We start from the raw sequence: 51,874 nt of genomic DNA on the forward strand, positions 1-51,874 counted from the left end.
TGGTCACAGCTACTTCCAGGAGCTGAAGCCAAAGTCCTTGACTCCTCCCTGGCCTTTCAGAGAGCAGCTGCCATGTAGGAGGCGGGGTGACGAGCTGGAGGATGGCCATATAGATAATGGAGCAGAGGTCGGGCTGGGCTTGCCTCTGTGGGCACAATGGGGAATGGGCCTAGGGGTGGGGGCTCACCACTCCACTAAGCCTTCCAGAGTCTGAGCTGCTTCCCCTAAACTCCATGCTGTACGCACCCCTCCTTGCCACTCTCCCGTTCACTCTGCCAGGTTGCTGGGCAAGGCAATTCCCTGCCTAGCTCTCTTGTGTGGTTTGGCCAGAGTCCAAGGACAAGAGTCGCCTGCAGCCAGAGCCTCCCTCCCTGATGCTGAGCAGGCAGGTGCGGGAGGAGCAGGGAGGGCAGCGTCACGCAGAAGAGACCTTGGGCGGCTGGCCAGGTGGGAGCCCTCCTCTGGAGCAGGGGCTGAAGGAGAGAGTGGGACTTTGAATAAAGCAGAGACCAGAGTGGTCAGCTTAAGGAAGCTAAGCGTTTTCTTGCTCAGGCCAGAACAGGCCCCACAGGGATACCTCCTCAAGAGCAGGGCCTCGCCAGGGCGGCCTTGCCGGGATGACACTGTGTCAGCTACTGTGCTCAGCACTTTACATATATTATCTGGTTTAACCCTATGAGAATAGCACAAGGTAGGAATTATTATAATCCCCACTTTATAGATGAGGAAACTGAGATACAGAGCAGTCACAGGAGCAATAGAGGCAGGATTTGAATGCTCGCAGGCTGACTCTGAGCTAGGCAGCCTTCCTGACAAGGTGAAAACCAGAAATGCCTGTGTCTAGGGACCCTCAACACAGGCAGTGTGTGAGGAGTTGGGGGTCGGCTCTCAGTGTCTCCTCCGACCCTCTGCTCTGCTGAAGCTCTGAGAAGGTGGCTGGAGCTGACTGCTGGAATGACGAAGCGCAATGTGACAAGTCCGGGAGGGCCAACTCCCAGACCAAGACTCAGTCCTGGACACGTGGGACCTGGGGTGGTCAAATCAGGGGCCTGTGTTGTAGGCACGCTACTAACCAGCCATGGCACAAGCCACGATCCCTCTCTGAGCCTCAGTCTCCTCATCTGTCAATGAAGGAATAGGACCATCTCAGTCATTTTCAAATCCAAGAAGCCATCTCATATATAAGACTGAAGCACCCCTGCATAGGTTACTATCCACTCCCCCGCCATCTCCTCATGGAACCCCTTGGGGACAAGACTTCCGTGCAGATCACCCCAAAACCTTTGGTGGATTCTAACAGCAGCGGCTTTTTTTCCTTTGGGGGGAGGGGCAGCCCGGGAGCTGGGAGAGTCACAGGAGGAAATGTCATTTGGATACCAGGAATGTACTTGGAGACTAGAAGATCCAGAGCAAATATTTGTTTTTCCTTTGATGTCCTCCTCGAGTAGCCATTAGTCCTGCCCACCTGCCCCTCCCTCTGGACAGTCCTGCCTAGCCCCGGATGTTCTCATCGAGGCAGGTTGGGAATGGGAATGTTCTGAAAAAAGCAGAGACAGATGGGCATGGGAGTCACTCAGCAGGCCTTCCTCTGAATCTAGCCCCCGCCAACAATCTCAGGTCATCTTGAGGGGGCTTCTTGGGTGGCTCCCACATCCCTCTCTCCCACTGAAGTTCCTGAGGCACCAGGTTGATCTCCTTCAGGGAGAACAGTGAAGAGGCAAGAATGAGGGTGTGGAGGGGAAGACGACGCCTTTCCAGAGCTGAGAAACCATTAGCACAGCAGGCAGCTGCTCTTCGAGGAGGAGGAAGACTCTGAGCAAGTCCCCAGCAGACGCACAGGTTGGTCTATGGATTGGGGGGTTCAGGACAGGTTCCATTCCCACTGATCTTGCCTCCCTGCATGCGACGAAAGGCATAAGGCCAGGGAGCACCTTCTGAATTCCATGTTCTGATGTAACAGAAGCTGGAATCCCTGCTTGCAGCTGCTGAGATTTGAAAACTGAAAGCTGGTTTATCTCATTCCAGAATCAATGAGATCTCTCTCTCCCTCCCTCTCTTGCACGCAGTGACCTAGGTCAAGAGCCTGATGGGACCTCTAAAGATAATCTCAGTTTCCCAGTTTCTGGGCCCTCCAGGCCCCCCCAATCCAATCTGCCCCACTGCACCCCACCCCAAGCAGCTGTGTTCCAGCTAACCCCCTGACAAAGCCTAGGCCCAGGAGTCTGAAGCCTGGAGCCTCACCAGGCCCTCACACTTTATAGAAAGAGAAAGGAAGAGAAAGCCAGGAAGTACATAATTGCCCAATAGCTGTAACCTGGCAGCGGGCAACTGGGGACCATGCCAGGCATTAGCAGGAAAAACACACTTGGTCCTATTGATGGGGACATAAATCCATCCCCTTTTGCCAGCATCCATTCTCCTTCACCGATGAAATGATTTCTTGAATTTCAAACCAGCTACTGGCTGCTGAAGCAAACAATTTGGGGAGGCAACTGCAGCCATAGGCGACAGGGCGAACCATGGCCACACACACACATGCGCGTCTGCTTCCACACGTCTCTTAACCAGGCTCAACTGCACCTGGCCAAACAATCCCTAGACCTCCTGCCCCAAAAGGCTTGTTGAAATACTAATTAGCCCTGGCTGGTGTGGCTCAGTGGACTGAGAGCCAGCTTCGAGCTAAAGTGTCACCAGTTCAATTCCTGGTCAGGGCACGTGCCTGGGTTGCAGGGCAGGACCCGGCTGGGGGCTATCGAGAGGCAACGGATCAGTGTATCTCTTGCACATTGCTGTTTCTCTCCCTCTCTTTCTCCTTCCCTTCCCGTCTCTCTAAAAGTAAATACATAAAAATAAAATCTTAATAAAATAAAAGAAAATACAGATTATTTGGTTCCATCCTACACCTTCAGAATACAATCCTTTGGGTGGGGAGCCAGAGAATAGGTATTTTGAACAAGTATCCCAGGTGATTCCAATGTACACGAAACTCCAGTTTGAGAATCACTGTTAACTAACTTTTGGCAAATTTGCCATCTATTGAGGGCTGGCCTTTCCAGATATAAATATCAGTTCTCACTGTGGGTTCTTTGTGTCAGGAAAAATCTAGATTCACATTTGCATCTCATTCAGTCCTCATGGCAGCTTGTGAGGGAGGCTGTGCTTTGTTGATGTTTGCAGAAAGGGAAACTGAGAGCACAGAGACAAAGTAACTGCTCAGGTCCCACAGACGGCTGCTACTATTATTACCAAATTCAACCTTCCTGAACGGCCTCAGACCAAAAGTCTTGAGGAACTGTGGCCCTTGCACCAGAGCCTGATTTCACATTTCCCAGGATAAAAACCCATCATACTGAAACTTCGACTCACTCTAAGAACTGAAAGGACTTAAGTGTCCAACCCATCTCCACCCCACCCCTGTGTGGATCTCCATAGAGTGCTAGGCTGCCACACTAGTAGAACTGAGTTGAGAACTGGACACCCCATTCATTCATTCATTCATTCAAGCACACAGACATTTACTAAACCCCTGCTATGATCAGGTGCGTTCTACTTCCCTTCCCCATTCCCCCATTTGGAAGTCTGTTCCAAGCAAAATCCAACTTAAGTTTCACTTTCTTTAGGGGGCCCTCTCATCCCAAGACAGAACGCTATTGGCCTCCTAGGCACCCTGCACTAACTGTCCGCCTCACTTACTGGCCATCATCACATGCTGCGCGGTGTTGGGGTTCTCAGGTCCATGAACATTGTCCCTACAATCATGGACAGACATACCTGCAATAAATACCACCATCGCCCCCACCCCCACCCCCAATCCCGCAACTTCAGTTTGGTAAAAACTGAATGGGGCCACACTCCGGAGCAAGCCACTAGCCCACGGCCCAGCCCTGAGCCTCCCTCCAGGCCTGCGCTGCGAGAGGGAGCCGCACTCACCAGGCGCCCCGAGTTCTCCCTCGCCTTCTTCACTTTGCCGTAGGTGCCCTTGCCTAGGGTCTCCAGGAACTCGTAGCGGTGCCGCAGGTTGTGCTTGTGGTGGTGTCGCTTCACTGCCTGCTTCTTCATCAGCGGCTTGGGCGACTTGAGTCCGCCGGCCAGGGCGGCGGCGGCCGCTGAAGGAGCCGGACTGGGACGCCGGGGTAACGCCAGCGACTCCATGGCGAGCAGGAGCTGAGAGAGGGCTGAGTGGGTTGAGTGGGGACCGGCTGCAGGGGTAAAGCTAGCGGCACACGTCCCTCAACCCACACGGGAACCCACAGCCACCCCAAAGCGCGCGCCCAGGCACCGCATTCCAACTTCTTATAAATGCCCAGAGCCAGCTCCCTGGCCACACCCTCCCGCGCCCATTGGCCCGCTCCCCGGCTGCAAGTGACTGAAACCTCCCGCATTGGCTCGCCCAGGCCTTCGGCCCGCCTCCTCTAGCGAGCGGCTGTGAAAGGTGTCAGTGGGGCTCCGCCCACCCCAAACCCCCACCCTCCAGGGCCGCGCAAGGGGACTAAAGGACCAGTGGAGGCTGCTCGGTGGGTTGTCTGGAACCTTTGAGGGGCACTGGAACTGCTCTTGCCTCTGAGTGGCACTTGGTACTGGATAGTGAGTGCCACCTGTTGGCCTTCTATTTGCTGTGCTCTCAGTGAGCAAGGGGCGATCTGAGAGTACAAGGAGTCACCCAAGTATTTCTCCATCCTTTCTCAAGCCAAAATCTACAAAGTCGCTTCACCACTCCTTTAAGACCACAGGGGAAAAGGAGATGGCACGGGATGGAGGTGTCCTAACCAGGAATCACCCTCTCCAGCTGACTGGGAGGGCTGGTGGAGAGCTGTCCAAGGGTTCCAAGTCCATCTGTCTTCAGTTAAATCGACCTTAATTGATCCCAGAAATGCAGCTCTGGAAAGTTCTTACCTCTTCATCAGAGAAGGCTTCTAGGGTTGAGTGGGTCCCTAAGAAGTGGTGGAATTTATAAGTGTCTGAAGGAGGTGGAGAGAACCAAAGGGAAACGTTCATTCACTAAAAAAAAAATAAAATTACACTCCCATTATTTCACTTGTATCCTTAAATTCATAAATGTTGGCCACCCAAGGTTTTCCTCTCTATGATTTTGGAGTCAAGAGGATGGGTCCTGAGGTTTGGCTTGGTTTTGAGTGCCTGAGCACTGGGTTCAGAATCCCCATTCTGAGTGTCATTTAGACTGAAATGAGACTATTCATTGGCTCCCTACCCCCAAATGTAGAGTGTAATGGGGAGAAAGGAACATTTTCCTTAAGTCTTTATGATAACCCAATCCTGTGAATGGGTACTATTCTGCCCAAAGCCACACAAGTAATGAGAAATTGGGGGCAGAGCTGGGATCCAGACCCCTAGGAGGACGGTGCCTTCAGCTCTGTCTTCAGGGCATGCTGGGGATCCAGAAGGACTAGATCCCCACGGCTTGCACTTAGTATCTGCCCACTTTCCTACTTCCACTGATGCTTTGATCCTTTCTACTGTGAGTTAGGGGTGGAAAATGGGGCCCTTTGCCCCCGAGGCTGGAGAAGGCCCACCTGTGCAGTAAACCAGCCCTCTCCCCAAACCTGGAGGGCCATGGGAGGTGGCAGCCATTTGGGCACTCTTCCTCTGCTGGCCTCCCCTCTTGCTCTGGGTTGTCTACGAAAATAGAATGAGGACCAGGTGACAGTTCCCCTGACCTGCTGTTTCCTTTCTCCCTTGAGATCTATATCCATTCCCAGGGGCCCACTAGCTGGGATTGTCCAGACATGGAAGGGCTCTCAAGAGAAAAAATGGGTAATACAAGAGCAAGCACAGGGCACAGTGTTGGGAGACCTGAGTTCTAGTCCTGACTGATACCAACCAGTCCTGCGGCCTTTCACTAATTACTTAATCATTCTACAGATACTGGTGCCCACTAGGTGCTAGGCCTATAACTATGATGGTGACAAGACAGACACAGTTTCTGAGCTCAGAAAATCCTCAGTCTAGTGAGAAATAAACAAGCAAATCTTAGACAGAGGAAGATGACTCCATAAAGGGAGAAGACGGAATGCCCTTGGGGTATATAACAAGAGGGAGCCCTGAGCCCAGATGGGAGGAGGTTGGTCAGGATGTGAGATGGTGAGCCACGGAAATCAACATTTCCCCTTAAGTAAGATGAAATAATTATACAGATAGGCCTAAAATCCCCTTTCATGCTTAATCTAGACTCCTATGAATGCTTCCAGGTGTCCCCAACACCAAAGGGCACTCAACAGAAAGAAGCTTATGAACCAAAGGAATGCAAGTGCAATGGGATTCAAAGGCTAAAGTTAAAGCAACTATTTCCTTCCCTCCATCATCAGCTAAACTGGTAATGGCAGCGGGGGGTAGCTCTTCTGTCCCTCTTGCACCTTCCCCATCCCCACTTCAGCTTCCTTTTACCAGAACGTGAATCCCCATTTAGGGGGCAAACCATGGATGACCAAACAGCCCAGAGAAAAGAGATCTCCACATCTCCCCAGTTCCAACCAAGGCGCACCCGGACAACTCCTGGGGGGCTACAGGGCAGGGCTTCAGGGGCGAGTGGATCTGGCTGATGTCTGTCCACAGCGAACCAGCAACGGCAGCAGACAAACACGCAACCTGGAAACGATCTTAACGGCTGAAACTCAGCTCTTAAATTCCTTAGAGTGAGACTGGAATGCCTGATAGGGAATCTAATTACATCAGGTGACTTGGCTGCGGGCAAAACCCCGGGGAATTCCTGGGTCATGTGCTCCACTGTGCCACTGTGCTGGGAATCTGGGCTGAGCTATGTCCATCCTGCCCGCCCCACTGTCCAGTCCGAGGAGGGGGAAGCCTACCCCCACCCCCATGCCCCATTGCTGATTGATGCCTGAAGGGCTCTGGGGATAACCGCTCACCGGGACTACTAGGTGCCATACTCGGAAGACAGTGAGGAACAAGTGTCTGTCCCAGTCTCCACACATGTGGCAATCGGTGTGTCTGTGTGGGTCCGGACTGGTAAAGGGAATGTTAAAATTTGGTTCAGAGTAAGGACTGAGGTGACGTGTGGCGTGCAGGGTGTTTGCAGGAGGGCGGGTGAGGGGACCACAGCCAGGCTTTGGGGGTGGAGTGGGGAGTGGGGTGTAAAGCAGGTCTCCTGGAAAAGAAATATTTCTGAGATGAGTCTGGGGTGCCTAAGAACTAGCTCCCTGCTCTCAGGAAGTTTACGGTCTAGTAAGGGAAGAAGATAAACACACAAATTACTGTATAATCCAAGGCAGAAAGTGGGAAGACTCTCAAGAAAGATTCAAGTGCCCCGTGGGTCTTCATAGGATTGCCAACTGGCCTTGGAGAGGGAGGGAGGGTGGGATTTGGTAAACAGTGAAGAAAGGCCTTCAGAGATGGGGGACGAAGGGGCCAGAGCAAGGGCAGGAGATGCGGAGAGCGGAGAGCGGTGAGCGGTGAGCGGTGAGGATAGGAGAGAGTAGAGAAGGGCCAGCGGAGTGCTCTCTGCATCCGCTGTGCTAACACCCCCCTGGGAATTTGCCTTAGTATAGACGCCTGAGCTCTGCTTCCCTTTTCTCTGGAAAAAGGGCTGCTGCAGGCTGGAGGGCCCAGCTTACCATCCACTTTGAGCTTGAGGCTCCAACCATTAAATTTCCTTTCCCCAGAACTCTGACGGTGAGTTACAGCCCTTAGTCACCCCAGACGGTGGACAATACAGCCTTTAAAATGCCGATCTCCCCCTCTCAGGGCCCGGTGGAACTGCCTAGATAGGAACCTGCACACGAGAAATGGTCCTCCAAGACTGGGAGGTGGGAGTCAAAAGAGAGGACTGTAAATCTTGAACACTTTGGCAATTTGGGATTTATGGCTCAATGCTGCCCTCTACTGACTGAACTAAGTCTAGCAAGTTTTATGAAATGCCCCTAGCTGTAACCAAAAGTTCGGTGGGGTCTGCTTAGGCCATTTGTTCCTTCAAGAATTCAATTGTTTGTTTGTTCGTTCGTTCGTTCATTCATTCATTCATAAATATGTACTGAGCAACTACAATAATAGGTATAATAATAAATCTAACACTTACTGAGCCAGCCCTGGTTCTGAGTGAGCGTTTTGGATACAGTGCCATGTCCCAGACCACCAGTCCCTGGCTGGGGGTAACACAGCTGGGCTGGAGATAAACCCCCCCAGTCTGACGTCACAGCTTGGCTCTAAAGATTGCATTGCCTTGTGATGCCCAACTGGGCTCGAGAAATACAAGATGGAACTAGTGAGCTGCTTACAATCTAAACTCTAGTAAGGCTTACCAGGAATTTAGGGGAATTCTGTGTTGCAAATACGAAAACAGTCCCCGAGCTCTTGATTACAATGGGAAGTGAACGTTACCCACCGGCCAGGCCCGGCAGCAGCGGGGAGATCATACACTGACGGGCAGCAGTCGTGTCCCTGGGTTCCAGCTCCTTCTAACCACCAACCCACACTGTAGTCATGGCCAAGGACTTCCTCCCTGTGGGGCAGTTTCCTCATCTACGAAAAAGTATTTGGGTAAATCAACTCTGAGTTCCATTTCCACTCTGCGGTAACGTCTCTGCAATATCTAAGCAGGGAGAACTTAGAAATCGCAGGCATTTAGTTCTTTTGTTCACCTGGTAACTGACCCTCTCACCACAGTAAGTTCAGGAGCCCCATTCCCTCTCCCACCCCCAGACCGGCACCAGGGGGGTGCTCCGCTCTGCCACCAATCGACTGTGACTCCCTCTCCTCTCTCGGCAGCTCTGGAGATAGGAACGATTCCCCTTCACACAGCTAACACACTGCGTCCTGGCCACGGTATGAGTGAGTTCAGTCCTCACAGCTCTTTGAGTCGGTGATTATCCCATTGCACGGATGAAGGAACTGAAGCACAGAGGAAGCTGGCAAGTGGTGGAGCCCAGGAAACCTGGATCCAGAAACAGCGCTCTTAGCCATCGATCTTTGGCTTGGAGAGGACTTTTGCTTTGCCCAAGTCTCAAGTAGACTGTGCTTCTTGACGTCATCGTTTACCCCTGTCTGATGTGCTGCATGCCTGCCTCTGGCTTGCTGTGGGATGAAAGTGGATGTGAAGCTGTCAGATTGAAGGTTTCCTATGGCCTGCCTGGGGTTTCTGCAGGGCTCTTGTCCTCCCAAGTCCCCTCCCCCAGTCCTGGCAGAGACCCAAGTGGGATGTGTGTGTGTGTGTGTGTGTGTGTGTGTGTGTATCTAGGGGGACGCTATGACAGCAAGGGGCTTATCAGACTCCCTAAGCTCCAGCTGATCTGGCTGGGGACAGGGGACAGCTCAGAGGAAGTGATCCTGAGAACCGCCTGAGGATGGAGCTCTGTGCTGGAGGGGCGGGGGGGGGTTGGGGGGCTGGGGAGAGGGAGCAGCCTGACCTGGGGGAGGAGAGGAAGGGCCTTTAAACTGCTCTCAGAGCTGTTTTTTGTTTTTTTTTTTTAAGATTTTATTTATTTATTTTTAGGGAGGGAAGGAAGGGGGGGGGAGAGAGAGAGAGAGAGAGAGAGAAACATCAATGTGCGGTTGCTGGGGGTTATGGCCTGCAACCCAGGCATGTATCCTGGCTGGGAATCGAACTTGGGACACTTTGGTTCCCAGCCCGCACTCAATCCACTGAGCTACGCAAGCCAGGGCTAGAGCTGGTTTTTAAAAGCTAGAACAAGGGGACTCTGAGACTTGGGAGGCGAGGTGGATGGATATTTGCATAGATTTAGTCTAGGGCTTCTCTGGTCAGTATTTTGGAAAGTGTCTCCTTATCTCACTGTTAATGGCAAAACCAAAAGACCTTTCTCTTTTCCTGCCCCTCACTCCTGTGTCCTTTTCTTTGTCTGTGAGGTTGTCTAACTCCTTGCTATAGCGTGGAGCAGTGGAGGGGGCGCCTGTGCTCACGACTAGGCACCCGGGGTCACCAAGTACTTTCCACTGGCTGACTCCGCTGTGCGGTTGCTGTAAGTCATGTAAGATCCTCAGTGGGCTGAGATGGGATAAAAATAAATATAAGTAAATACACCCCCCGCCCCCAGCTTTACTGGGGTCAACACTTTCACATCTACTAGTTTACTGAGTGTTCACCGGCCCTGGGAAGTAAGGGCCTTGGGTCAGATCCTGAGCGCAGGATCTGCTGACACAGACGTGGCGGGGTGCCTGAGTCTCAGAGCAGAGTCAGAGGATTGGGCTGCACACCCAGTGCTGCCCCCTGCCGGCCACAAGACAGGGTGCAGCTGGAAAAGTCGGCCTTCGTGCTGCCTGTTGCTACCAGAAGCAGTAAGTAGAGACCAAGATTGAATCTTTATAGGCGTTTTATTCAGATGCTGGCAATCTGAGAAGACTGTGGATTATATACCCTCAACAACCGTCTTAACATCTCATCTCAAGCTGACCTTTTTATAAGGAGAAGAAAAGGCAGGTGAGGGGTTTGGGGAAACTGTTAGTTGGGTAAGAGTCGCAGTTATAGCACTTCTACCTGTGGATCATGATTCCTGGTCTGCGTCACCGTCCCTCCCCTGGAGCACAACGGCTCAGGTCCGGGCTCCATTGCTTACAGACCCCCTGGAGCACGAAGGTGGTTGACCTCCTGGAGTCACCCAGTTGTGCATCCCAGTCCCTGGAATAACAGCTTTCCACCTGCATTAATCACTTAAGTCTATCAGCTGCGGCTGAAGCTAAAATCTTTAATTCTTGAGTTCCCTTACCATGGAGGCAGGTGACTTGGCATCCCCAGTCCTTGTTCCTAAATGAACAAAGGAGCCCCGAACAGGAAGGCTCTCTGCAAACTGTGAAAGGCTCCCGGGAGCCCCGGGTTTTTGGTGGTAGGTTCCGTGGCTCAGAGCCCAGCGCTTCTTCATTTAAACACTGCCCGCTTGAAGGGACTGAGTGTCTTCTGCCCCCACAGCTGCCGCCCTGGTTCGGGAGGTCCTGGGAGGGCTGGGCAAGGCAGGGCATGGGCCGTGTGCCCGGGAAGGAGTGGGGAGGAAGGTCTGCCCAATGCTGCCTCCCTGTCCCATACCTGGCTCCCACTGGCAACCTTGGCCTCCCAAGCCAATCTGGACTGAAAGCCCCAAGCAGAGCGCGTTCCTGATCCAGGTCACCAGCTCCTGGCCCTTGGTAAGGGAGGTGGGAGCTGGTGTCTTCTTGGCCCTGAATGACACTCGCACAGTCCGGTGCTGGGGGCTGTTATCCCGAGCCTGGATTGATAGGCTGGTTCTCAACCCCCACAGTTTATAAAAAGCCCAATCCTGACCCACATCACTCCCGTCACAGCACAAGGCAAAGAGACGGGGAAGCCAATTGCTAAGCAGGGGGATTTGAAATACGTCTGATTTCCTTGACTTGATCGTCGTGCCAGCCACAGGCCGTGGGCGGACTCAGAGGAAGTGTGGACGTTGCAAAGATTACTCTCAAAGCGGGTGCTGTCTCCAGGCTCTTTGATTCTTGACGTTCATTCAGTTCTGTCTTTTGCTGCACGTTTACTCCATTCAGTGATTTATTATACATTTCGACCCTGCATGTCCAGCATGGTGGTATTCTGGGTCCACAAGGGTTAATGATGCTGTCATGGTCCTGAGGGGTCCCCAGACATCTCTGTCTGTACGGGGCGAGGTGGAGAGACCATGGCTTGCGTTCACCAGGTACACAGGGGAGGGGCCCTCCGGGCAGGGGGCACAGGTTGGGCGGGACAGGGAGGCCAGTAGCGTGGGAACTGCTCGCTCCCCACGGTCTCCCCGAGGGGACACTGGACAGAGATGAGGAGGGGGCACTGGGAGAGTGGGACCTTTGTGGGGCCCTTAGGGGCCAAGACAGAGGCTGGGAACGGTCTGGAGGGCTGGGGGAGCTGAGGGAGGGCGTTAAGCGCTGTGACCAGGTAGTCAGACGGTGGGTGAGAAAGGTTTCTGGGAGGCCAGGAGGAAGCTGGCAGCGAGGCGGGGGGCGGGGAGCTGCAGTGGGGAGGCTGTGAAGGTGTCCTCAGGCCAGACCACGAGGGGCAAAAGGAAGGAGGTGGCCCTGGGACCAGAGAGGAGGCCAGTCTGAGAGGTGTGAGAAGAGCGAAGATGAAGCGGCCATCAGCTCCAGGACGGAGCCGGTTTCCTGGGGGTGCTGGAGGCAGAGGTCTGCGGTGAGTGAGAGCTGGAAGGGCTGCCCCGAACCCGCCCCCTGCATTCACAGGTGGGGACACTGGTTGCCGAGGGGCGGGCCTGGGAAAGGCATTTGTACATTACTATTCCCTTATAAATGTTTGTTCTAGAGATTTTATTTATTTACTTTTTTTAGAGAGAGGGGAAGGGAAGGAGAAAGGGAGAGAAACGTGTGAGAGATTGATTGCCTTTTACATGCCCCCAGCTGGGGGCCTGGCTCGCACCCAGGCATGTGCTCTGATCGGGAATCCAGTCGGCGAGGTTTTGGGTTGCAGGCGGGTGCTCAGTCCAGCAAGCCACACCAGCCAGGGCTAAACGTTTCTTTTTTAAATAATGTAAATGGCTAAACTGAGATTAGGACCAAGACCCATTCTCTGCTGAATGGTAAATTGGGTGCCGATAAGTCCTCCTTCTCATCCACCCGAGAGGCAGGGCAGGGCAGGCCACCCTCCAGGGACAGTGAGTGGGACTTGAGAGGTGCCTGGCCCTGAGGCTGTAGCCACATCCCCCTTCCCAAGGCCGACCAGAGGAGGAGCCTGGACAGCCCCGTCAGCGTCCAGGCAGTGGCACCCAGTGGCAAGCCTGGAGCCCCTCACCTGCCCCAGTCTCCACAGTGCAGCACTGTGGAGGGTGAGGGAGGCCCACGGGGACTCCAGGGGTCCAAGGGAGACGGACTTCTCCCCGAACCACCCAGAAAAACCATCAGCTCTACAGTGGAACTCAGGCATCTAGTCACTGAACACTTCCTAGGCCTCCGGTCCATCTCCTGCCCTCTGAGCCAGTCGTCTGCCAACTATTTCCCTCTATGGAGGGGGTAGCGGGATGTGGGGTATCCCACAAAGGGAAGGGGAGGGGAGGGGAAAGGAGGGGAGGGGGCCCTGTCTCAGGAGCCAGGAGAGTCACTCCGGTGAAATGAAGAACTGGGTGGGGCACTGGGGTCTTTTCCCTTTTTCCCTCTAAAGCAGTGGTTTCCCACCGTTGCCATCCCACCGGACACATAAACTAAGTACTAGAATTCCAAGGCACAGCAAAAATGTATTTTTTGCTCATCCGACAAAAAAACAGGTATAATTTTGATTCATTGATACTGGACGGCTATCGTTGTATTGACCATTGTCATTGTTTCACTTGACAGTCTCAGGGAAAAAAGGTCCATGCCCCTGACTAGATAGTCAGGCACTGCATGTTTTAGAAACTCTTGGGGCGCACTGGTGCGGCGCTCCACTTGGAAGTCACTGCTCTGAGGAACCGCCCACTGGTTCCCTCAACACACCTGCTTACTCAGTGCTGGCTCTGTGCCAGCCAAGAGCCCGGGGCTGAGTGTGTGAGGGCATTTGAGAGAGAGTGGATGGCTCCATTTACAAGGCTTGTGCTGTGTGGGAGTCACAGGGCTCCTTTGGGTCCCAGTTTCCTCCTCCGTAAAGCAGATCCATCCCAGGCTTTCCCAAGCTCCCAGGGGTCAAGGGCACACAAGGTCCCTCTGGCCATTGTGACGAACTGTGGCACAGGGGCTGGAGGGGGAGAGCTGCAGTGTAAATACAAGAGAGCAACGGCGAACAAGCCATGTGGGTGAGGACTGTGTAGCCTGAAGCAGCTCACCTTCCACATTAAAAGGGTTCTGAGCCTGGGCACCTGCTCTTGGTCAGTGTGTGTGATGTGGATATGCGTGCGTGTGGGGGAGGCTGGCCCAGAGCATGCTGGGAGCAGCTGCAGGAAGCTCATCTGGTATGAAATTCCACCAGCTGCACTCCATCCGCAAAAAGCTCCCTTGCTCTTGGGAAGAGGGTTGTCACTTTGGCCTCTGGGCTGCGAATGGCCATTTCTTGGTGCTCTGCTTCATATCCTCAGGACCACAGGCTCTGGGGGTTGTTTGAACCAGGCACATACCTGTGTAGGGAACTCAAATGAACTGGGATATTTGGAAAAACAGCCCATAATTTAAACCGCTGAAACAAGGGTCACATCACAAGGGAAAATGCAAACTCTCCAGGAAGTTAACCCAGGACACTCTAACACTCTAGAGGCATTTTGCCCTTGCAGTCAGCGGACCTGCCACCCTTTTCCCAGAAACCATCCCTCTCTCCTCTGCCACTCCTTGCACAGGGGCGGGGGGTCATGGTGGTGGTAGGTGCCAGGTGTGAGGAGGTGGGCGGGGGCCTGCAAAATGAGGCGAGAACAATCGCATCACACTTATGTTGACTTTCCCCCAACTCTTCCTCCCCAGGCATCGACCCACTCACTATTCAAGGGCCGCACAGACACCAGCTCACTTCATAACCACTTTTCAAACCACTCCCCACTCCTGTATGCACTTGGCACACCAGTCTCCCTTCCTTTGAGGCCCAGTTATATGATGGCAGGCTCCTCCAGGAAGCCTTCCCAGATTAACTCAGCCCTCAGGGGACTCTTCCTGTCACACTCATCCTTCCCTTAATGGTGTTGAGTTGTGTCCCTCCAGAAGACACATTGAAGTCCCAACCCCTGTACTTGTGAATGTGTCTCTGTCTTGGAAATAGGGTTCATGCCAGTGTAATTAAGGTGAGGTCATACTGGATTACGATGGCCCTGGTTCTTACAAGGAGAGAAATTTGGACGCAGACACACAAGAGAGAAGGCCATGTGAAGAACAGGCAGAGGTTGGAGTTGTGCTGCCTTAAACCAAGGAACACCAAGGATTGCTGGGAGTCATCAGGAGCCAGCAAGAGGCAAGGAAGTGCCCCCCACCCCCTTGACTTCAGACCTCTGGAGCTGTGGGACACCAGACTTCCAAAACTGACAATAAATTGCTGTTGCTTAAAGCCACCAGTTTGCAGTATTTTGTTACAGCAGCCCTAGGAAAAGAATTCACTTGGAAAATTACCTGCACACCCAGCCTGGTCCTTTTCTGTGCCGGCCTCTTCAGCTCTTGCCCATCTTGTGCCATCACTCAAGTCTAACATGGAGCTTCTGCCTACACAACTGTTCGATCTCACCAAACAGGTGACTGCAGTTCTCTCTAGGCTTTGTCCTATTCTGTGGCCACCCGTGCACGTGGATGGCTGACAGACCTCGTTGCGGTCCCCTCCCCCTGAGCTCACATCAGCGGTGGAGTGTTTTGCACTCCTCCAAGATGAGTTAGGATTTCCTTCCCATCCCGTGGCAGCTATGCCACCTAGGTTAGTTCCAGTCCCCAGTCTGCAGTTTCTTCTTCTGGAAAATGGGCGTTGGAAAAGGCCAACTATACCGTACCTCCCATGCGGGATCTCTGTGGGTCAGAAACCCCAATGCAAATGCAAGAGGTTATTAGAAAAGTTGTTCTGGAGGAAATGAGGTGATGGAGGGGAGGGATTTGTCCACTCTGCGATCCCACCCCCTCCCCAGTACTGTGATTGCCCAGCAGATGGCGCTCCTCCAAAGATGCCTGGAAACCTTGGCCTTCGCGTTTTTCCGGGGATTCCAACCTCAGCTGAGGTTATTCCTAATCATAGATGGTGCCCTTGGTGGTGTCACTTAGGACTTCATTTTCCTCAGAAGAGGAACTCTGAATATTCCATGTTCCAGTGGTACTAATCTGATCACGATGCTCCTCCACCTCAAAACCCTCAATTTGCTCCCAATTTCCCATGTGGATGAAGTCTAGACTCCTAAGCAGGACGCGGAAAGCTAACGTTGATCTGCCTGTCTGCACTGCCAGCCCCATCTCCAGAGAATCTCCATGTGCTGCTGTTCCCCCAGCAAACCGATCCCTCCCCCCAGTGGCTTGTGAACCCCTTTACTGCTCCATCACCAACGGAAATAACATTGTAGCCACTCACCTGATGCAGATGAATAATTTTATGTAAAGTAACCTCACAGTGAGGCCCTGTTCTGCCCAGCTGTCAAGGAAGGGAACTGAGACTCAGAGGTTAACAACAGCTCAGGAGCAATTAGCATGTGACAGCCATGGTCAGTCCATCTCTCTTGCCTGGGAGCCTGGCTGGTCTCCCTCTTCTTTCTTTCTTTTTTTTTTTTTAATTTGGTAGTTGTTGAATTTTTTTTTTAAGATTTTATTTATTTATTTTTAGGGAGGGAAGGGAGGGAGATAGAGAGAGAGAGAAACATCAATGTGCGGTTGCTGGGGGTTATGGCCTGCAACCCAGGAATGTACTCTGGCTGGGAATTGAACCTGGGACACTTTGGTTCCCAGCCCACGCTCAATCCACTGAGCCAGCCAGGGCTTCCCTCTTCTTTCAAAGTGCAGTGTAAGGTTTATTTTCTAGAGCCCCGCCCTGACATCCTCAGTTCATCTGGGCTCTCTGCAGCCACCATGGGCGGGTACGGTGCCTCCGGGCTGCACCAGCAAAGGCCGACAGCTGTCTCATCCAACGGCGACTGCAGCTTTATCCCCTCTCCCTCTCGAGACCGCAGCTGCTGGACAGCAGGAATCTGGAGTTGAGTCCTGAGCCAGGCACGTGGCAAGCGTCCAGGGTGAAACGGAGCTTTGGAGTAGCTGGAGGAACAGAACAGCCAGAAGGGGACTCTCCCGGGACACAAGTCCAGGAAGATTCCATGCTCAGTTCATGTTAGCCCTTCCCAATCTTTCCTGGCTAATTCCTTGGGACACAGTGTCCACCCTTCGAGGTCTGGCATTTGGGACCCCTTACCTAGCACTGTGCAGCAGATTGTCTTGGCTTTCCTGGGCGCTATTTCATCTGAGGCGATGCCGTGCGGTGGTCCTGAGTTTTAGTTTCAGATCTGGTTCGGTCACTTGGACACGTTACATAACCTCTTCGAGCTTTCGTGTTCTAGTCTGCAAAATGGGACGATGCTGCCTACCTCATAGCGTTGACCTGGGGAGACGTAGAGGCTCTATAGCCTTGTGAGAGGGCATCACGGTGGCTTTTTTTAATAGGTTGGGAAATGAAGACGGGGGCGGGGGCTTCAGAGTAGATGGAGACAGGAAAGTCTGTTGGGCTGGGGGGTGAGGCCTGAAACCATCACAGCCAGCCCTAGGTCCTGAGCTGCCCCCATGGCCCCATGAGGTGTGCTGAGGAGACTTGCCACTGCATTTCCTGTTTCCCAGGCACCCCCAAAGTCTCCCAAGAATGGGCCTCCATGGGGTAAGTCCTTAGCAGGTACCAGCTTTGGCTCTGAGTGGCCCTCACAGGTTCCAGTGGCTAATCCCCCATTCTCATGATGGGAAAAAACTTGGAAGGCTAGCTGTACCCCTAAGGTTTCAACCATTTTATTTTTTTAATTTTTCTTTTTTTATAAATATTTTATTTATTTTTAGAGAGGGGAAGGGAGGGAGAAAGAGAGAGAGAGAATCAATGTGTGGTTGCCTCTCACATGCCCTCACTGGGGACCTGGCCTATAACCCAGGCATGTTCCCTGACTGGGAATCAAACCTGCGATGCTTTGGTTCACAGCCTGCACTCAATCCATTGAGCTATGCCAGCCAGGGCTTATTTTTTTAATTTTTCAAAGAATATGTTTGATTTTAGAGAGAGAGGAGGGAAAAAGGAAGCATCAGTTGGTTGTCTCCCATACGTGCCCAAACCGGGGATCGAACCCACAACCTTTCAGTGTTTGGCATGATGCTCAAAGCGAGCCGTGCCGGCCAGGGCGGTCTTGGCCGATTTAAAACGCCTCGGTCTCACCTGCACGTCTGGTAGCATTTCGTGCACGTGGGAATCACCCACGCACACGGTAGGCTTGGCTTCCTCCAGGAGGGAGTGGGGACCCCTGTGTGTAAACAACTTTCTTGGGGAGGGCGACGGGGGCAGCGCAGGGACGGAGGTGGAATGGGGGGGCCAGACCAGCGCTGCACTGTGAACAGCCCCTCTAACGTGTCACCTCGCCCTCAGAGTGCCTGCGGCCCCGTTTTCTAGCAGTGTTTTCAGGGGCTGAACTGAAATAGGGGTCCAGGATCCCTAGAAAAGGCCTCTCTGCAGCTGGCTGGTGCGGGGGCGGGGGGCGCCCATGGCCACAGGGTGCCTCCAGGTGGGTGAGGAGGCAAGACTGGGCCAGCAAGTGGCAGTGCCCTTGTAGGGCCCAAGTAAGGCAAAGGCCAGGTATTGGAGACCAGGAGAAAAGCCCCTGGCTTGTGCAGTCTCAGGTCCATTCATGCAGCTCAGCGGGGGAGTTGCCGCCCCCAGGGCCCCCACCCTCAGCCCCAGACAGGCAGTGGTTCTTCCTCTGTTCCTGCCTCACCAGGAACAGCCAACCCGTCCCTTCCTTCTCCTGCGCAGAGGCACCTGGCTCCCCTGCAGCCCCCAGGAGCAGGTCTTGTTTCAGATTTGTGTCCCGTGTGCTAGCTCAGTGTTTAAAAATCCACTGGGAGTCAGAGAGAGGTGCTATATAAGCTTGAAGGAGGTGTGTTCTTCAAGATTTGGGGGCCGGACAGAAATGCACTGAAGCTGAACCAGTTGAGGCTAGGTGTGAGCAGTAACCTGAAGTCAGTTACTGCATGCAACGTTTCCCCAGCACGTACACAGTCTCAGTGTGTTCCAGGAGGGAACTACGCTGTTTTGCTGTAAGTGAGGTGGCTGGTGGGGGGCACAGTGGTGTGGAAGCAAAACCTCCTCAGAGGGAGCAGCCAGGAACAGGTGGTCTCCTGGGGCCCTATTTAGCCTGAGACTGTCCGAGGGACTGTTTCGTGGGGTCCCCTCCACGCGTCAAGACACCCGTCCACCTCGCCCCTGCACCAAGAGGCCAGAGAAGATAGGAATATAGATTTTAATTCTTGTGCTGCTGCTGTTAACCAGAGTGCAATTAATCCATCCTTTGTGGATTTTGGTGCCACAGTGTAAATGAGCGTTCACACAGAAACGCTCGGGGGCTAGTGGGACAAGGGGGGCCGGAGGGGAAACAGTGAGCAGAGAGTGGGCTGCAAGGCTGTTCCTGCCCCGGCATCACAGGCCCACGGAGGGCCTGGAGAGGCGTGCGTCCTTCCCGGCACAGCCTCCTTTCTGGTTCAGCTGCCTCTAGCTCTGAGACCCATTCTCGCTGAGTAGATGGGGTCCAGGGCAGAACTGGCCACCACATGGGGAAGGGTGTAGACCAAGGGAGCGCAGGGACATTTGGGAAGCTGCAGCCCTTCTCCACTTTCCTCCTGAGAGACCCTCAAAGTAGCTGAGCCCTGGGGGAAGGACAGCAGCAGTAGCAGCTCGCCCTCGGGGTCAGAACTATGCTGGAGACGAGAGATGGGTCTCACCGAGGGGCAAGCAGCAGATGGTTGTGCATTGCTCTGCTTGAGCAGTAAGTGAGACTCTCCCCAGAGGTCCGCTGAGCTCCAACCCAGGGCTGGCAGTCATCGGGACTTCTTACAGTTTCCCATTACTGGTAGGGTGAGGAGCTGGAGGGAGGCCACTTAAGCCCCAGAGCCTGGCTACACTGGCTGCTGACAGGAGCTGGCATCTGGAAGCAGCCCAGACCGTCTGGACAACACCATTCCTCTCTTCAGGAGTCGGGTGATTGGGTCCAGGGCAAAGGCCCTGGGCCCGGTACACCTAGGAGTCCGAGACACACAGGGCTTCCACCGCGTCGCTTAGACCCTGATTGACACCCCCCACAGCCAGGAGGCAGTTCTTGACCACGATGCTGGAGCAGGCGCAGCGGGGCGTGGGCATGGCAGGGAGCACCTCCCACTTGTTCTTCCCTGGGTGGAACGCCTCAGCAGTCTCCAGGACAGTGGGTTGGTTCCCTGAAAGGGAACCGGAACTTACGAAGGAGTCCAGCCACCATTCCATGCCCTGCACTCACCCCACCTCCCTCACGCCACCTGCAGAAGCCAAGCAACCTCAACCTCTGCCCGGCTCCTCCCTACCCGGGGCCAGCAGCTTTGATCCAACAGCCACATTGCCCCTCCTACCTTCCGTCTTCTCGCCCCTTCACCAGGAAGCTTTCTTTCCCCAACCCCTGCTCTTACCAGAAGTTTCTGGACACTATTGCCTCCCTCCTGCCCTGTGTGAAAAAGTGGCCCACGCAGTCTAGCTCACACCATGCCCCTTTCACGGGCTGGTGGAGTGGAGTCTGTCTGCACAAGCGTCTGGAGGCCCGCTGCCCGCATCTCTTTCCCCGTTGACATCGGGGTTCTGCTCTCAAACTACCACTAACCGCTGGAAGGGTGACTCAGTGAGGCCTGGATTCATCACACTAACATTTGATTGAACTGCTTTCCTATTCCATGACAGGGCTGGGTATCCTAGGGGAAGAGATGGTCAGAGAAAGGACCAAGGCCAGTCCCCGCCACAGGTCTGTCTCTGTCATTCCTGGCTGGGGCCCCCAGGGGTCTGTGCTGAGCACCCCTGCATAACATGGTTATCAGTATGTCGCTTATGCTCTCTGGGCCTCAGTGTCCCCGTGTGAGAGGGCGGGAAGACTATATCTGGGGCCCATGTGTGGACACGTGACATCCAGGCTAGGAGAAGGGGATGTTTTGAATTCTCTGGGATGAAGGGTTAGGCAGGCGGTGTGCAAGGAGCCAGCGCATGCTCCTTCTCGAGCAGAGTGCCCACGATCCACCAAGCACCAGGACCACGGTACCAGCCTGGAAGCCCCATCCTTACCAAGGCCGCCGGCCACTATGACCCGTCCACTCAGAGAGCCCGCCACAAAGTCTGCGCGCCGCTTCTTGAGGAAGAAGGAGCGTTCCATCTTCAACCACCCCCCTACAGGCATGGATGACAGCAAGATATAGAGAGAATCAGATGCTACCCCTGGACCCCCAGTACACGCTGAGTCCCAGCCAGCTGTCCCCGTGGGTACAGTCCCCATTCCATCTGCCCCTCATACTCAGAACCTACACGAGGTCCTGCTGTCACCCTCTGTGGCTTCTATCCTCTCCCACGTTTGCAGCAGTCTTGGAACGACAGTCCCCACAACAAGTGATCCCTTTCTGTCCTCGCAGACTCGAAGCTGGAGAAAATCTAACTAGAGGCCGTGAGCACAGGGGCAGGATCCTGCTGTTCCCCCATGAGTGAAAGCAGAGGGCCCTTCTCCCTCGCCTGGCCTGCCTGGATGGTGTAGGAAGAGACAATGGGTGGAAAAGGCTTTGACAAAAACTACCAACCCCCAAGGGGAGCCCTGTCCAGATGAAAGGATTTGGTCCAAGAGCATCCCTGAATGGAGAGGGGTGTTTAGACTTCTGAAAGGCTCACCCAGCTGGGTAAGTGGCCCTGGGGGGCTGGGCAGATGTGCAGTGGGGGGAGGCTGCCAGAGGCAAGCAGCACCCGGCTCACCCTGTTCCATGTCGAACACGTCCATGGTCCGGAGGAACTTGGGCTGCCGGTACAGCCGGCCCTGCCGCAGGCCTCCCAGGCTGTACAGGCGATCGTCCAGGGTCACAAAGCTGGAGAAGGCCCGCTTACAGGGCATGCTGGGGAACTTGGTCCAGGAGCGAGTCTCAGTGTCAAAGACCTCAAAGGCGTTGACTGAATACTTGGATTGTCGTCCTCCTGGAGAGCAGAGCAGGGTGGGGCTTGGGCAGAAGAGTAAGCCCCTGAGGGCAGGGACTGGGCTTCCCTTCTGACTGTTACTGATCCCACAGAAGCCCCCTGAGGAATGGGGCCGCATGCTCACCCTCCAGTGCCCAGGTGTCACACACAGGCATCGCTTCCCATGGGAAACGGTCCAGGGGAGGGAAGGAGGGACCGGTGTGAGACAGACAACCCGTCCTTACCCAGCACATAGATCTTGGAACCTCGAAGGAAAGAGGTGGCAGCATATCTGGGGGTGGGCATGGGTGCTAGCGACACCCACATGTCCTTGAGCATGTCATAGTGCTGAAGGTGGTTGTGCGGACGGAGGTCCAGGCCCATCCCACCTGCTGCGTACACTCGGTAATCTAAGGAGAAAGGTCACACGCAACCCCTGGCTCAGCTCACAGCCACCACGAGACAGGCCCATCAGTATGCGCCACCTACCACCTACCACCTGGCACTGCAGCCAGGGCGGGGTCCCCACTGTCGCACTGCCAGAGTGAGCCATATATACGCCAGTGGGGTTGAGGCAACAGTTCGAGCCCCTGCTGTAGCTGAGCCTGGGACTTCCTGAAGCCATGACAGGCCTGCACGCCTCAGCCCTCCTGGGTGCCCAGCCCTTGGCTGAGCCCGAAACACTCAGCCTCGAGCAGGAGCGAACTGCAGTGGAATCTAGACCTGGACAATCCTTTGCAGGCCTTGCTCCCTCCATTTCCCTCCCTCCCAGGCAGCCAGAGGGGATGTGAACGAGGAGAGGCACTGCTCTTTATATCCCCCTCGGAAGTGGCATGGCCCAGGCACTCCGAGACTGGACCTTTGTAGATCCAGTAAGAGTCTGTGGAAAAGAGGTCGACCCTGCTGTCATTGGCCTTGTGGGACACTGGACTGGCGCTGCTTCCTTTGCTTTCTGCCCTCTCCATGGGGGAATGCCACCCTCCTCCACCTACTGGGAAGCCTGTGGGCTCCAGGAGGCACCTACACTAAATGGGGAAGGGGAAGGGGGACCGAGGGTGAGGCTTGGAAGAGAGAAAACTGGCCTCTTCAAGAAATCCTGCCCAGGCAGCGAGCCAAGCACTCTGGGAAGACCAGCGGTCCCTCATGCTCTACTGTTGTCGGCTGCAGGTGGCTTTCCAAGGACAGGCAAGGCATCGAGGTGTCCCTGGGCCTCACCCCAGTCCCTCCCACAGTCTGTCTGGGACATGGCCCCCACAGGGCTCTCTCTGTCCCAGGGAACCACTCCCACCTCCCAGCTCCCAACCTCCCAGTGACCAGCCCTCACCACTCTGACTCCGAGGGGACTTTGTTCTTTAAGACTAGTTAGGAATGAATACGGTTTCCTTCTACTTTCCAATCTCACTGAAAAAAAGGAAAGAAAGAAAAAATCCCACCCCTTACCTGAGGCTGTGAGATGGGACCTGCTAATAAACTTACCTTATATAGGACTTCTGGACAAGACATAGGCATAGGTAGACACACCCTGCCTCCTCGCACAACCAAAAGAAGGACAACAACAATTTAGAAACAAAAAACAACCAGTACTGACAGAAAATTGAACTGTATGGAAGTCCAACAACCACAGAGTTAAAGTAGACACATTCATCCAGACCGATAGGAGGGGCGGACTTGGGCAGCCAGGTGGAGAGGGGTTGTGGCAAAGTGGTGCCTGGCAGGCCCCCAGTGCTCAAGGCAGCAGTGGGAGGACTCAGCGAGGGGGCGGATTGTGCAGGGGCACCGGTGCACAAGGCGGCTGGCAGACCAGATGGTTCCACATTCACACACAGATAAACCAGGAGAAACTGGGGAGCGAGACAGACCATGCAACCCAGGGTCCCAGAGCCGGGAAATAAAAGCCTCAAAACACTGATTGAAAACACCTGCAGGGGTTGAGGTGCTGGGAGAAACTCCCAGCCTCACAGGAGAGTTTGTTGGAGAGACCCACAGGGCCCTAGAACATACATAAACCCACCCACCTGGGAATCAGCACCAGAAGGGCCCAGTTTGCTTGGGGGAAATGGCAGAAGGGACTGAAATCTGGCAGAGAGCGGAACAAGTGCCACTGTTCCCTCTTGGACCCTTCCCCCACAAACAGTGTCACAACCCAGCGATGTAGGTTGCCCCGCCCTGGTGAACACCTAAAGCTCCGCCCCTCACTACATAACCAGTGTGCTGAGATGAAAAAAAAAAATGGCCCAAATGAAAGAACAGATCAAAGCTCCAGAAAAAATACAACTAAGTGACGAAGAGATAGCCAACCTATCAGATGCACAGTTCAAAACACTGGTAATCAGGATACTCACAGATTTGGTTGAATTAGATCACAAATCAGATGAAAAAAATAAGGATATGCTAAGTGAAATAAAGGAAAATGTACAGAGAACCAATAGTGATGGGAATGAAAGTGGGACTCAAATCAATGGAGTGGGCCAGAAGGAAAAAAGAAACATCCAATCAGAAAAGAATGAAAAAATGAGAATTCAAAAAAATGAGGAGAGGGTTAGGAACCTCCAGGACATCTTTAAATGTTCCAACATCCAAATTATAGGGGTGCCAGAAGGAGAAGAGGAAGAGCAACAAGTGGAAAACTTATTTGAACAAATAGTAAAGGAGAACTTCCCCAATCTGGCAAAGGAAATAAGATTTCCAGGAAGTCCAGGAAGCTCAGAGTCCCAAAGAAGTTGGACCCAAGGAGGAACACGTCAAGGCACATCATAATTACATTACCCAAGATTAAAATGGAGGAGGGAATCCTAGAAGCAGCAAGAGATAAGGAGACAGTTACCTACAAAGGAGTTCCCATCAGACTGTCAGCTGATTTCTCAAAAGAGACCTTGCAGGCAAGAAGGGTCTGGAAAGAAGTACCCCAAGTCAGGAAAGGCAAGGACCTACATCCAAGATTGCTCTATCCAGCAAAGCTTTCATTTAGAATGGAAGGGCAGATAAAGTGCTTCCCAGATAAGGTCAAGTTAAAGGAGTTCATCATCACCAAGCCCTCGTTATATGAAACGTTAAAGGGACTTATCTAAGAAAAAGAACATCAAAAACATGTACAGTAAAATGACAGCAAACTCACAATTACTACCAACCACACCTAAAACAAAAACAAAAGCAAACAACTAGAACAGGAACAGAACCACAGAAATGGAGATCACATGGAGGGTTAGCAACAGGGGGGTGGGAGGAGGAGAGAGGGGGAAAAGGTACAGAGAATAAGTAGCATAGATGGTAGGTAGAAAATAGATAGGGGGAGGGTAAGAATAGTATAGGAAATGTAGAAGCTAAAGAACTTATGACACATGGACATGAACTAAAGGGGGCGAATGTGGGTGGGAGGGGGTACAGGGTGGAGGGGAGTGAAGGGGGAAATGGGATAATAGCATAATCAATAAAATATATTTTTAAAAAATTTACCTTATATAATCTCCACCCCTCCCAGCCTGTGCCACTGAAACACCCTTGCAGCAGGGAATCCTCCAGGCCCCTCCATCCTTTCATATGCACCTGGTGTCCCTGAATGTCAAGGCTGGATGAGGTCACCAGCACAGTGCTGGCCATGACACCTGCCTTACTCTAGTCACCACATGTTACTGAAATAACCTGTCTGTTTTTTCCAATAGACTGTAGGTCGTTGAGCATTTGTTATGACCTGGCATCTGGTACAATGCCTGCCGTGCAGGCATATACATGCTTATTAAAGCCATTGATGGACCCCTTCAATGCCATAGTTAAGGGCACAGACTCAGCCATCACTTACTGTGCAACCGCGGGCCAGCTTTCTAACTTCTCTGGGCCTCCCATTGCCTCTCTCTAAATTAGGATCATAATCTCACCTCATCAGACAGGTTGTGGGGATCAGAAAGGTTAAGACATATAAAACACGTATGGTAAGGACTCAATAAATGTTAGCTCTCACTCCTTCAGCACCATTCACTGAGACCTGAGGATAGAGGAGTACTCTCCCCCCGTTTCCCCATGGGCCTTCGCACCTTCCATCCTTCTTACTGGGAGTTTGTGGAGGCTCTACTGACCATTCTGCCCTGGAGGATTCTGGGCTAGAGCTGCTCTCTGGTCCCGTTCCTTGGTTAGACCTGGGCTCGTGAAGGCAGAGTCTAGACCTTCTGCCTCTTTTGCTCCTCCCTGGAACCTGGACCTGTGCCAGGGCCAGAGCAGGCGCTATACTGGCTCCTGCTCTATGGCAGACCCCAGCAGGCAGCTGGATGACTTCGCAAGATGACTTCACAAGGTTCCATCCCATTAAGCGTGCCTGGATTTGGGGGTCTCCTAATTCCTACTGAACCACTTCCCATAAAACCCTTTGTGTTTTAGCAAAAGAACTTTTGGAGCCCTGACTGCTCTGGGCTGTTCCAGGCCCAAGGAGAAGGAAAGTAGGGGCTTGGAGAAAGCACAATGAGCATCATAAAACCACACAGTCAGCACACGCCGGCCCTGAGAACTCAAGGTGGGCAGGATGCCTTATCAGGATCTCAGATTAGGAGACAGAGGGAGAGCTTGAGGGAGAGGGCCTGGAATCAGGTCCCAAAGCATCCTCAGTGGGGCCTGGTGATGAGGCAACATGGTAGGAACATCCCCAGGACCCCAAATATGTGCCTGGAGAGGTGGCAGGTGCAAGGCAGTTTCAGGGGATGGGGTGTTGTGGGTGGTAGGCTCCATCATTCCGCTGAGTGAGAGGGTCTGCAGAGCCATTGCACGGACCTCCAGCTCTCCCCTCTGGCCCAGGCTGCCCAGTTTGTCAGGGGGAGCCTGGTGGAGCAGAGATCTGGCATCATATGGAATTACTAGACATTTTGCTTGATGAGACTCAGTTTTCCCATCTGTAAAATAAGGCCACTGGGTCTGTACTTTCAGTGTCTATTTTAAAGATCAAATGTGATAGTGGGTCCAGACTCAGCGATGGCTCCTATCCCTTTCCCCATAGTCTCCCCAATTCCTTCTCTCCACCCACCCTCAGCCCTTGCCCCACTTGCCTTTGGCCGTGACAGAAATGCCCATGGCGGCCTCGCGCAGCACGCTCCTCTTCTTCCACTTGCCCTCATCGATGTTGTACATCTCCACAACCTTCACGGGCAGCTGATTAATGCCCACACCCCCAATCACCATGATCCTCTTCCCCAGAGCTGTGATGGCCACCCCAGCCCGGGCTGTGGGCAGCGGGGGCAGGGCGGTCCACTGGTCGGCCTCGGGGGAGTAGACCTCAAAGCAGTCCCTAGGGACACCATTGTCATCACATCCCCCGATGGCATAGACCTGCCCTCCAGTCTCCAGCAGGGCGCAGTAGACCCGGCGGCTGGGCAGTGGCGCCAGGCGCTTCCACTGGAAGTCCTTGACGTCGGGCACCTCCATGGCAGCCCCAGAGGCCCCTCCCCCCGCGCCCCCGCGCTGCGGAGTGCCAGGGCCGTGGCAGAGGTGTGAGCCACCGGTAGTGGGCAGATGAAGGCGCCGGCTACTCCGCGTCCCCTCTCGCCGCCTCCATCCCACTCCCGTGGTCCAGCAAGGGCCCCGACGCCGGCCAGCGCTTCACGGTCTGTCAAGACTCAGCAGTCCCGTGGCGTCCACGCTGGGCCCTGAGGGAGAAACGCTGCGAGTCAAGGGCGGTCATGCCACGCGCCCTCGCCTCCTAGCACCCGCGGCAGGGCGGCAGGCGAGCTCCCAGCCCCCGGCCAACTTTAAAGGGAGGACTCCGCGGCCAAGGGCGCCACCCCGCGGCGGCATCACGCCCTGTAACGCTTTGTCCTCCATCCCTACCAGACTGCTTATTGGAAACCTACCGGGGCGCGTGGAGCGCGGGGTACGTGGGGCTTGCTGGGTGGGGCAGGGGCTTTCTCAGTTCCGAGTGCTTGGCTTCGACCAGCTAAGCAAGGAGTTAACACCTTTGGGCGTCCACACCTCCCACCTCTACCTGTCTCCCTCTCCCAGCAGCCTCCCGTCCCCGCCCCCACGTCACTTACCCAGCCTGGCGGAGCAGCTTGGCGAGGCGCAGACAGCGCATCACCGGAGAGCCGGGAGCCCCAGCCCAACCGCGCAGGGAACAAGGCACAGGCGCTCTATCCTCCCCCAGTCCGCACCCCGCTGTCAGATATGCAGAGGAAAAGCATAAATGAGCAGCAGGAAGGAGAAGAGGGGCTGCCGCGGGGGAGGAGGCCGGCCAGTCAGCCTGGTCCACGGATTCCCCACCCGCAGCCGCTGCCACACCTGTGCAGGAGTCCGCGTGCGCCCCGCGGCGGAACAGCTGTGACCTCTTTACATAAGCCCTGGCGGCTCTAGGCCTGCGGGGGAGGGCAAGGGCCTGGAGCAGCTCACCTTGTCTACAGGGTCAGGGTTATCAGGGCATTAAGTACCCAGATGCCAGGGCCAGACTCCCTCCAGTGTGGGGGTGGGAGATTTGTGAATGTTTGTTTTGGATGGAGAGGCGGAGAGAGTCCAATTACCCAGATTATCTACAGTACACAGACTCAGCTCCTGGCAGGCTGGCTCCATAGTCAGCTTTGCTTAGGGGGAGCTATTATCAAATGGTTTAACCTAACAGAATCAAGTGATGTGGGTGTCATCTACGCAGACCTGACCCAGGTGCATCCAAACAACGTAAGCACCAACCAGCATACATATGTGTACTTAACACATCACCTTCTCCCACCCCCACAAATAGACATGGCCCCGGAGGAATTGACAAATGCACTGATATGTGGACACACAGCCAGAGACACCAACACAGACACACTCATGGACTGTCCCTCTCCCACCCCCTTCTTCACACACTTTGGGGAGGGGAAACATGGGTATCCAATCGTGGCCCTCAGCACCGGCCCACAGGGCTTGCCAAATAACTCTTTGAAGCCCCTCCCTAGTAGCCTTTTCAGGACAGCAGTCGGCAGTGACAAAGCTGCCTGTGACTCCAGCAGCCATCTGGTCAGATGGACTGCAAGGCCCGTGGGGTCCTTGTCCTACCTGACTATAGCCAGGTCTTGAGATGCTCAGGGTTGGGAATCTGAGACACCTAGGTTTGAATTCTGGCTCTGAAATTAATTAATGACTCTGAGCCCCAGTTTTCTTCTATTATTTTAATTAACCTTTTTATTTTGAGATGAATTGTAGATTCACATGCAGTTGTAAGAAATAACACCATTTACTCAGTTTCCTTGATGGTAATATTTTGCAAAATTTAAAGTGCAGTATCACAGCCAGGGTGTGGAAATTGACCCGTGAAGATACAGGGCATTCCCATCACCATGAGGATTCTGCATGTTGCCCTTCTACAGCCACACCTCCTTCTCTTCCTCTGCTTTCCCCCAGCCCCTGGCAAACACTCATCTGTTCTCCATTTCCACAGTTTTGTCATTTCAAAAACGTTATATAAGTGGAATCATACAGTATGCATAACCTTTTGGGATTGGCTTCTCCTCCAGCAGAATTCTGTGGAGATTCATTCGAGTTGTGGCCTGTACCAATAGTTCATTCTGTTTTATTTCTGAGTAACTTTCCATGTGTAGATATATCCCTGTAGACTTTTGTGAAGATTAAATGAGATATTATTTGCAAAGTGTTCAGTCTCACTGCTGAGGCACAGCAAGGGCCTGGTACACGGCTTTAACTGAGAACAAATGCACACACATCTGCCCCTCACTTAGAAATGACTTCCCGTGAGAGGCAGAAGTCACCGCTCACCACAGGCCCACTTCCATGTCTGGAGCCCTTAGCTTAGAAAGTCCGTTGTTTTCAGTTTGAATTCTCTGTACTGACATAGTGAGCGGCTCTAGGACCTTTGCAGAGGAATGCTGTGTTCTGTTTTCTCTATTCATTAAGAACTCATAAATTCCAAAAGAATGTGTTCTGAATTAATGAAGTTTCACAGGAAACATTTCTCTTTTTCCTGGGGATCACAATCTGCTCAGAGGAATAGAGAACAAACCCTCGGCTTGAACTGTGTTCACAAAATCAGGAAGATTTAAAGCCATAGGCTGTCCTCAAAGAAGCGAGTTTCGGTCCTTCTTCAGCCCCTCTTGCCCCACTGAGCCTCCTACCAGAGCAGTGAGCCGAGGCTTCTTGTGCCCCGCCCCCTGCCCGCTGGGGGAGCTTTAGAAGCAGCTACACAGGGTTCCATACTACTTTACGTTTGCACAGCTCATTGAGTTAAACTAAGCCCTTGCACATCCTATTCTTGCCATCTTTTTTTTTCAAGCCTCACCCGAAGGTATATCCATTGATTTGGGATGTACAAGCCCTGACTAGGAATTGAATCCATGACCTTTTGGTTTATGGGGTGACACTCTAACCAACTGAGCCACACCAGCCAGAGCCATTTTGTCATAATCTTAAAGCAATTAAAGCAACCTGGGAAAGGTCGCAAGGGCAGGTGTCTATTTGCTTTTTAACAGACAGGGAGCTGAGACTTAGTGAAATGAAATAGCTGACTTCTGGCTTCCGCTCAGGGTGGGTCTGGTGTGTGACTTCCACACCCTGTGCTCTTCGACTTGATCACAATGAAATCCCAAATGAAAGAATTATACATTATTAAGGACACCAAGCTTATTGGCTCTCACCTGGCTTTTTGTCCAGTTACAGTGAAGGAAGGAGCCCAGACCCCAAAGTGTCCCCCCATCCTGTTTGTGCTGGGTAGCACAGCTGGAAAAGGACTGGATTCCTGCCCCAGAATAGGCGCATTTCCAACCTAATGCTCATGTCTCACAGGCACCGTCCTCCATGAGGACCATGGGACACAGGGACTCAGACCTGTGGGAAATGCGGAGAACAGGATGCCTTCCAGGCCTTGGCCTAATTGCTTGTTCTGGAAGTCCTGGCTTCTCTTCATCTTCCCCACTCCTTCCCCCAAGGCACTTCCTCCCTCCAGGTGACATCCTTTAGTCTTTGCTGTGAGTGCACTTTGAGGAAGCTTGTAACCTAGCAACCACCACTTAAGATTCCCTGCATCACCTGCAGTTTCCATGCCTGGGCTGCGTGCAACTAGCTGGGGCTTCAAGGAGTGCCAAGCAGAGGCGGGGGCCAGGGACCTGCCACGCCATTCTGGTGTGCAACCGCCGTGCCACCGCCGTGCCTGTGAGGAATTTCTTGTCAGCCCACACCCTTCCTGCTCTAAGACCTTGCATTGCATCAGGCCTGGGCTTCTCTTCTCTCTCAAAAAAGTGTTTGACTTTTCGCCTGGGTTACAAGGTGGTATTAGGAGGGTAGGGAAGTGAGGAAGGAAAGAAAGTTTGTGAGTCTAAAGATAAAGCCTCTGGTACCTTGGAGTCTTTATTATTATGATGCTGATACATCAGTTAAACTCAGTGAGGGGTGCTCAGCCCTAGAAAAAGTCACAGCTAGGGTTTAGTCAGGTCTACCTTACACGCAAGAAAATGCACAAATCGACTCTTTGGGCTTATTAGGCATTCAGCAAGGGCCTGACCTCACCGAACAGGTAGGTTTTGGGGAAGCTGAGGCTGGTGGTAGGAAGGCAGTCTCTTCCCTGTAAACCAGGTAGATTCCCGATGTTGTGAACCATGGACTTGAAGGGACCGGTGAAATCCTGAGTGCGGGGCACATCGGGGGATGGGGAAGGAGGAGTTGTTAGCTCCCACGCAGCTCCTTCTCCCTCCGCAGTAATACCAGACTGCCGTCCTGGCAGCGGGCGCAGCCAGAACACCCTGGGTGGGGCCCTGTGCTGGCTGGCGGACCCACCTGGAGTTCCCAAAGCTGAGATCCCCTCCTCTCCTTAGGTCTCTTTCTGCAGTGCCCCACAGATCACAGGTAGCAGGGAAGTGTGTGCACTCCGGAGTCAGAGAGACCGGGCCTGACCCCTGGTGTGGCCACCCCCTGGCTGTGTGACTGTGACTAAGTGACTGAGCCCCGGAATCTGAGCTCCTCCTCTGTGAAGAGGAAAGAAGGAAACCTGCTTCCTGGAGTTGAGGGGGAACTAGATGCCAGGTGTAATCCTTGGGCAGGTACTGAGTACTCTGTCAAGATCTCTCCTCCGTGTCATGACAAGTGTCTGTACCTCTGACCATCTGTGACTTCAGGCCAGTATGCCCCAACAGCAGGTGCCGATTTCACAAGACAGGCACCTTACTGGGCCTCACAGCCTCCCCGGCTGCAGTCATTTCTGGGCCTCCGTGTTGGATGGAATATCTTTTGTCCTGGAGAGAAAAAATCTTTTCGTCTGCAGCCTAACACCACTCCGGTCTGGAGAGCAGCCAATGCCCTTCCATCAGGGAATCACCTCCTTACCCCTCACCAGGAGCTCGGGGCTGTATTCTGGGCGGGCAGTGAGAAGACTCACCCAGTGGGACGCAGGCTGCCTGCAGATCAGTGGAAGGGGAAAGGCCCCCAACACAGGGGAGGGTCTCATCCTGGCCTCCTCCTGCCACCCTGCCTGTCCTAACCTCAGGCCAGAGGAAGGATTTAGGGCTGAAAGAGACTTGGTCGGAAAGGGTGGGACACAGGTGCCAACAGTCGGGACCATCACCTGCACCTGCTCACAGGGCACCGGGGTGAGATGCTCACACGGGGTCCTGCAAACTGGCCTCAGACCTGCGGTTTCCTGTGCTGACCTCACAGCCTGGATGAAAGTTCAGTCGCCATGTTTTTTCAACTACCCGCCCTGCTCTCTGGTCCTCCAGAGCCTAGCTTTGTGCCTGCAGCCCAGAGGGACTCAAGGGGTATCAGAGAGCAAAGCATCTGTCCACTTGTGAGCGACCTCCTGCCTGTTTAGGTAAAATTGGGACACTGGAAAGTGGGTCTCGGTGGTGGGATTGCAGGGTGGGGAGAGAGGTCGTCTTGGTTTTCAGATCCAGGGGGTGCATAGTTTAGGGAGAAAAGAGTTCAGAGGTTTAGTTCAGTATTTCCGAGGCGGAGAGAGGAGCTGCCTCAGGATCTAACCACCTGCTGCTGCTGAGTGTGTGAGCCGGCCTTGCAGGCAGGAAGCCAACCGCTCTCTAGCTCTCTAAGTGCCCTTGGCCGCTGCCCTGCGTTTACTGAGGAAGTTGTAAAAGAAAATGGGGCTTAGAATAAAGCCCAAGGATCTGGGTTATACACAAGGAAGAACTTCCTGCCCCGCAGCACCAGAAAACTCACACGCCAGCATGAGGGAGGTGAGAGGCCATGGTGTCAGCTCCGCCCCCCGGGAGGCACTCGCAACAGGACAGGAGTGGGACTGAGAGTCAGGAGACCTCCGTCCCCGCCCACGTGGAGCCCTCCCTGGGGCTCCACTGGGGCAAGTCAGAGCCAGGCTCGTGCCTGTGAAGCCAGAAGGGAAGAGGAAGACAGCTGCCTGAGGTCTCTCCCAGCTGGAGAATCCTCACTCCTGGGGCATCCAGGGCAGGACACGCTAAAGAAAGAATCGTTTCGCCATAGTGACAAAGCAGCACATTCCAGAAAGGACAGCCTCACATTCCCGGGTGGCACAAACGCACAGAGGTCTGGCCCCACCTGCTCTCAGAGGCACTGCCCGCTGCCCAAGGTCCAGTGGCCAGAAGGGTTTCACTGGAGGTCTTCCCCTCCCTGTGTTGCTGCCGCCACCTTCGTGTCACACCAGGACCAGGGCCTTGTGACAGCTGTAGGTGTTGCTGTGGGGCTGGCACCTTGTAGACCATGAGCACCCACCTGGAAACCTAATCACACTTCCTGTTAGGTCTGACATTTCTGGGGTGCCTGTTGCCTTCCCACCGGCTGCCAGGACAGGAGGCAGAGGATTCCAGGGCTCAGGTCATCCTGATTCCGGCCCTTCCTCTACAAGCAAAAACATGTCCATTTGTCCCGGGTCACCAGGCTGGGGCAGTCCTCCGCCTCTTCTAATGGAGAGGATAGCAGAGCCTCTGTGGGGGCCTGGGCAGCCCTGCAGAGGAGCAGAGGGCACAGGCTGGGGAAGGCAGCCACTGACCACTCACACATGGCTTTTTAAATGCTCATTAGTAAGTTAATGTCGCCATTTCCAGAGTCAGCAGCACCTCCATTCTTCTTAATTAAAGGAGCTCCGTGTCCTGGCAGAGCGGAGAGAGGGCTCTGAGTGATTGACACACTAGCCTGCTGCTCCAGCGGGGAAATCGGCGCTGAAGGTTGATTGGCAGATGGTCAGCCTGCCTGTCGTGGATGGTGTGTGCCTGCACTGGGGGGCGAGGTAAAGGGGGGCTGGCTCTCCAGCCAGTAGGCTCTGAAGGAGGGGGCCACAGCTGGTCCCACCGAGCTCTGCAGGCCCAGTGGTAAGGCCTTCCTGGAACAAAAGGCTGAACAAAGGCTCCCCTGTGTACTTCCTACCAGAGGCGCTCATCCCAGCAAAGCTATCTGATCTGGAGGACAAAAGCTCAGGCTGTGAGGCTATTGTCTCGTCTCAGCCCTGGAGAGAAAGGGGCCACTCCCCCTAGATTCCCCTCATCTCCAGGTGAGTATCGCTCACCTGAGAAAAGACATTTATTGGGCTTCTACTGGACCCCTGCAGCTCACTCCAGGGGAGGGTTTCTTGTGGCCTGACTTCCCCTCCTTTGTGCCTCCCCGCCAGCTCCAGCACCAGCGCTCAGTCTTGTCTGAACCTGACGTGGGCGGCATCCGAGGCTCTGGGCCCTTTGTGGGGTGTGGAGGGCTCCTGAGTTTGACTGGTGTGAGATGACCCTCGGTGCAGGTCCTCTAGGGAACCAGGAAGTGAGAGCCATCACCCTCAGAGGGCAGAGGTCCCAGCCTGCTTCTGCCTCTCTTCTCACCAGGCCTTGGGGCAGCTGCTAAGGGGAAGCAGCCTTGTTCTCCGCCCTGGGCCTCTGCTCCCCTCCAGAACCCGCCACCCTGCATGCAGGGGAGAAGCAGGTCCAGCTCATCCTCCAGCTTGAAAGAGGTGCCTGTCCACCCTGGGCAGGACGTCCACAGAGCTATGGAGTGGCTCCCATCTGGCAGTGTCTCCCTTCCCTCTTCCCCTCGTCCTCTCCTCTGGTCCTTCACACACACGTACACACATACACACACTCACACACACGATTCACGCTTGAGCGCTCACAGACACACACACATACACATGCACGCACGCATGCGCGCCTCTCCAGAGATCTGGGGAAGGGGCCGGCAGAGGCGTATTCAAGAGGAGGGCATGGGCACTGCAGAGCAGGCCTCCTCGTCCAGGGCCCCGCTTTAGCCCTCTCCTCCCGCGGGAGTCCCAGCAACCTGGCTCAGCGGCAAGGCTGCCATCTGCTGTGGCGACCTGTGTCCTCTCTGTGCTAGAGACAGAGAGGCGGGAGGTGAAATGGCTGCAAGTGGGCTGTGTGTGTGTGTGTGTGTTGGAATAAAGGCAAGAGAGCCCAGGAAAAGGGAGAAACAGACCAAGCCTTGGGTGAACTGGGGGGCCTGCCGTGGACAACCGCAGGCCCTCACTCCCCGGGGCGGGCAGGTGTGCCGCAGGAGGGAGCCACCCTCTTTCCCAGCTGAGGAGGGAGCAGCAGGGCGCCCTCCCCTTGAGTGCTGTCCCCCAGCTGGACGCCAGAGGAATGTGGCTGCCTGCTTACTGCCCAGGAGCCACCATCCTTCCCTGCACATCACCAGGCAGGAAGTGGAGTGACACCTCTGCTCTGGCCCCGACCTAACGGCTGGCCCCCGGGCAGGGACCGCCACCGGGGATCCTGTGTGTCCTTCTGCCCCGGCAGGCCTGGCCCAAGGAGTGCTGTTCGTTTCCTTGAATGACACCCCTCCCCTGGGTCCCAGCCCCAGGAATTATGTTCCGAGAAGTTCCTCGGTACAGACACCCCCAAATCACAGGCAAAGGCCTCACTAAAAGCCTAGGTCAGGGGTTGCCAAGGGTGACTGGGGCCCATGCCAGCCTGTTGTTCCCTGTGTTTGTATGGCCTGTGATCTCAGAACCGTTTTTACATTTTTAAATGATTGTAGAAAAAACCCAAAGAAAAATATTTCATGATGTGTGAAAATGATATGAATTTTACATTTCAGTGTCTATGAATAGTTATACTGAAACGCAGCCCCGCTCATCCATTTACATGCGGCTGCTTTCCGGGGACGACGGTGGAGCAGTGTGGTGGCAACAGACAGTGTATGGCCCTCGAAGTGTGAAATATTTACTATGTGGCCCTTTGCAGAAAGTGTCTGCCTCCACCCCCATCTTAGGCTTTTTTAAGGGACAGACAGACGGATACCACCTTTTTCTACATGTTTACTTGGCACAGCGATAGCTTGCAACAGTGGAAGGAGAGTAATGTTTGTTGGGCACCTACTGTATACCAGGCACAGTTTCTCTGTTTATCACATAATCTTTACAGCAATCTGAGAGGAGCCAGCACTAGCAGCTGCTTGCACTATGAAGGCACGGAGCCTCAGAGAGGTTAGGAAACTCACCCAGATTCTTACAGCTCATCCAAGAGGAGCCTGAATTCAAACCTGGGTCTGTCTGATGCCAAAGCTCATAACCTGTCCAGGCCACCATGCTTCCAAGATGACCTCCAGCAGCCTAGGAGGGACTGGGCCCAAAGGCCACAGGTTTGAGCATTCCCATCAGTAGGGGGGGAACCGAGACTCAGGCTTCAGGGACCCAGCCCCCGCCGCCTCGGCTCCCTCAGCCTCAGAGCCCAGTCTTCGGGTGAGGGGAGTGTGGGCCACAGGCAGCAAGTCACTGACATGGCAACAGCGACAACTCAGTGACGACTTCACATCAGCACTACCTCCCTCCTCCTGCCTGCTTCTTTATCTCTTGCTATCTATTTTCATCACTTGTTAGCTTTCCTTTGGGAAGATTCAATTTGCATTTAAATAGGATACCTCTGGAGTGGCTCTGATATAACGTTAAGGCACTAATTACAAATTCATTTCTCTTTAAATATTAAGGCACTTCAGTTCATCTCAGGGGTGATGGAAAGCAGCAGGAATGCTTGGTACTTATGAGTAATGAATACTGATCTGTTTACTGCACAGCTTTTATAGCTCCCCACCAGCAGAGGGCAGAGAGGAGGTGTTCATCAGGCCCGTGGAAGGGGGCAGTGGTCTTGGGAGCCTTAAATCAACTAAAAATAAACGTGCAGCAACGATAATGCTTGAAAAAAGCCGGAGACAGCCAGAGGGATAGAAGCTGCTGGCTTGGGGCACAGGGATGTCCTCAGGCTGCCAGTTACCCAAGTTGCTTGTAAGTGTCTCAGGGCAGGGTCCCTGTCCCTCTTACTCATCACTCTTCCCATCACCAGGCCTAATGCCTGGCAGGCCGTGAGGGCTCCAGACATATTTGTTGAATGAATGAGTCAACCAATCAATCAATTACGGGAGAGCTCATTCATTCAACTATACTATGAGTCAGGTGTTGTACTAGATGATTTTCTTGTTTCCTTGTTAAATAATTTATTCCTCTGCTTTTCCCTCAGAGCCGTGTAGATGATACACTAATTCTCCTTTATCTCGAAGAACAGCACTTTGCATTCTACATGCTGATCTATAATTTCAGCTTCATATGCCATGGTTAATAATTATATTAAATTGTGAGATAAGTCCAGTTTTATTACTCCCATTTCACAGGTGAGAGAACAGACCAAAGCAGGTGAAGAGATTAGCCTCCGAGCACCTCGTTCAATTGGAGGCTATGAACCTGAACCCTGAACCCTGATCTCGGTGCTCCCGGCCTGGGTCTCTTTCAGGTGTCACCCCTCCGCCACCCCAGTGCTGGTCCCTCTGCTATTCAACAGTGTCACACCCCAAATTTGTCCTCAGGATGCTGGGAACCAGGAAGTGCAGAAGACCGAAGTCCAGCCCAGCCTCCGGGCAGGCGCCCCACAGGCCTCTCCTGTCCTGCCGCCACCTTGGCGTGGCGCTCTCCGCAGCACGCACTCCCCCCTCCCTCCCGGCTGGAGTCCCGTGTGTTCGTCAGCGTCCAGCCTCAGTGTCCTCCGGGAGCCGCGCACTATCCCTGCTGATAGGGCAGTCTTTCTCATGTTTCCGAAAAGCTTTATCTGTACCTGTGTTAGCACATAGGCCGGCCTTGCATGATAACCAGCACCAATACTTATAGCACTATGCCAAATTCTTTATGTATTTTATATAACTTGGGCTTCATATGAACTTAACAATAACAATAGTGATATAATAGGTAGTAAGTATATGAGGATTACTGAACTGGTCTAAGTTTATGTGTATATAATGTCACCTATAATGTAGGCACTATTTTTATCCCCATTTTGCAGATAAAGAAACTGAGACTTAGAGAGGTTGGGTGATCTTCCCAAGGTCACATAGCCAGAAGCTGCGGTGAAATCCAGCTTGCCTGACCCCATGCCCATCTGTGTAGACAGATGTTCTTTCCTGCTCAGCATTCTGAAGGCAGGACCTATGCTGCATGTCGTTCCTGCAGCCCCCTTGGGGCCAAGCACAGCAGCTTGTACATAGCTGATATCCAGCCAGTTGAGCTGAATTCAGACCAGAAGCTAAAAGTTCCGGATGTTGGCTGCCCGTTGGTCAGCCTGGGCCTCAGAGAGTCATCTTTGAAGTTAAGGATCTAGGTTAAAACCATCTGGGAAGGAACCTTGCCTGCAAAGCCAGAGAGGCCCAGCTGGGGAAATAAGGCACTTAGAGACCCTTGTGCCCCTGAATCCCAGGCCAGCCTGTGTGGGCTAAGTAGTCCTCCCCTCCTGTCACCACTGTGGTCTCCCCAGCAGCAGGCACTAGGAATGCCAAGATGACACTGTGCATAGATAATTTGAAAAACCTTACCTGACCAGGGAAAAAGGGCGTCAGGTGATCTTCCGCCAAAAACAAAGAAGGGGAGGGGGCTGAAGAGGGTCTGGCGGGGTTGGCTGGAGGCTCCTCCCAGGAGCAGGCTGAGGGCAGGGTTGGCAGGCTCCCCAGGGACCCCCGGGCTTCCTCCGCAGCTGACCGGTCCACTGCTGCTGTCTCTGACAGACGAGCTGGGAGAGAGCCAGGCCCTGGGCAGAAGGCCCCACCCAGAACGCCTGGAAGCAGCAGCTCCCCCGAGCTCCAGGAGGCGTGCCCCCCACCAGGAGGACCTCAGCCAGCTCGCCAGAGCCCCGGCATCTTTGCCGCTTCAGCTGCGAGGCTGCCTGCTCGGTGAGGAGAGAGGGTGAGGAGGCGGCATGCTCACACACACAGACAATAACTGCCATGGAAACTAACCAACAAAAAGAAGATTTAGGGAGCAGACTTCTCTGCCAGATGGGAGGGAATGAAGGGAGAGAGAAAGGGTTGTCCTTTGAGAGGTTGTCCGGGCATTCATGCAAAGGGCAAATGTCCAATCAGCCCTAATCCAATAATTGCAGGTTTCCCCCTTGGGGAGGGTGGGTGGGGCTGTAAGCAAAAGGCAGGGGGTGGGTTGACCTTTTTGTATTAAAGTCCCAAATAGCCACCCCATGTGTTTGTCTTGGTGTGCACAGCTAGGGCATCAGTTCAGAGAGGGTGAGCAGCTCCCTCAAGGATGCGCAGCACTGCTGGCAAAGCCAGACATGCTCCCCAGCCAAGCCGACTTTGCAGAGTGATCTGGTTCACTCTGCTTGAGGAGATGGCTTGCAGAAGTTTCTTAGATCAAAAGCCCAGTGTTTCAAGGGGCCACAGAACAAGGCTGCTTTTTAACCCCAACCTCTCCTGTCCACGAGGAAGAGCAGCCTGTGCAGAGCTTGAAGAAAGCAGGTAGGGGCTCACAGAGATGAGGTACATGTGGCTCCTTCTTCCTATGGCTCTGAGTTTTTCTTCTGGGGGTGGATGTTGTTTCTCTAAAGTAAAAGAAAAGCTAACTAGGGGGAACTTTTTAATTCTCTGAGAAGGGACTGCTGTGGTGAAAATAAACTGAGTACCAGAAATCCCATCTAACTATGCAGCTATGAGACCCACGGCAAGTTTTGTCATCTGTAAAATGGGACTTGATGGGGTTACGGGAAGGATTAAATGAGATAATATGTATAAAGTACTTAGAACAGTCTCCAGCCCATAGTGTTTGCCATTATTATTGCTATTATTATTCATCTTTCTGGTCCTTCTTTTCCTCAGCTACAAAATTGAGTCAATAACACCAACTTATCTCACGAAGACTCAGTGTGGGGATGAATTAGGAGATCGCATTCGATGGGTGGTGGTCATAGGGGGTGTACATTTGTCAGAACCCTCCCATCAAACTGCGGGTTTTATTGTATGTAAATTATACCCTGATTTAAAAAAAAAATCCTCACCTGAGGACATGTTTATTGATTTTTTAGAGAGAGAGGAAGCAGGGAGAGAGAGAGAAACATTGATGTGAGACAGAAACATCAATCGGCCACCTCCCGTATGCACCCCAGCCTGGGATCAAACCTGGAACCTAGGTACGTGCCCTGACCAGGAATCGAACCCACAACCTTTTGGTGCACAGGATGATGCTCCAGACAACTGAGCCACCCAGCTCAGGCTTACCCCGATTTTCAGATAAGTTTATATAACCAGGCACTTCACTCATGGGTGTCTAGGACATAGAAAATATTCCTTTCCTTCTTATCCCCTGGCCCTCTCTCCAGGAAGACAGGAAAGAGAGAGTGAATGCTAGGGTAAAAGAGTAGGATTTCATAGAGAAGAGGTGTTTGTAGCCAGGCCATATTGATTTTGTAGGTAATGGGCCACAGATGGAAACTCAGATTCTGGATGTCTCCCAAGGCTTGAACATCAGTCTCTCAGCTGCAGAGGCAACACCTGGGTAACCGAGCGGCCTTTATTGACTCAGCTCCTAATGCTATAACCTGGTGTAAGAAGGTGAACTGCACTCAGGTTGGCTTCGGACATTTGTTCCAGGAGCCATTTCATTAATACTGCCACTCTGCCATAGTCGTCCCTTTGTCTCCCAGACACCCCCTCTGCAGCCCCGAGCTGCACTTTGGCCCCTGAACAGGGTAGCGTGGTAACTATTGGCTACAGGACGTCACAGCCAATGGAGTGGCCTGGGGAGACAGCTGTCCATCAGAACAGACAGAGAATGAACTGTGTGCGCATTAGAAACGCCTGAGAGAGATTGCTGCAGCCCAATTAAAGAGGAATTGTGTGTGTGTGCGTGTGTGTAAAGGGACTGGAGGGGTGGAAAGTAGAATGTAATTAAGAATCAAGTAAAACCGATCCCTGGAGACAGATCAGAGACCACAAGCAAACAGCCTGCCTAAATGATAGCTGCTTGGGTGATGCTGGAGATTGGCGCCTTGCTGTCAAATGGCCCCAAACTGAAGGGAGGCTCACTTGTCCCTGTTTGTCCTATGGGGCGATAACTATAAATAAATGAATTCTCTAATCCATAATCTGAGAATAATTTTGAATTCAGCCTGTGACTGTCCATTCTAAATGCATGTTTGGGGATGCTGGCTCTTCTTTCTTTTTTGTTTTGTTTGGGTTACAAGGCTAAGAGACCAATGCAGACATGGCGGTAAGGTGAAGATGCTTCAAGTGCAACATTTTCCAGGGTTACTTCCCTCATCTCTTTAAAGACGTTTGCATTCAGGAACATGGCAGGAAAGGGGATGAGCTGAGATTGTAACCACTGAAATAGCCAGTGAGGTGATGGTGGCCCTGCAGTGCAGCTCGGAATGTGAAATCCTGGTGATGAGAAGGTCTAATTTCAGCTCAGAACTTCCCCAACGAGGAGAATGAGCACCAGCTCATTTGGCAATGGTCTGACATTAGGCAAAAATAAAGCAAGTGTGTTCCAGTTGAAATTAGAAGGCTGGGGTCCAGGTTAAAAAGCAAACAAAAGAAGGCAGCCCAGAGTCAGCTGGGGTTTGGGATATAGATGAGTCACAAAGCTGGGTTTATCTGCAGTTATCAGGATTGGTCAGCCCAGGGCTTATTTCTGGGGCTCTTCTCCACTCAGCGATGCACCCCCCTCCCCATAAAGAGCCCAAGCAGAAATATAAAAAGGTGCTGGATCTGAAATCCTGCCTAATTTAAGCTCTGCTCACAAAGGAGGCCAGAGAGCACAGGGAGGGGTAGAAATCAAGTAAGTAAATGTCAGCCCTGCAGTTGGGTAGAAGCCATTAGCCAGGCAGAGCATCCAATTAGAAGCCATTGAATTAGAGCAGTAAAAGAGGGGGCCTGACATCGGAGGGCACTGCGGGGAGGGACAGCCTAAGTGGGCAGGACGGAGCTCCAGGCTGCTGTAGATGGAGGATTACTCTAAGATGTGCAAATGGCAGGAGCAGATGCCTTCCAAATGACAGGCCCCCACCCAGACATCCTGATGAAATGCCCACATGATTTCTTTGTCCTCCTCTGAATCCTGTCTCAGAGAACCCAGCCATCTCATGGGCAATTTTGGAAAAGATTTCCCCCTACTGTTTGAACCCAGACACAAAATGGGCAGTTCTCAGCCGCTCAGACAAAGGAGGGGAGCAAATCCCTTGGCAAATACTGCCCAGGAGACGGCATTTTTCCGTTCTTTAGTACAAACCCACTCAAACAGATGCTGAAACACACATCTGTTTGCTTGTGCATGCCAGAAAAGAGAACTTTGTTCACATGGAGACGTTTTCATTTAATGCTATAATAATTATTTTGTAACTGGTGGTTGCTAATGCTGAGTCTCCTGTCTCTCTGTCTCTGTCTGTCTGTCTGTCTCTCTCTCTCTCTTTTTCCCCATAAACTCATTTCCTTGTCTAAACAAGGAAAAGATGAGCATTACTCGCTGTCTCCTACACTGGAAGATTTTAGATTAAGTCTCTGAAAAGCCACATATGTCAGTGACGCCCATGTGCTACTGATTTCAGGACTTCCGGGGAAAATCCACTCTGAACACGAAAATAGAAAGTAGCTCTGATTTAGGGCAACCGAGTCTCATTTTTTCATTTAAATTGCCAATGGGCCTGTCCTGCGTGGTGTACCAGATATGGTCTGTGGGCTCAGGAAGCCTCCAGGCTGCAGGTGGCATCGGGCATGGGGCAGACACCTCCAGGGCGAAAGGAAGCAAGTGTTGAGTGACACGTGATCAGTTGGCTCTTCACCCTTCGGGAGTGTCAGAGGCTGCTGGAGAAGGCCTGTGAGAGAGGACATCTTTGAGTCGCGCCTTCAAAGGGGTGTCAGATTTTGGCAAAGTAGAGTAAAGGGCATTTGGGCAGAGACAAAGGAGACCCCTGTTTGCAGACGGGGTGTCATTGACTGTAGGGCTGCCAAATAAAATATAGGATGCCCAGTTAAATGAGAATATTTAGGGTATACTTATACTTTAACATTTTTGTCATTTATCTGAAATGCTGATTTATCTGGGTGTCCTTTTTTTTCTTTCTTTCTTTTTTTTTTTTTTTTTTTTACTAAATCTGTAAATGCATGATGGGAGCAAATAATCACTCTCATACTTCAAGTTCTTGCAAAGTTCTAGACACTTAAACACGTTATTTGTAACCCTCTGCAGCTCCCTTGGCAAAGTGGGTGTCAGCGTGCCTGTGTCACAGGTGAGACAACTGAGGCATTTATGGTTTAAGCAACTTGTGGCTCCAAAGATGCTTGTGAGGACTGCTAGGTGAGGAGGGTGGGCAAAGGCTGGGAGTGCCATGGGTGGCCCTTGCTTGAATGCCAGGCTAAGGAGGTAGGCTTCTCAGAAGGTAATGGAGAGTCCCTGAAGGTTTTGAGCAAGGGAGTGAAATGTGATCGATGTGAGAAATGTTTGGAATATTAATCTGGCTGCAGACTGTAAAATGGGGTTGGTCCAGGTGAAGGGTTTACAGAGCAGGAGACCATACAGCCCTCCTTTCCAAAATATTTGTGGAACACCTGCTGGGTGCCAGGCACCGTGCGGGGCACCAAGGGCACAATGGCGAAAAGGAAAGACATAGTCTGTTCTTTATAGCCTAAATTAACAGGCAACTGATTTCAATGAAGGGTGATGAGTTGTATGAGAGGAACTTGTCCTACTTAGAAGATTGTCGAAATAGCCTGCCAGTGAAGAGATGAGGACCTAAATTAGGACCATGGAAACGGAAATGAGCAATGCTCTGTAAACCAAGATTTTAAAATACAGGGTTTGACAGAAGTAACGCCTGCTAGAATGTGTTTGGTAGGGCAGTGATATTGGTATAATAGTTTTAATTTGAATATTTCACCTAAAATGTCACGTGTGCTTGAGTGTGATATTGTTTTTAAGTATATTTTATTGATTATGTTATTACAGTTGTTCCACTTTTTTTCCTCCTTTATCCCCTTCTGCTCTATACCCCCCTCCCCTCCAGCATTCTCCTCTCCTTAGTTCCTGTCCATGGATCGTACATGTAAATTCTTTGGCTTCTCTGTTTCCTATACTATTCTTAACCTCCCCCATCTATTTTCTACCTATCAATTTTGCTTCTTATTCCCTATATCTTTCCCCCCATTCTACCCTCTCCCCTCCCCACTGATAACCCTCCATGTGATCTCCATTGATATAGGAGATCATTGATATGATTCTGTTCCTGTTCTAGATGTTTGCTTTCGTTTTTGTTTTAGGTTTGGTTGTTGATAGTTGTAAGTTTGTTGTCATTTTACTGTCTATAGCTTTTTAAAAAATATTTATTTATTTTTAGAGAGGAGAAGGGAACAAGAAAGAGGGAGAGACACATCAGTGTGTGGTTGACTCTAGAGCGCCCCCTGCTGGGGACCTGGCCTACAACCCAGGCATATGCCCTAGACTGGGAATTGAACCAGTAACCCTTTGGTTCACAAGCCAGCACTCAATCCACTGAGCCACACCACCAGGGCTGTTCATAGTTTTGATTTGCTTCTTCTTAGATAAGTGCCTTTAACATTTTATATAATAAGGGCTTGGTGATGAGGAACTCCTTTAACTTGACCTTATCTGGGAAGTGCTTTATCTGCCCTTCCATTCTAAATGAACGCTTTGCTGGATAGAGTAATCTGGGATACAGGTCCTTGTCTTTCATGACTTGGAATACTTCTTTCCAGCCCCTTCTTGCCTGTAAGGTCTCTTTTGAGAAGTCAGCTGACAGTCTGATGGGAACTCCTTTGTAGGTGACTGTCCCCTTATCTCTTGCTGCTTCTAGGATTCTCTCCTTCATTTTTACCTTGGCTAATGAAATTATGATGTGCCTTGGTGTGTTTCTTTGTGGGTCCAACTTCTTTGGGGCTCTCTGAGCTTCCTGGATTTCCTGGAAGTCTATTTCCTTTGCCAGATTGGGGAAGTTCTCCTTTATTATTTGTTCAAATAAGTTTTCAACTTCTTGCTCTTCTTCTTTTCCTTCTGGTGCCCCTATGATTTGGATGTTGGAACATTTAAAGTTGTCCCAGAGGTTCCTAAGCCTCTCCTCATATTTTTGAATTCTTGTTTCTTCATTCTTTTCTGATTGGATGTTTATTTCTTCCTTGGGCTCCAGTTCATTGATTTGAGTCTCTGTTTCCTTCCCTTCACTGTTGATTCCCTGTATATTTTTCTTTATTTCACTTTGTATAACCTTCACTTCTTCCTTTATTTGTGGCTGTACTTAATCACTTTTGTGAGCATCCTGATTACCAGTGCTTTGAACTCTGCATTTGATAGATTGGCTATCTCCTTCTTGCTTAGTTCTTTTTTTTGAATTTTGATCTGTTATTTCATTTGGGCCATATTTCTTTGTCTCGGCACACCTATTACATTGTAAAGTGTGGAGCCTTAGGTATTTGCCAGGGCAGGGCAACCCACTTTACTGCATCCTCTCTGTCCCAGATGCCCATCTCTGCCCCTCCTACTGGTCTAGATGAATGTTTCTTAACTCCTTGGTTGTCAGACTTCCGTACAGTTTGATTTTCTGGCAGTTCTGGTCCCCCCCCCCTTAAATTGGTTGTTATCCTTCTTTTGGTTGTGCAAGGAAGCACAGAGTATCTACCTGTGTCTCCATCCTGGCCAGAAGCTGGTATTGTTATATTATAGAATTACATGCTCATGACTTTGTTAATAAAAGATTTTGTAAGGGGCATTATTTGTGCCAGACCCTGTGAACTAAGGACCTGACCAAGTGATTTTTTTTTTAAGATTTTATTTACTTATTTTTAGAGAGCTTGGAAAAGAGGGGAAAAGAGAGGGAGAGAAACATCACTGTGTCAGAGATACATTGACTGGTTGCCTCTCATAAGTCCCCAACCAGAGACCTAGCCCTCGACCCAGGCATGTGGCCAGGAATTCCTGACCAGGAATTGAACCAGAGACCTTTTGGGAAGCCACACCAGCCAGGTCTCAATTCTTAGTTATAAGTGTAGTTGAGTGGGAGAAACACAGATCATTAAAATCCGGAGAGAATTTCAAATTCTACTTTTTTAGGTATCTCACACTCCCCCTTCTCCGTGGTTTTTTAATGTATTTGTGTCTATTCACATACAAAACAGTGACACTACCAAGACCTAAATGTAAGAGCTAAAGCTACATAATCCTAGAAGAAAACATAGGTGTAAATCTTTGTGATCTTGGATTAGGCAATGGTTTCTTTGTTTTAGCTTTATTGAGATATAAGGTATAATGTATAACATATGAAGGTTGAAGGTATAGAGCAATGATTTGATATATGTGTTTATTGCAAAATGTTTGTCACAATAGTTTAGTTAAGACCTCCATCACCTCACGTAATTATGGTAATATTTTTTGTGTGGTGATAACATTTAAGATGTCTCTTAGCAACTTTCACGTATACAATACAATATTGTTAACTACAGTCAGGCAATAGTTTTTTTTTCAGCTATGACATCAAAAACAGAAGTGACAAAAGAAAAAATGTTTTATATCAGCTCTCTCTCTTCCCCCCCTTTTTGCCTAATAATATTCCATTGTATGATTATGATACACTTTTAATACATTCATCAGTGGATAGGGTTTCTTTTGGCATGATAAAAATGTTCAAAAATTGATTCTAGTGAGGATTGCACAGCTCTGGTGAAAGCCATGGAATCATATGTATCAATATGTTAATTATAGCTCAATAAAACTGGAGTGTTTTTTTTTGAACAAAGGCTTTAGCGTCAAACAGATATGGGGTTGTATCCCACCGAATTCCCTACTTAGTCATGCATAAATCAACTTTCTGACTCTCAAGTTTTTCATCTGTAAAATCAGGACCATTGTAGTACTCATTTCACAGGGCTGCTGAGAGGATGAAATGAAATAATGCATGGAAAATCCTTAGCACAGTTTCAGGCAATAATAAGCTTTTAATTAAAGTTACTTAGGTCACTAAGTCTGGATGAGTACCAAGTAGAGTACAAACCACATTCAATTCTAGCACCTTTCCTTACGTAAAGTATCCTCTGAAAACTCCATGGGGCCATGTGTGAGTTACAATTGTATTTCAAATAGAATTTCAAAACTAGGAAATATACCTCTCAATTGTTGAAACATAATCCTCAGGATTAAAAAACAAAACGAGAAGACACCCACAGTTAAACTAAAATTTGATTAAAGGCTTCACAGCAGACTTAGCAGACTTAAGCAGTATGGCTTTACTCTGTATTTATCCCTTGAGTGGAATTCTATGAGATATCTTTGGCAAGTGTGTGATTGACTGAGAGAGGGTGTAACCAGGACCAGACAGCAAGGAAAAGTTCGACCACAGTTTCTATAGTCTCCGCATGCTTATTTCCTGTCTTTTAAATGTGAACTGTGAGAATGAAACACTTCTATTGAGACACACAAGCTGGGCCGTGAAAGCCTAATTGCCTGTGAACATGTGAAAGGACTCGTACGACAGTGTGATTTGAAAATAATGTGAACACGTATGTAGCAATAAAAGAAATCGTCTGGAGTAGCAACCTTCACAGTTCAAATTTCCTCTAATCCTCCTGTCCAACTTAAATGGGGAAGGCTTACAAGTGTAGGGAAGAAAACCAACCTGAGGTGTCTCGATAATCTCAATTATTGACTGCCTGCATTAATTGCTGCTTTTGAATACCTGGTATGCACAAGGCACACATTAGCTACCACAGAAAAGCCACGCGGGGGATGTTTTGGCTTACATTGTATAGACGAGAAGCTAGAAGCCCAGAGTTCGTTTCCCAAGGCGGCGAAGGCAGTAGGTGGCAGCACCAGAGCCCGGCTGGCTGAGTCTAACACCGAATTCACAGAAGGTTCTGCTATGTCAGTGGGGCCTGGCTGAGTCTTGGCCTGGCTTTCTGGTGAAGACGAACTCAGCTTCCCCCTCTCTCCTCTTCTCTGAGCGCACTCTGAAATCTTCTCACCTTCTCGACAGCGGCCTTCACCCACAGCAGTTCGTTTCCCACCCAGTGGCTCTGGTGCCTGTGTCTGCCCTCGGAGACTCTGGTGTGATTGCTCAGAGAGCACTTCCCGTGTCCCCAAGAGGTTCTAGTGGCCAGCCAGGTTCGGGCCCACCGGATCTGGGGGCTCTGATTCTGAGGTTTCAATCCAAACCTGTATCCTAAAGGACTCGGGCGATGTTCCCATCTCCACTCAGCTTCGGCCAGATCAGATTAGCCCAGAAGCTGCTGGGCCTTTAAGATAAAGAAGAAAAACGCTCCCATACTAGGCCTGTTGGCAGCCCAGCAAAGACTCTTGTTAGACAGATAAGAAGGCCTAACGGGGCTCCGGGCTCCAGGCCAGCAGTCCTGGGGTCGGGCAGTTGTTTAACCAGTTTAGTTGTTATGAGAACAAAGATACCACGGCAGCGGTCTGTGGAGTTTGGTCTCAGAGGGGCCAGCTCTCCTCCTGCCTCTGCCTGGTGGCCTGAACAGGAGAGGCAGCTGATTAAGCAGCCTGGCTCTCTCTCTCATCTGGCTTCTGTCCGACCGACCCTCCAGGAGCCAGGGAGGACTGGGCCCCAAAACAGGCTGGGAGAACCTGCGTGGTTTCGGGAAACAGACATGAAAGACATCGGGGGAGAGTAACCGAGGGTGATCAGGAGCTACGGGAGACAAACACCCACGTGGCTTTTCCCTGGGGCTTCTCTCTGTTGTTGGCAAAACTCATAATATTAAGACATGCTGCCCGTCATGGAGATCACAGAAAAGAAAAGCAGAATTTTAATCTTCTCATGTTTAGTCCTCATCATAACCTGAAACCTAAAATTCTTACTCCCCTTTCCTCTTTCAGTGTCCGCGTCCACATTAGCACCTATTTTAATTTCAAAATCATTTACCTAGAAGCCTCGGCCATCCAGGAAGAAAACTTACTGACTTCACTTATGAAGCAGAGGTTTATGTCTTCATTTTGAGATTCCTTCCCTACATTTCACTTTTAATCCTTATTAAAACTGTGTCCCAACTAGCATTTGTTGCATCCCTGCCCTGCTAGCACCGGGCTGGGCATCAGAGACTGATGGATGAGTAAATCAGGGCTTTGTGCTCTGAGAGGTCATAACCTAGTCAAGAGCTACCTCCCTCCAGCTTACATCATGCAACTAGTTAGGCTGGGCTAAGAGACATAATAATAATAATAATAATAATAATACATAACGATACCCAATCATTCTAAGAAGTCTGGTTAGACGGTTTCTCCAACCTACAGCAGATCAGAGTAAAAAAATTCAATTCCTAAGATAGTTGATGGCCTGAAAGCAGAGGAGAAAACAAACAGCACCAACAACTCAGAAAGCACAGCAGTCTGGGACCAGTTAGTGCAGGGCAAGCTGTCTGAGAGGCCTCGTTAGGTGTCCCTATTTTAATACGGAGGTTATAATCACAGCTATGCTTCATTGCTGGGTGCTGCATCATGTGCTCCACTGTAGGTGATGTCATTTAGCCCTCACAACAACCCTGAGACTGATATCCCTTCCCCGCTCAGGGGAAGGAACTGCGCTGGCAAGGCCGGGCAGCCTGCCGGGACCCTCGGCTGTTATCCGAGCCCAGGGCTGTCTCTCTCTCCACTGCGTCCCCAGGGATGCTCGTGGCTATGAAGTCCGAGACACACAAGAGCTGGCAGAGAGAGCATCTCGTTCCGTATCTTCATTTTACTGAGGAGGAAACAAAAGGGGAAGTCATTCCAAATTATTCAAAATTACGTGTTTTTTTTTTCATTAAGGTATAACTGACACATAGCATTATAGTAGTTTCAGGTGTACAACATAATGAACCGGTATTTACATATATTGTGAAATGATCACAAGAAGTCTAGTTAACATGTGATAGCACACTCATGAAAACCAGTCTTCTTTGTATCAATAAATTTGGTTTTTCTGTTTTGTTTTAAATTCCACATGTGAGATCATACAGTATTTGTCTTTCTCTATATGAGTTATTTTACTTAGCAAAATACCTTCAAGTTCTGGCCATGTTATTATTGCAAATGGCAAGATTTCCTTCATTTTTATGGCTGAGTAGTATTCCATTATATAAATGTACCACATCTTCTTAATCCATCCACCCATTGATGGACACTTAGGTTGTTTCCATATCTCAGCTATCGTAAGCAATGCTGCAAGAAACATAGGTGTGCATGTATCTTTTTGAATTAGTGGGGTTTTTTCCTTTGGACAAGTACCCAGAAGTGGAATTGCTGGCCCATACAGTAGTTCTATTTTTAATTTTTTGAGGACTCTTTATATTGATTTCCATGGTGGCTGCACTGATTCACAATCCCATCAACAGTGCCCGAGAGTCTCCTTTTCTCTGCATCCTCACCTGTACATGTTATTTCTTTTCTTTTTGATGACAGCCATCCTAATGGATCTGAGGTGATACCTCACTGTGGTTCTGATTTGCATTTCCCTGATAATTAGCGATATTGAGCATCTTTTCATGCACCTGTTGGCCATCTGGATGTCCTCTTGGAAAAAATGTCTATTCTGATCCTCCATCCATTTTTATTCAGATTGTTTGCTTTATTTTTTGTTATTGAGTTCTATGAGTGTTTTATATCTTTTGGGTATTAACCCCTTATCAGATATATGGTTTACAAATATTGTATCCTAACAAAATTATATTTAAGATTCTTTGCTTTAAAAGGCAAAGAAGAGCCTGACATTTCAGGAAGATTTCTGTCAAATACCATCCCCGAAACAGTGTCACAGGCTGGGCTCCCTGGAAGCAGAGCCCAAGGCAGGCACTTGGGACACGTGGCTCGTTACAGAAGTGCTCTTCAGAGAGACCTGCAGAGATCTGGAGCAGGATAAGGGAACGAGGCCACATAGAACGGCGGTCCCAGGTACAGTCTTGCCCTGGCCTGAATCGTGGTGAATGGGTGGGAGGGTGGGGCCCTCAGAAACATAAGTAACATTGCAGAGTTGCCCCTCCCCACCTTTTGTTTTTCCACATCAGTTAGTCCTTGGCTGTAGCTGCCCGGGATGGGTTTAGCTGACCAGGAGAAGCAGCTCCCGTCAGATGAGGGTGACTCTCAGGAGAAGGGCGCCCATAACCGTAAGCGGTCAACCCACAGAGCAGGGGTGGGTACCCTGGGCCAGGGAGGGGGACCTGGGCAGAGCACCAGAACCGCACCCACTTACACACTCTGTTTATGCCTCTGCTTCCCCCTGTGGTTCATGAACTTCATTCTATTCTAGCTCCTAGCACAGGACCTGGCATATAGTAGGCCCTCCATAAATGTCAGCAGAATGATACATAGGAGAGAAATTGCCATGCTCTCAAAGAGACAAACAGTAGCTATCTGGGAAAAAATTGCCAGCTGAATGCGGTAGCTCGGGCATAAGGCCACACTGGACCACAGGCGTGGATAGACTCAGTAATACAGGGCTACGATCTTCCCATCACCACCAGAGTTTGCTGAGAGTGCAGATCTGGTCCTCCAAGCAATCCTTTTGCTTTTCCACTTTGGGAGAACATGTTACATTGAAAAGAAGCTTTTGATGGCCTCTCACAAGCAGGAGACATCGGTGTTGTCTTTGAGAGTTAATTGTAGAAAGCCTGACTTACGGAAGTGCCCAGACATCTTCTTTTTGCCACCAGATTCGGTCTGAGCAAGGAGCAGCTGCAGGTGATCAGTGATGTGCTCTCTACACCTCCCCAGATGGCCTACTTTTGCCAACACCGTCCCACCTTTGAATAAAGCTGCGAGCACATGCGGAAAGCTGTCTATTGTTCTTTTTCCAAGTTGCAGTATGGGGCTTATAAGAGAAACACAACATAGGCGACCTCTAGAATCTGCGTGGCTATTAATATCCAGATCAAATAAAAGCCCTGTACCCTGAGATCTTGAGTACAAGGCTGTATTTTCCACATTTGTCAAAAGTCCAGGGCAATGCATGCTATCATCTGGCTTCTGAGTACAGTGATGAGAATGGACAGCAGGTAGAGTGAGTTGATTGGTTTTAAAACAAGAGATGGACAGCATCAAGTGTGATGGGAGAGCTAAGGGCTGTTTCATTAGGTTGCTATTAAGAAAACAAAACAAAACAGTGATAAGAAATGGAGTTGGGGGCCAGAAAATGCACATTAGGACTCCCACACCTTGGTGGGCTCAGCTAG

The 51,874-nt window shown here is 51.4% G+C and overlaps 2 protein-coding genes across 6 annotated transcripts in view; both read right to left on the reverse strand.

Annotated features, from left to right (window-relative positions):
* NUAK2 (NUAK family kinase 2) overlaps positions 1–4,294 on the reverse strand; it is a 16,672-nt gene extending 12,378 nt beyond the window's left edge. Inside the window, exon 1 of the mRNA XM_028530961.2 lies at positions 3,931–4,294. Coding sequence (XP_028386762.1) covers positions 3,931–4,152 — 222 coding nt within the window. The 5' untranslated portion in view covers positions 4,153–4,294. The remainder of the gene's footprint in view (positions 1–3,930) is intronic.
* Positions 4,295–18,809: 14,515 nt separating this feature from the next.
* KLHDC8A (kelch domain containing 8A) lies at positions 18,810–38,697 on the reverse strand. 5 transcript variants are annotated; one of them, XM_028530786.2, is made up of 7 exons: positions 38,252–38,697; positions 27,535–27,655; positions 26,554–27,150; positions 21,772–21,936; positions 21,332–21,547; positions 20,660–20,761; positions 18,810–19,794 (listed from the first exon to the last, which is right to left on the reverse strand). In XM_028530786.2, the coding sequence occupies exons 3-7, from the start codon at positions 26,927–26,929 to the stop codon at positions 19,601–19,603; spliced, it is 1,053 nt and encodes a 350-aa protein (XP_028386587.1). In that variant the 5' UTR covers positions 26,930–27,150; positions 27,535–27,655; positions 38,252–38,697; the 3' UTR covers positions 18,810–19,600. The 5 variants fall into 5 exon arrangements, with proteins under 5 accessions (XP_028386587.1, XP_035871000.1, XP_035870999.1 ...); XM_036015107.1 differs by lacking the exon at positions 38,252–38,697 and adding an exon at positions 28,965–29,063; XM_036015106.1 differs by lacking the exon at positions 38,252–38,697 and adding an exon at positions 27,887–28,001.
* Between the last annotated feature and the right edge of the window lie 13,177 nt (positions 38,698–51,874).

The sequence above is a fragment of the Phyllostomus discolor genome, chromosome 14 (assembly GCF_004126475.2).
Source record: "Phyllostomus discolor isolate MPI-MPIP mPhyDis1 chromosome 14, mPhyDis1.pri.v3, whole genome shotgun sequence".
Taxonomy (NCBI): domain Eukaryota; kingdom Metazoa; phylum Chordata; class Mammalia; order Chiroptera; family Phyllostomidae; genus Phyllostomus; species Phyllostomus discolor.

Coding starts and splice junctions, on each gene's coding strand:
- KLHDC8A (XM_028530786.2), bottom strand. CDS start 26,929: ATGGAGGTGCCCGACGTCAAGGACTTCCAGTGGAAGCGCCTGGCGCCA. Junction 21,937..26,553: donor CATTTCTGTCACGGCCAAAG/GCAAGTGGGGCA, acceptor CTTTCTCCTTAG/ATTACCGAGTGTACGCAGCA. Junction 20,762..21,331: donor CGTGTTCGACATGGAACAGG/GTGAGCCGGGTG, acceptor CCATGCCTGTAG/GGGGGTGGTTGAAGATGGAA.